Raw genomic sequence first — 68,337 nt, 5'->3', positions numbered from 1 at the left:
GAGAGAGGAGTGGGAGAAACCCCACATGGATCCCCCCACATGGGCCTTTCTCCACAAGCCAGAGCCAGCAGAAAAGAGAAAAGGCTGTGCGGGAAGAGGAACATTTCCTGCTGGGGGTCTTGCTGTTTTCTCTCCCAAACAGGAAGTGGGCCCCAGAAAAGGTTGAAAGCGCTGCCCTTTGACCCCCGGGAGCCGGGAGCCGGGAGCCAGGCACTCACAGACAGCAGCCCTGAGAGCCGCCCCCTAGGCCCCCAGGCGGACCTGCCATTCCCAGACACAGAGCAGACCGTCCAGCCCGACGGGCTCCCCCAGACTCCCCGGCACCTCCGGAGAGATAGCGTGGAGCAGGGGCCCCATTACAGCCCCTGTCTGCAGGCGGGGCTACTCCTGAGAACGTCAGAGAGGAGAGGGTCTGGCCTCCCACCTCCCATGTACAAGGGAGCCGGGAAGTCTTGGGAGGGAAGCGCAGCCATAGACACGGGGCTGGAAGGTTCTCTGGCCCTGGAACTCACGCTGTCTCACGGCTCAGAGCCCTTGCATCCTGGGGCTCGTGGCAGCAACATCTGCCAAACAGAAGCATCAACTTTGGCTCACATCAGGCTTGAAAAACGATATTTAATGCATTACTGATGTTGATAATGGGAAGTTTCCTCATAAAAAATGTGGGTTTCCCCCTCTTGAGACCTCAGCACGTCAGACCACACGGGGCTCGCACTCCTGCATGGCCACAGCTATGGAGGTGAGAGGTAGGTGCTCCCTGGAGGAGCACACAGGCACCCATGAACCACAGTCCCCACCACTCCCTGCAGCCTCACCTGCACCCTCCTCGCCTCTATCACCGCCTGGCCCCCAGAAGTAGGCGCGTGTCCTGCCCCTGGCCTAGTCCAGTCTTTGAACAAGTGAGGAAATTGAGTGTGAAGCACGGCCAGGCCAAGTTCACATGCCACTCTGCCGCTCAGAACTCCTGCAGGCTCCTTGTCACCATGGGCAGTGGTGCCAAGAACAGTTAACGTGTACTGAGCCACTCCGTGTGATTCACGACCCTGTGAGGCAGGGCGTCCCAGTGTCATCTCACTTCACACCGAGGATGCAGGGGCTCAGAGGGAGCAAGTAACTGTCCCAAAGCCGGGGCTTCCCTGGTGGCTCAGCGGTAAAGCATCCACTGCCATGCAGTAGACGTGAATTCAGTCCCTGGTCTGGGAAGATCCCACGTGCCACAGAGCAGCTAAACCCATGGGCCACAACCATTGAGCCCACATTGTAGAGCCCAGGAACTGCAGCTACCGCGCCCACATGTCGCAACTGCTGAAGCTCTTCTGCCCTGGAGCCCGTGCTCTGCAATAAGATAAACCCTGGCATTGAGAAGCCTGCGCAGCAACAAAGAGAAGCCCTCGCTCACCACAACCAGAGAAAATCTCATGCAGCAATGACGACCCAGCACAGCCAAAAAATAAATAAAAATGTTTAGAAATTATTTAAAAAAAAGAAATAGAAACTATCCCAAAGCCACACAGCTCCTTAGTGGTGACCCTGGCATTCCAGGTCGGGCAGTCTGAGGGGAGAGCCCACACTCCTGATGATGACCCCCTTCCCCTACCCCTCCGAGGCCAGGCACCACCCCACTCCACAGGCCTGCAACTCGAGCCATGTTGAACCCCCTTCCTGCCATTCAGATTTGCCCCTTCCCTTCACTGCAATACTTGCAGGACCGGTCCTAGATGACTTTCTTCTGGTCAGCTGAGAAGTCTCCCGGTCACTGAAATCTGCAACAACCCAGGGGCAGCAGTGCCAGGGCCTCTTCTCACAGACCTGGAGTGCCCGGACAAGCTGCAGAACCTGACGGGCCAGACACTGCCCCACCCGGCCCCTCCTCCCCCTGCAGCGTGAGGCTGGGGGCCCTGGCGTCTGTGCTCCCCTTGCTCTCCAGTCAAGTTTGTGTTGCCCCTACCAGGCAGCCCCTAGGGTCCCTGCCTTGAGATTTATGCCCAGGAGTGAGTCCCCACATCCCAGCCCTCCAGGCGAGCTTGATTTCTGGACCCAGCTGCTTTCTGTTTGGCTGTGTGTCTTCTGGCCAGCTCCTGCCCCTCTCTGGGCTCTCGTTTCCTTATCTGTGAAAGGAAGACAGTAGCAGCTGGATTCTCCCAACAGAAGATGGCTTCACTGTTGGTGTTATTTTTCTGGCTTTCCTTATGCTCTCTGTCCCCTGCCGAGACCCTAGCTCCCGGTCGGCCTGGGGGCCCACCAACCACCCTGGACACCCCTCTGGGACAGTGGGTGCTGGGCTGGAGACAGAGGCAGCGTCCAGGAACCAGGTGCAACTCTCAACCCGCTCCCCACCTCCCCCACCACCACTCAGCTCCTCTGTCTACTAATTGTAGGGTTGCAAGCAGCCAGCTGCCTCCCAGGCCCCAGGCGGGTGCCTCCCAGTGGATCAAGGGCTCCCTGGAAAGCCTCTCAGCTCTCCACCAGCCCCACAGACCCAGCTGTGCAGGGGTGGTCTCCATGGTGTTCAGACTTCCCTCTCCTGCTCTGGGAGGGGGCCAGGAGAGGTATAAGCCTTTCTCAGCTTTTCTCATTTCCCAGCCTTCCCCCCCACGTCAGAAAGGCACATCCCGAGCCCCCCGCCCCAACTCAAGAACTAGCCATGGGGTTCAGTGAGTGGGAGGAAATTTGTCTGCCAATGCAGGAGACGGGGGTTCAATCCCTGACCTGGGAAGATCCCACATGTCGCGGATCAACTAAGCCCCTGCTCTACAACTGCAGAGCCTGTGCTCTAGAGCCCAGGAGCCATGACTTCTAAGCCCACAACTAGAGAAAAGCCCGAGCAGCAATGAAGACCCAGCACAGCCAAAAATAAATAAAATTATTAAAAAAAAAAAGAAGAAGAAGAACTAACCATGGCTCTCCACTGCTGGACAGATAAAGTGTCGCTCCACATCCTGATCTGTGGGTGGGGGAGGTTCAGACATGCCCTTAAGCACATTCCCCAGAGGCCTTGGTCTCACGGCCCTGTTGCTCCAGGATAAAGTCCTGACAGGCCCCTCTCTTGTGTTCCCGCTGGCTTCCACAGCATCCTCTTCATAGCTGCCCCACGGCTGGAGGGCCGATGTGCGGTCAGACAGGTTGACAGCTCCACCGTGACTGCAGCGTTCTGCTCGCACCGGGACCTGGCGCTCTAACAGCCGGGATCCCGCCTGTGGGAATCTGCATCTCCCACCCGCCTCTTCCAGGAAAGGAGGGCAAGTATCATCCAAAGCACAAGCATCACCTCCAGAAGTGATCAATGGCAAGATGAGGAAACTGAGGCCCAGAGAGGGAAGGAACCAGCCAGTAAATCACAGAGCCAGGATTCGAATCCAGGCAGCTCCAAAGACCAGGTATTCTTGGCTAACAGCCCTCAGCCCAGATCTGAGCCTAGTTCAAAGCAGAGGCTCTGTGCATGTTCAGGGGGCAGAGGGCAGGGGGGGAGTGTAAGATAATAATGGTGTGACCACTGTCACCAAGCCCTCTTCCCTTGCTATCATTCAAGACTCTTTCTCCTCCAGCACCTGACTTGATGACTTGATGCTCTAACTTAGGCAAGTCAGAGTTGGGGACCTCATTACACAGATGAGTTAAACTGAGGTCCAGAGGGCCAAGAGGCGTATGCAAGGGCACCCAGAAACTGTGTCCTGGGAGTCTCCAGGTTATTGTGATAGGGTCATAATCCTTCTCTGGTGGCTCAGCAATCTCCGTAATGTGGGAGACCTAGGTTCGATCCCAGAGTTGGGAAGATCCCTTGGGGAAGGGAAAGGCTACCCACTGCACTATGCTGGCCTGGAGAATTCCATGGACTATACAGTCCATGGGGTTGCAAAGAGTTGGACATGACTGAGTGACTTTCACACATTAACCTCTATTATAATAAGAAAGCAATCAAGGGGCTTCCTTGGTGGCTCAGTGGTAAAGAATCCACCTGCTAATGTAGAAGACACGGGTTCAAGTCCCTGGTCTGGGAAGATCCCACATGTGGGGCAACTAAGCCTGTGTGTTGCAACTACTGAGCCCTCTTGGCTAGAGCCTGTGTTCCACAACAAGAGAAGCCACCACAGTAAGAAGCCCGAGCACCACAATAAAGAGTAGCCCCTACTCCCAGCAAATACAGAAGAGGCTATGCAGCAACGAAGACCCAGCACAGCCAGAAATGAACAAATAAAATAATTTTTTTTAAAAAGAAAGCAGTCAATGAGATGTGGATTCATCTATACCACTACCTGAGCACCACCTACCTGAGCCTCAGTTTCCACATACGTCACACGGGGTGCTATAGTGGTTAGAAAGGACACTTGTCAAGCCCCAGCATGGGCTTTGGGATCCAGCGGTATTGCTGTTTGTCCACCTTTGTCCAAGGACTCCCACCACTGTGTCTGTGTGGGAGACCAGTTGTCCGGGCAGGAAGAGTGAATGCTTTTGTGCACATTGGGGTGGGAATCTCTGTCTAAGACCCACCTCTGCCTTTCTGCACCATGCCACCCAGCCACACTCAGTTGTCTGTGCTCCCCATCGCATCTCAGAAACCTCCACCTGATCACCCGCCCAGTTGCCCTGTTGCCCAAGGTATCTTAATTCCAGGATGGAATGGGTTTTGAGCAGTCGTGCTGAGAGAACAAAGGCACCTTTGTCTGCTCTTGGACCACCACCCACTCCCCACAAACCCACTCCCTGAGTTGATAAATTGGAGTTAGGCGTGTAACAAAATCCCTCAGGAGTTTGTCTGGTTGAGAGTCCTTTATCAGACAAAATTAATCTGATCGCCCAATCCCCAAGGGGTAAACTGAGGAAGCTATCAAGCTAAGGGGAAGGGTTAGAAAAAAGAGAAGCCACACCAGGCATTCTGCCTCTATTACTTCTTTCGACGCTTGTGACAGCCCCGTGAGGGGACCACCGGTATCATCCCACCTTACAGGTGAGAAAAACTGAGGTTGAGACCCCTGGTGGCTTCCTGAATCCAGGCCGCCTCTGCCTAGCAAGGATGCCACTTACCACTGCGCCAGTGGCTGCTGGTGTACTTTAAATATAGCCCAGGCCCCTTCCCTGGCTTCCAGGGCCCCTGCAAGTCAGAATGGTGTCTGTCTGCCCCGCTTCCTCCACCACCCTCTCCCCCTCGCTCACCATCCCAGCCCCCACTAGTCTCCTTTAACTCCTCCAAAACCCCAAGTTCGTGCCTGCCCCGGGGCCTCCAGCTGTGCTCTTCCTTCTGCTTTCACGTCCTCCCCTGGCTTCACTAGCTACACAGATAGTCCCTGCTCTGTGCCCATTAACCTCCTTCTCAGTCCCAGGACATTGATTTTTCCAGATGGCTTCTCCTTCTGTAATTACCGATTTACTCACCTGGCTGGTGCTGACTTGCTAGCCTGTGAGTTCCCTAAGGGCTAGGATCTGGTTCTTATGAGTCAGTTTGGTTCCCCCAGCATCTATGCCTGCCACAGAGCAGGAGCTCGCTGAGCCTTTGGTGAATGAATGAATGAGTGAATGGGTGAACAAATGAATGAATGACCATCCATGCTCCCTCCCAGGCCCCTGCTCTGGGCTCCCCAAGGCCAGCCCCAGAGGTACAGGTCGGTCAAAAGCAGCAAAGAGATGAAGTTATAAACCAGGGCTGGCAAATGAGCTGCGCAAAGTTTTTTGAGAGGAAACTCAGAGATGCGGTGCTATTAAAAATTGATATTTCAATGAGATAATCCCTCTCTTAGGCTTTTAATTGATTGTCTAAAAAGCCTTCCTCTGTTGTTGTGCTTCTTTATTTGCAGGGACCATTAATTTTTTTATGGACGATCAAACCCGGATACAGTGGAAGGGCCACCACATGGCTGATTCAGAAACAGTAACCAAGGTACCAGGGACACACATCTGGAGGTCAACCGGGAGAGGCAATGTGGCCATGGAGCTGGCCTTGGTTCTAGATTTGTGGCGGGGGTGGGGGGGGAGGCAGATCCTGCATGTCTGGTAAATAGAAACACACACACACACACACACACATACACACCTGCCCAGACCCCCAGTCCCAGTAGACAGGCTAAGTGGAGGGAGGAGGAACCGGAGGTGAGGACCCCAAGGACAGGGGCAATGGCGGTGAGGGGAAGCCTTGCTCTGGGAGTTGGGACCGTTAGTGGGCGGCCAGTTCCCTACCATTCCAGGCCTCTGTTCCCCCATCTGTCCCTTGCAGGACAAGTAAGGGCAGGTTAGTGGAAGTTGGAACCTCTCACTTCTGCTGCTTAATATCTCTGGCCTCTGTTTCCTCATCTGTCCAGTATAGGTGTTGCTGGCACCAGGTTTGAGATAAGGACAGTGGGGAAGGGCTCACATTGTTGTTACTATCTCTCTCTTAAAAAAATTTTTTTTAATTATTTTTATTATGCCAGGTCTTAGTTGCTGCACACAGTCTTTAGTTGCAGCATGTGGGATCTAGTTTCCTGACCAGTGATCAAACCTGGGACCCCTGCATTGGGAGCACAGAGTCTTAGCCACTGGACCACCAGGGAAGTCCCTGTTGTTAATCTCAGCATCCTTCTCCTGGCCCGTCAAATCCGTGCCCTTCATCCCTGAGGGTGACCTTGCCCACCTCCTTCCTCCTGCCCCTGGGATGGCTTTGACTCAGCCTCCCTGCCCTGCTGCAAGGCTTGAGGCTGCAGAGGTGTTCTGTGCGCGCCTGTCTACCAGGCCTCTGGCCGCGTCTATTTCTCTCCGGACCCCATCCATCCACTCCCTCAGTCTGACAGGCAACCTCAATGAAGTCCCAGGGGATCCCCAGCTAGAATGGCCACAAGCCAAGGCTGGGCTGGGCTGGGCTGGCCCCTGGCCCTTTCTTAACTGCCCTACCCACAAAACGGCCTCCCTTACTTCCTCTCTGCTGTTCCATGCCCCTGGCGCCTCTTCTGGAAAAGAGAGGCTGGCCACTTAGGGTCAGACTCCTGGGCATGTGGCCTGTGTAGTCACACAGGGCCCCACACTTTGAAGGACCCCGTGCTTGGTTTAATAATCTGTTGTCACTGTCTTGAAATTACTCATAATTTTGCAAGGAGTCCCACATTTTCATTTTGCACCAGGCCCCGAAGTTATGTAGCCAGCGTTGCTGTCAAGACTCAGACCTGCTTCAGGACATAGCCAGAGGGTGGGTCCTCAAGGAAGAGCCCCTGCCTCTAGCCATCCCCAGCACCCCCTCATCTTCCCCTCCCCACCTTCCCTAGATCCTCCAGCTCAGCGGCTCCCATCTCCTCACTGCAGGGGTTCTGAGTAGGGAATGACTTCTCTAGCCATCTCTCTGGGAGAGAACTCTTAGGAGGGGTCTTGGCAGAAAGCAAAGTCGTCCTCAAATCCTTATGTTCCCCGCCCCCACAGACTGGAACCACTTTCAAGTGGAAGCGCGGAGGCCACAGGACAGATGAGACACAAATTCATTTCAACGATCTGTGGAATTCATAATAGCCTTCACTCAATACGGTCTTCTTTTTTTCCCCAGGCAGCGGATATTAAAGGTACAACTGCTTTGACCTTCTAGGCGTCGGTGAGGTTTCCTCCAGCAATGTGCATCCTCAGATGGTCAAAGGGTAGAAATCCCCACAGAGCAAACTGGCTAAATGCTGCTAAAACAAAGACAGGTCATTTTTTAGAAACCTCACCTAAGGAAGGCTGTAAGTATGTGTAATATAGAAGCATGGGTACAAATACTTAGCCACAGAGCACTCATTGTGGCATTGTTTACAAAAGCAAAAATAGAGACAACTAAACAGCCAGACGGTCAGGGGCTGGGGAAGTAAATGATAGTCCTTTTCTCCAGGGGCATGGTAGACAGTCAGCAAGGTGAAGCTTGTTAAAGAAGAGGGAGTGAGTAAAAAATCAGATATGAAGACCCTGATTCTGGGAAAGATTGAAGGCAGGAGGAGAAGAGGACGACAGAGGATGAGATGGTTAGGTAGCATCACGGACTCAATGGGCATGAATCTGAGCAAACTCCGGGAGATGATGAAGGACAGGAAAGCCTGGCGTGCTGCAGTCCATGGGGTCGCAGAGTCGGACTCGACTGGGCGACTGAACAACAACAGCAGCAAAATACAGTGAGGTCTTGGTTTTCTCTTTGTTTGTGTAGAAGAATCAACACCACAACGTTAGTGCCATTGTTTTCCTTTTTTATCCCTGATTCTCCTGGCTCCTGGTGGCCAGTCACCAAGGAATCAGATTATCTTGGACTTTCTGAGGATGTCTTGGGTCGGTCCCTTGCCACCACCTCTCACTACCCAAGCTAGACCACCTTTCTCCTGCACAACTTACCTTCACTTTCTGTCCTGCTCCCCACAATTCCTTTGACTGCCCTCCATGGCTTCTCTAAGGGCAATCAGGACTTTTCCAAGATGAAAATTGGATCCTATCCTGTTCCCTGTTTAAAATTTTTGACTGTCTCCTGAGTTACTGTTATTTTTGAGGAACCTCAATACTGTTTTCCAGATGTGTGTGAACTAAGTCGCATCAGTCGTGTCTAACTCTTTTCGACCCCAGTACCATAGCCCACCAGGCTCCTCTGTCCATGGAATTTTCCAGGCAAGAATACTGGAGAGGGTTACCATGCCCTCCTCCAGGGGATCTTCCCAACTCAGGGATCAAACCCAAGTCTGCATTGCAAGCAGATTCTTTACCACTAGCGCCACTTGGGAAGCCCCGTTTTCCATAGTAACTATATCATCTTACACTCCTGCCAATGACGTACAGGGGTTTTTTTCCTTCACATCCTTGCTGACACTTGTTTTCTTTTGACTTTTAATAATGTTTGTTCTTTTTTTAAAAATTAATTTTGGACTGCACCCTATAGCATGTGGGATCTTAGATCCCCCACTAGGGATCGAACCCACACCCCTGGCACTGAAAGGCAGAGTCTTAACCACTGGACCGCCAGGGAAGTCCTTCCCCATTACTCTTAAAATGAAGACCAAACCCTTGAACTGGCCATCAAGACTCTGCACATAACCAGCCTCACTGAGCAGCATGTGTCCCCATCTCCCTAGGCATTCCAGCCTCCCAGGCGTCCTCCCACACACCTATACAGGGCAGGCTTTCTTCTGCCACAGGGCCTTTGCACATGCCATTCCCCCAACTCAGAACCCTGTCATCCCTCTCCACCTAGAGAACTCACCCTTTTGCTTTCACCTTAAGGATCACTTCATCTGTTAAAAGCCTCCCCAGGCAGGTCAGGAGCTCACGATAGGTCTTGCAGCACCTTATAGTCCCTTTCTCTCCTGCTTTCTCCTTGTAAGTTGCACCTGCAACTGTGGAGTTCTTAGATCAATGCCTACCACTTAAAAAAAAATTAATTCATTTGGCTGCACCTGGTCTCGGTTGTGACATGCGGGATTCTTTAGTTGCAACACATAACTCTTAGTTAGTTGCAGCATGCAGGCTGTAGTTCCTCAGGCCCCCTGCATCGGGAGTGCAGAGTCTTAGCCACTGGATCACCAAGGAAGTCCCAGCTCCTGTCACTTTTCCTTGACTGTGAACTCCTCAGAGGCAGGCTGTCCTTGTTGACCATGGTGTCCCCAGTGCCCAGCGCCTGGCACAGAGTTAAGTGCTCAGATGTTTGTTGAATGAATCAGTTAATCAGTGAGGGAGGGGAAGCTAGGCTGAGCCTGCAGCCTCCTTTTACTGCTGGCTGGCATGCCTGTCCGGGGTATAGCGTGTCAGTCCTGATAGCAGCATATGACACATGTGCTCAGGAAGGCAGCCCAGAGAGAGCTGTCTTGGAGAGGGCCTTGCACTGGGAGGTGGGGCTGGAATGTCATCTCCTTCCGGAGATGCGGCGCTCCGCATCCATCGGAAATGGCCCCTGGCCCAGTCTCCTTGGAAGGAAGCAGAGGGAGCAGGGGGGCCCCATCTCCTTCCTCTCCACCCCCTCCTGGCTTGTCCCCTTTGATGTGAAGGTTCCTGGGGAGGCTGGTTTGTGTCACTGACCAGCAAGGGGGAGGGAGACTGTTCAGGGCCTTGTCTTGAGTGGCGAACTGGCCCAGACCTCAGTGCTCCGGCCAGCAGAGGGGCCCGGGACTCTTACAGACGCCAGCCACTCACCAACAACATCTGAAAAGAACTCACCAATCTGATGGCTGCCATGAGGTTGCCTGAGGTTCTGGGGCCTCCTCCCAGCTTCAGATTCCTTCTCCTCTGGCTCTGCCTTTGGCTCTGTCAAACCCGTCCTTTTCCCAGGAGCAGAACTGGGGGTGTGGGAGGAGTGAAAATTTTGCCAGAGGTTCCCCGGGAAACCAGCATGGACAAGGATCCCCATCCTTCTAGGTTATGTCAAAGCCCCAAGACACAGAGAATACACGGTCTCTCGTTCAAGTCCTGCCATGGCCATGTCATCTTAGACAAGTCCATTTGGGTCTCAGTTTTTCTACCTGTGAAATGGGGACTGCGATATCTACTCAGGATTGTTGCAGTGAGGTTCAACAACCTCCCGGTGTGGACTCACACCACCACGGTAAGTAGAATGATGGCAGTAACACCCCACAAAACACCCCTAACCACCCTGGGATCATGCTACAACAGAAACGATTCTCCGTTCATTTTGTTGTGTTTTTTTTTTTTTTTCCATCTTCTGTCAGTTTCAAGGAGGAGGTCTCAGGCAGGTGGTAGCGAGGGTTAGCACTTCTTTCACACTTGCTAAACTCCTTTAACAAAAGCCTTGGAGCTAGCTTTCCAGGCAGGTGAGGTTAGCCAGCACACATTGAATGCATTTGTTTTATTTTCCAGGTATTTCATTTATGTAGTTTGCTCTTGAAGCAAAGAGAAAATTGTGAGGTGATTGAAAGAAAGGCATTGAAAAAATAATAGCACAGGAGACACTTGAATCTGGGAAAAATCCAAAGTGGCTGGAGTGGCTGGGGTTTGGGAAATACTGTTCTAGCAGGGTGAACGCACTTTAGGTGAAAATGCTTCAAAAACTCTCAAGTGATACACAAACAAGGGGTGTGGGCGAGGGACCAGAAGGGTCAACACCAGTGAAGGGCTTTGAGTTTCCTGGGAGTAAATCTCAGGCCTGAGTATATTATTACTGATTCAGAAACAGGGGCGTGTGGCCCTCCTCCACTGTGTACACCAGGCACTGAGGAAGATGTTTCCACTGATGTGATTTTATCTAACTCTCATTGTTCCCATTTCCAGGGCAGGAAATTGAGGCTCCAAATCATGAAGGGTCTTGCAGCACAGCTAGGATCTCCCAGGCTTCCCAGTCTCTGTCCTGAGTGAGGATTTTCAAGTACCGGCTCCCAGCGGCATGCTTGGGTGAGGTCCTGAAGTCTGGGCTGCACCCAGGAGGCAATGCATACCTGGTGTGTGTTTAGTCACTTAGTCATATCTGACTCTTTTGCAGGTCCATGGACGATAGCCTGCCAGGCTCCTTTGTCCATGGGATTCTTCAGGCAAGAATACTAGAGTGGGTTTCCATTTCCTGCTCCAGGGGATCTTCCCAACCCAGGGATCTAACTGCATCTCCTGTGTGGTTGTCCAGAGGCAGCCTTTGGGTGCTAGGCCGTGCCCTTGCTGTCCTCTTTCCTGGGAAGGCGGGCCCCCACCCCTGGCCCACCTGGCCAGCTCTCCCTGGCTGCTCTCTGGCGTCTGCAGTGACCCTCTGGGGCAGAGGAAGATGCGCCCCTCCCCGCGCACTGTCTCTGTTTCTGAACCTCGCCTGCTCCTCCTGTCTCACTCTTGATTCAGTGAGTGGCCTGCGTGCCTGTCCCGCATCCCCACCCCTGTGTGTGTCCAGCGTGGGGTCGCATGGCTTTGGATCCACCTCTCGGGGCTTCAAATGACCCTCTTCTCTTCAAATGTTGGGAGATTCAGGGAAATGCAAAATTCAGTCTATGGCTCAAAATAGGGCTTTCCTGTGGCCCAAAATTTGGGCCCTGTAGAAAATTTAGGAAAAAATTTCTAGCCCTGTAGAAAATTTAGGAAACAGGCCAAAAAAAAAAAAAAAAAAATGCTGTGGATTACTAACCAGCCCGTTTTGGGGTACACCCCCTGCAGGCAGGGTCCTCTTCCAGAAACTCCGAATATATTTCCTCACAGCTCACTGCCCCCACTTTACAGATGATAAAACAGGCACAGAGAGGCTAGGTAAGTTGTCCAACTGGTGAAACCAGGGCTTGAACCAGGTGGTTTGGTTCTAGAGCCTACGTGCTTAAGACACTGCCCTCGTCTGCCTGGAGCCCTCCCATCTTTAGGAGGACAGCCTCTCGGATGGGCCAGAGGGAGGTAGAGGAACAAAGCTGAATTCACACAGCCGACTCCTTGACCCTTATTCATGGTCTGACTTTGCCCAGACACCATATCCTGACTGGAGGTACTGACTGCTGGCCTTCATCATTCCCTCCCAGCTGAGGCGTCTAGGAGGGAGCTGGGGCCGGGCTGTGGGGTGGGGTGTGCTAAGGAAGGCAACAGGAATGCTGGTGCCTGTGCTTGGACCCTGGGCACACAGGTGTTGCTATCACTACTCTTGGGCTTAACCATTTGCTGCCCAGAGAATGCCCAGCTTCTACTCCATCACACTGCATTGCCACTGTTTGGGATCACATCCCTCCCCCTGGACAAATCAGTCGTGAGCCTGTGCCCAGAGCAACTGAAAGCCCGGAGTGTGCTCAAGTGAGAAACAAAGCCAGTCTACCCACCTAGAAAGTGTGTTGGCTACAGAAAGAAAATGTAAGAAAATAAAATCGGCCTGCGCAGTGGGGCTGAGTGGCGCCACTGCTCAGCAGGCTTGAGCCTCAAGGACTTGATAAAGCAAATACAGCCAGAGACCAGGAGACTTCCCGAACCCCATCTTGGGCCCCTCAGGCCCAGCATCAATGCTGGACTAAAACTGGGGCTGGGAACCCCGGCCATGAGCTGGAGAGCCAAACCCACTTGGCACCATCCGCATTTAACCTCCTCCAGCCAGTGCTGGAAGATGGAGGGGCCATTCACCTGTAAGCTTGGGGGCATTCCTTGTCCCACTCATGATTTTAAAAGGCGAGTGGTGGGATTTCTCTGGTGGTCCAGTGGCTAAGACTCTGTGCTCCCAATGCAGGGGGCCCAGGTTCAATCCCTGGTAGGGGAACTAGATCCCACATGCTGCAACTAAGACCTGGTGCAGCCAAATAAATAAATAAAATGAGGCTGCTGTGGTTCTGGGAGGGGAAATAATTTGCCAGTGGCCTCACAGACAGACATCTCCGGTCTCCACTGAAGCTTTCCTGGTAATCCACAGCACCTTAACCGCCCCTGTGCTGTGCTATTCTTAGTCGCTCAGTCGTGTCTGACTCTTTGCAACCCTGGTGGACTGTAACCCACCAGGTTCCTCTGTCCATGGGATTCTCCAGGCAAGAATACTGGAATTGGTTGCCATGCCCTCCTCCAGGGGATCTTCCCAACCCAGGGATCAAGCCCAGGTCTCCTGAATTGCAGGCAGATTCTTTCCCATCTGAGCCACCAGGGAAGCCCAACAATACTAGAGTAAGTAGCCTACCCCTTCTGCAGGGGAGCTTCCCAAACCAGGAATCGAACCGGGGTCTCCTGCATTACAGGCAAATTCTTTACCAGCTGAGCTACCAGGAAAGCCCTAACTTCCCCTATCCCCAATTATACCCGGGAGTTGAATGAAGACATACTGTGGGCAACCTCTGAGTTCAAATTTGGAAACTGGCTCTTAGGAAGACTTCAGAGTAGTGTTTTATGCATACTTGATTTTAGGTAGCACATGAATGAAATAGTTCCATGCTTTAAAATATAGTGTATATGTATCTATAAAATATGTTATATTGTGAGGGAAGTGTATGTGTATGAAATCACATAATATGTACTCCTTAATTCTGGTTTCATTCATTTTCACTCAGTGTAATTTTTTGAGATTCATCCATGTTGTTGCATATAGAATATTTCTTTGTTTTAATTGTTGTATTTCGCTGTATGTTTTTATCTGTACAATTAGTAAAAAATGCAAACTAATATATAGTAAAAGAAATCAAAGCAATGATTGTCCAGGGACTGATGAGGGTGGGGGAGGGGTAAAGGAGACATGAGAGGCAAGGAAGGAACTGTGGAATGATGAGGATGTTCACTGTCAGGGTTGTACTGATAGGTGTACCTACATAAACCCTTGTCACACTGTATGTTTTTAAAATAATTGTATTATTTATTTATTTTGGGCTGTGCTGGGTCTTCTTTGCTGCATGGGCTTTTCTTTTCCTTGTGGCAAGCAGGCCTGCGATCTAGTTGTCATGCGTGGGCTTTTTACTGCGGTGGCTTCTCTTGCTGCAGAGCACGGGCTCTAGGGCACAGGCTCAATACTTGCGGCACAAGGGCTTAGTAGCTCCGTGTGGCACGTGGGATCTTCCCCAACCAGAGATCTTCCCCAACCAGGGATCTTCCCCAACCAGGGATCCTCCCCAACCAGGGATCTTCCCCAACCAGGGATCTAAGCTGTGTCCCCTGCACTGGCAGGCAGACTCCTACCCACTGAACCACCAAGGAAGTCCCACACTGTACATTTTAAATATGGATTGGAAGACTTAACATAGTAAAAATGTCAGTTCTCCCCAAACTGACCAACAAGTTTGAAGGCAATTTCTATCAGAGACCTAGCAAGATTTTCTGTAGACAAGATTGAGCTTACCTGGTGGCTCAGATAGTAAAGAATCTGCCTGCCAATGCAGGAGATCCAGTTTCAATCTCTGGGTCGGGAAGATTCCCTGGAGAAGGGAACAACTACCCACTCCAGTATTCTTGCCTGGGAAATCCCATGAACAGAGGAGCCTATGGGGCTACAGTCCATGGGGTCACAAAGAGTCGGATATGACTAACTAACACTTTCACTTTCACAGATAAGATTATTCTAAAAAATATATATATATATATAAAGGCAAAGGAGATAAAATAGCTAAAACAGTTTTCAAAAAGAATAAAGTGAAAGAACTCAGTTTACCTGATTCTCAAGACTTATTGTGTAGCTTCAGTAATCAAGCCTGTGTGCTAGTAGCCAAGAAATAGACACATAAATCAACAGAACAGAGAACTCACAATGGATCCAACTGATTTTTTATAAAGTTGTAAAAAGAGTTCAATGGCATAAAGAGAAGGAGACTTTTCAACAAATGGTACTGGAACAACTGAACATCCATGGGTCAAAGGGGGTGGGGAAGCACCACATCAACCCAAGTCTCATATGTTCTACAAAATTTAACTCAAAATGGATCATAGACTTAAAGGTAAAACATAAAATGATGTAACTTTTACAGTAAAACGTAGGAAAAAGTCTTTATGATCAAGGGCTAAGGGAAAAGTTCTTTGACTTGGCACTGAAAGCACAATTTATAAAAGGAAAACTGATAATTTGGACATCATTGAAATTAAATTTTACTTTGTGAAAGACCGTTTTAAGTGGATGAAAAGACAAGCTACAGACTGGGAGAAAATACTTGTAGACCACATATTTACAAAAATGTGGACAAGGACTAGTATCTAGAATATATAAAGAACTCTCAGAACTCAACATTAAAAAAGCAAATTTTCAAATTAGAACATGGGTGAAAGACATGAAGGAAGATTTCACTGAAGAAGATACACAGATGGCAAATAAGCACAGGAAAATATTTTCAACATTAGTCAGTAGAGAAATGCAAATTAAAACCACAACGAGATATCCCTATACACTTATCAGAATGACTTGAAAAGGAAAAAAGTGATAACAACAAATGCTGGCAAGGATGTGAAGAGATGAGGTCATCAAGTTATACATTGCTAGTGGGGATGTAAAATGGTGCAGCCGCTCTGGAAAACATAAGACCCAGTAGTTGTGCTCCTAGGCATTTGTCCCAGAGCAGTAAAGATTTATATTCACACAAAAACCTATACATGAATGATTATAGCAGCTTTATTCATCACAGTCAAAAACTGGACCAGACATCCTTCAATGGGTGTGCAAACAAACGAACTGTAACACATCCATACCGTGGACTATTGGCAATGAAAAAGACAAAGTACTAATGCAGGAAACAGCCTGGATGGTTCCCCAAAGAATTACACTGAGTTAAAAAAAAAAAAAAGCCAGTCCCCAAAGATTACATACTTACAATTCTGACTTTACAACATTCTGGAAAGGACCAAAGTATAGATATAGTGGTTGCCCGGGTTAAAGGGGGTAAGGTGGGAAGGGAAGTGGACATGGCTGTAGAAGTCCAACAGGGGGATCTTGTGTGATGGAATGTTCTGTGCCTTGAACATGCTAGTTATGATACTGTTCTCAGTTTTGCAAGATATCATGAAACTAGGTAAAGGCACATGGATTCTCTCCATAACTTATAACTGCATGTGAATCTTCAAATATCTCAAAAGAAAAAAGTTTAATTAAAAAAAAATTAGGTGACAGTACTGCAGACAGAGAGTGGATTGGGGAAAAATTAAGAGAATGAGAGAAGGAAGAAGTTTGAGAAACCCTACTCTAGAAAAGTTTTTTATTATGAAAACTCTCTTGGTGGTTATTGTTGGCCAAAACTCCTCCAAGCTTTTTTGTTGTTTACTCGCTCAGTTGTATTTGACTCTTGTGACCCCATGGACTCCTCCAGTCTCCTCTGTCCATGGGATTTCCCAGGCAAGAATACTGGAGTGGGTTGCCATTTCCTTCTCCAGGGGATCTTCCAACCCAGGGGTGGAACCCGCATCTCTTGCATTGGCAAGTTCTTAACCACTCAGCCACCAGGGAAGGCCCCTCCAAAGGTTACTGGTGGTAAAAAGAGTTTGCTGTGATGAATCAAGTGCTGGAAGCTTTACGAGCTGTGGTTTGAAGCAAAGCAGGTGGGGTCAAGTTTGAAAGATGCATAGGGAGGGCAGGAGGTCAAGACCCAGGCCAGCTTAGCCGGCAAGGACAAGATGAGCGTGGTCCCCTCCTCCCCCTGGCAGCGTGGGACTGGTTAGCTCAGGACCAGGGTGGAGGCTGCTAGGAGCCATTGGGGCCCCCTTGGTGGCCACTGGCATGACAGTGACCACCCTAGGAAGTATTCAGGGGAAGGGAAGCAGCCCCCTAAGAAGTCCCGTGGGCCAGATTTAGACTGAGGCCCAGTGATTAGAGGCAGGGGCATGGGATCCATGAGTGAGTGCTGTGGTTCTTGGACATTCAGTGCCTTGGACTCCCCGCTCAGAGAAAACCTGGTCAAGGGTTAGACTGGGAAGCATTTTCATGTTTAAGGATTTCAGCTGTTCAGGTGTGGCCTCTTGTTTTGTTCTGTGTATTTGGTGTAAAGCAGTGTTTAACGTGCATCAGAGTCACCTAGGGGCTTGTTAAAACGCAGATTTCTGGGCACTAAGCCTAGAGATCCTGATTTCACAGGTCTGGGCTGGGGTAGGGAATTTGCTTTTCTAACAAGTTTCAAAGTGATGCTGATGCTGACCCTTCACTCTGCAAACCACTGGTGTTAAAGGGTGCAGACCAGAAAACCAGAGGGGTGACAGAGTCCCACCCGTGGGGAGGCCCGAGGCGACCTCCGCATGCTTGCCTGGCACAGCTTATGGAGACCTGTGGTTTGTGACTCCAACAGGGCAGTGATAAGACTTACGAGCTGTGAGGTGAGTGCTGGGGGGTGATGGTGGGCCACGGGATTTGGAAAAGTCTCAGGGGGTTGCAGGATGGGAGTTACTGGGTGATGTGAGGGTGGTGAGGAGGCGAGGGAGGGAAGGAGAGGCTGGCCGACTGCTAGGGGAGCTGACAATCTGGGAGAGAGGCGCTGATGCAGCTCCTCGATTGTGCAGGGTGCGGTGGGGGGTGCTGGAGAGGGGCGATAGGGGGTCCCTGGGGGTTGGGGTCCTCAGGAAGCCTAGACTGAGAAGGGCCCAAGGAGCCCTCTAGGGGACAGGGGAGCAAGGGATGTGTGTATGATTCCTATAGAAATGGAGAGAGGGTGGTAGAGATTTGGGGACTGGGAGCTGATGTGGAGTTCAGATTTCAGGGGCTGAGAGGCGATGTGAGACTACGACTGGGGGCGCAGGAAAGGAAGGTGAGGCTGAGCCGTGAGTGAGGAGGGCCACCTGATGGGGCCCGCGGAGGCAAGCAAGGAATGGAGGCGGGGGTGGAGGTGGGAGGAGGCGGGGAGGGCAGGGGAGCCAGGGCAGAAGTTGGTGTCCCTCAGCTCGGAGGAATACGGCGGGGGCGGGCCGCCAGGGGGGGACGGGGCGGAGCCGAGCGGCGAGGCTGAGCCGGGCGGCTGGAGGCTCAGCGGAGTCGCAGCCGGAGCCAAGCTGGACGGCCGCGCCTCCCTCACCGTCCCCGCCCGGAGCCCGGCGCCGCCGCAGCCCCGCAGCCCCGCCGCCCCCGCCGGCCGCGCCGTGACGCGGGCATGAGCCTGGCCCGCCGTCCGCTGAGCCAGCGCCCCCGGCAGGGGCCGCAGCGCCCAGGTAACTAGGGGGGCGCGAGGCGGGGGGGCCTCAGGCCGCGCAGGAGCCCTCCAGACCCTCGGCGACTCCCCCCTTGAGGACTCTCCAAGCCCGTGGGACCTTCCTACCCTGTGGGGCTCCTCAGGAGTCCACTTCCAAAAGCCAATCCCTGCCCCCGGAACTACCCCTTGGGCCCCACCTACCCCCAGCTCTCTTCTCCAGGGGACCCCAGGTCAGGGCTTGACCTCACACCTACCCCGCACCTACCCCACACCTACCCATCGGAGGGGCCCAGGCCCTTATGCTCCCTGGCCCTGCCATCTCGAAGGGGCACAGCCCAGCTCATCATAGCGTGCCTCGTCGCACCCTTTCTGCTCTCATGGCCTCCTACTCTCTCAGTCCCCCCGCCCCTAAATTCCTAGAGACTCTCCAACTGCCCCCACCATCCACCCCACCTGCAGATGATTCCTGCCCAGCAGTTTAAACTTTCAGCCAGCTGCCCGCCTTCGCTGATTCTTTCTGCCTGTTCCTGGGGTCCTGTTCACTCTCTCCCTCAGGACTCCCAAAGTCTGGCTTCCTGTTAAAGCTTGCTGTCACTTCAGAGGGGTATGAGCGGAGGCCGGCACCTGGGCCATGTCCCAAGCTGTGGCTGCATGGCTGTTGCCAGGAGACTCAGATGGAGGGTTTCGGGTGTAGGGGTCTGAGAGTCAAGGGCAGTGATGGGCGGGCAGGATCCACAGCAGCGATTTGAGGCTGGGCTTATTTAGTGCAGAGTGCCTTCTTGCCCCTTTCAAGAGATGTGGCTGCAGTGCAGGCCAGTCCTGTCCCCCAGCTGGGATGGGTCTCAGGAGCTGTGCCCCCAGTTGCCTGCCCTTCTGAGCCTGGGCAGTGGCTACTTCTAGCTCTCTCTCCCAGGCAGGGCAGCAGAGCTGGGCATGATGTCTCCCAACAACCAGGGCCGAGGTGGGGCTACCCAGCCAGGCCCGGACATGGGGTCAGCAGTACTGCCTCCCCCTGGATCAGCTCTGAACCAAACTGTGGGTCCGGGGCCCAGGGAAATGGGAACCCACCGCTGCCCACGTGTCTTTGGAAGCTGAGCTGGGTCTGACCAGGTGGCTATTGGTGGTGGTGGTGGGAGAAAGGATGAAGAGGACAAAACAACTCCTGGAGATAATTACGTTTTCAGCCCCCATGTACTGAGTACCTACTCTGCACTCAGCAGTAAAGAATCCACCTGCAATGCAGGAGATGTGGGTTTGATCCCTGGGTTGGGAAGATTCCCTGGAAAAGGGAATGGCTACCCACTCCGGTATTCTTGCCTGGGAAATCCCATGGACAGAGGAGCCCAGCGGGCTACAGTTCATGGGGTCGCAAGAGTGGGACATGTCTGAGTGACTAAACAACACTCTGCACTGGGCACCATTCTAGGTGCTAGGATGGAGCTGTTAATTAGAGGTGGCTTAGCCATCAGGGAGCTGACATTCTAAGATGTTGTTGGAGATAGTCCCAAGTAGCAAACCAGCAGATGAAGAGGTAAATCCTATGTGGGGACAGTGGAAACTGGGTGTGGTGGTAGAGGCTGACTGGGGGCTCCCTTTGGCCAGGGTGGTCAGGGAAGGCCTCTCTAAAGTGACAGTCTTTAAACTGATGCAGTAGAATGAACCTCGGACCATCTGAGGGAACGGTTTTGTATAGGCAGGGAACAGCAAGTGCAGTGATCCTGCGTGGGCAGGAGTTAGGCATGTTGAGGAACATCCCCCCTCCCCAGCCCCCTGGCAGCGGGGAGATGAGGCCAGAAGGGTGGTCGGGGGACGGGAGGGAGACCAGTGGTCTGGAGACATAGCACCACCTTCCTGGCTGGAGGGCCCAGAAGACAGTGACTCTTCTGATGTCTTCTTCTGCCAGTCTTCTCTTCCCAATTGGTTTTGGATCTGACTTTGCCACCCACTTTCAGACCTGCGGTGTTTCAGGTGGTGGTTGCTTGTGAGGATTTGCAGGGGTGGAGGAGGTCAGGGGTGGGGCCCTCCGGGGAAGGGAGGACCTCCTCCTGGCCCCTGATAGCCATCACATGGGGGTAGAGAGGACCGGGTGGGGGTGGGGGATGGGAAATGTCCCTGGTGCTGGAGAGAATCCGGTCGATAGGATCTTTGCCAGCGGGTGGAGACAGCGAGCCGTCAGTGAGCCGGGGTCCAGGCAGGGCTGTCCCCAAGCCCTGATAAGATCCAATCTGTCTCGGGGTGGGGAGGCCCAGCCAGGCTGACAGCCGCTCAGGCTCAGCCATTGGTTGCTAGCAGCAGCAAGTAGCGTTTGTTCTGGAGCCAAGCCTCCAGGCAGAATCCGGGTGCAGGGAGGGAGTGCTTAGACGGCTGTCCCAAGGGGCAGGTGGGCAGTGGCCCCACCCCACCCCTCTGCTGGGCACCAGGGAGTCTCCAACCCTCTCTGCACAGGACGCCTGCTCTTTCTGAGAGAGGGGATACATTTCAGAGTCCAGCTCTCTCTGGAGGAGCCGGTGGTGTCCTGGTCGGGGGCAGGTACCATTTGTGGCTGAGCAACCACATTGACGCTAGGCTGGGAGGAGGAATGGGGGTCCTTACTCCTCACCCATTGAGGATCTGTGTTGAGGGGGCTGCTGGACACCCTGTTAGCCTCTCAGAGTGCTCAGAGCTGACCTTACACACCTGAGACCACAGTTAGCGGGGCAGCTTTCCCTGCTGCAGGCTTGTGAGTGCCAGAGCTGCTGGGGCTTCAGGAGTGATGGGGAAAGTGGCCCCAGGTGCGGCAAGGTGAGGGGGGCTGCGGGGGGCGCCTTCCTGGTTCCTGCCTGCGGTGCTCAGCTGCCCGCCGTCTCCTGATGCCTGATTGGGTCTGCACAGGCTCAGCCAGGGGCCGTGTCCTTTGGGGGATTGATTGGTTCTGCGTACCCCCTCACCTTGATCCCATTGCCCATCAAATGTGTGAGTCTGCCTATTGACCCTTCCCCTTCTCTCCCCGCCTCCCCAGCTCCCCTGTGCTGTACTATTCTGGGCCCCAGCTTGGGTCTTGCTCTTGCATATTTATTAGGAACCGAGTAAGGTCAGCACCACCTGTGACTCCAGGCCAGCGTGAGCTGCCAGGCACCTTGCCACCCAGGCTCTCCCTGGAAGGTTACTCTTCCCACTGGTTTATTTCTAGGGCCTGGGGCCTAGGGCGGGGTGTGGACCTCTGGACAGACGTGCCAGGGGTACTCCCGAGAGCTTGGCGGCTGCAGTCACTCAAGGGGTACGGCAGGGAAGGTAAGGGGGAGAGGCAGGAAGGAGCAGGCCTGTTGTTGGGCAGGTGGAAGGCTGAGTTAGGGTGATCTCACAGCCCTTGGCTGGGCAGCAGCTTTTGAAATACAAACAGCCCTTTGGGTTTTCAAGGCAGACGCTCTTGGTCCCGGGTGGGTAGGCAGGTGCCCCAAGGATTCATTTCCTCATTTAAAATGGGCTGATTTATCTTCTTTTTTTTTTTTTTTTTTTAATCTTACTGATGGGGAAATTGAGGCGCTGAGATGTTAAGCGGCTTGCCCAGGACCTCTTGCCATTAAATGCATGTTCCTGGGTGGGCCACATCCCGAGCTGCCCTGGATGAACCCAGGGGCCCCGTACGTGCTAGTCATTGTGTTCTGAAAGAGGCCGTCCTTGCTATGGACCCTCAGCCAGTGGCCGGCTGGCCATCATCTCAGAGGGGACTTTTACAGAGCTGGTCCTTGCTGGGGGGCCAAGTAAGCCCCAGATGGTGGAGACAGAGCTGGGAAAGCTTGCTCATCTCTGAGGGCTAGTGCCTGAGTCTGGCAAGGCTGTTGGGGGGGTCAGTATCAGGGAGGGACCCCACAGCCAACCTTATAGGAGGAAAACAGACCACTTGGGTGAGGCAGGGTCTTGGCCCCCAGGGAGCTGGGAGAGAGGGCATGGATGGGCACAGAGGCCGCTGAGGGGTGCTGAAGGGGCTCTCGGGGTACACGGGGCACAGAGAGCACTACCCTCTGTGTCCCTTCGCCTGTTTGCATGTGCGCACTGGGGTAGTCACATCTGTTCCTTGTTAGGGACTCGACAGACAGGCCTCCAGAAGATTGATTAATGCCAAGCTGCTGGCAGCTCCAGCAGGACGCTTGCCCCAGGGTCCTGTCCTGGCAGCACAGATGCCCAGCTGACCCCAGCAGTGCTACCACATTCTCATCCAGTGATCCTGGAGACGCGGGGGGCCATGTCGTGGACACAGCCCTGCCCCCCGAGCCTGGGTGGCAGAGAAGGATAAGGCGGTGGCGAGTGGCCAAAGCCAGGTGGCAGAGCATCCATCCCATCCCCAGGCCCACCTCCATCACCCACCCCGGAACTTATTTGTCTCTGGCTGAAGCCTGGACTTGCTATGTGACCTTGGCCATGCCGCCTCTCCTCTCTGGGCAGCTTACTTAAATGATCTGAAATGGAGGGCTGGGTCATCACTGAGACACCTCCCTCCGCCAAGTCTGAGTCTTTGTTATCTGCCGACCCTCCTGATTCCAAGAGCCCCCGGTGGCACCCCTTTCCCCGCTGCATATGGACTGCCCCTTGGTCTGCCTCAATGTGGTCCAGCTGTGTCCTCTGCTCCCAGCCCAGGTGTTCGCTAGTTCTCCGTGTAATTAACTCCTGCCCGGGCCCAGGACACGGGACACCGAGAGTCCTGTCCAGACCCAGTGCCCTCGCAGACCAGCCCGGCCTTCCCAGCGCCAGGGCGAGGCAACCGCTTCGACAGTGGCCACCGCCAGCCTGCCCAGCACATTCCTCAGGCTTATCTGCAGGCCCGCCCCACTGGACTCTGCCCTCCCACCCAGGAAGCAGCACCCAGACGGGCTGCTGAAGAGTTCCAGGCGGCGGGGAGAGCAGGGTTTGAGGGGACGGTTCTCAGACTCTTGCCTGGACCTGGGGAGATCCAGGTATAGAACCAAGTGGGACAGAGGGCCTGGGATGGGGGTGGGTGGCTGTCTGCTGAGACCTAAGGGGTGGACCATCTAACCTCGGGGAGCATGGTCCTAGAATCTGTGTCATCTCCCAGGAGCCCCATCTCCTGGAAAGCTTCCTGCAGGGAGGTGCCCGCGCAGGAGGGGGGCTTGCTGGAGGCCTGCCCCTCAGCTGCAGCAGGAGCCGGAGCCTGTCCTCCCAGGAAGGGGTTAACCATGTGAGGGAGGGGACTGGGCTAGACCATTTTCCTCGTAGAGGCCTCCACCTCGGGTTTTCCTGAATGGTTCTGCCGTCCTGGGGTGGGGAGGGAAGGGAAGGAAGAAGGGCGGGCTGAGGGAGGAAGGGAGGGGACAAGTGTGGGTAGAGGAAGGGAAAAAAGAGCGAGACAGCCAGGGGAAGAGAAAGATGTCACTGTCCAATCTCCCTGTCATTTTTATTTCCAGCAGGCGCCGGGCAAAGGAGCTGCTAGAACAATGCTGAGGCGGGCGAGGTGAGGAGCAGCTCCGCAGCAGCCCCGTCGGAGGAGTGGGGAAACCGAGGCCACCTGGGCATCCCTCCCCTCGGCGCCCGAGAGAGACGAACCTCAAAGACACGGCGGAGAAACCATGGCGACCAATTTCAACGACATCGTCAAGCAAGGCTACGTGAAGATGAAGAGCAGGAAGCTCGGGGTGAGCCACCTTCCAAGGGGCCCGCGGTCTGGCATCTGGGATGTCGGGGGTGCGCGGCCACCCGCCGGCTCCCGGCCGGCCATCGTGCATTGCCGGTCTCTCGAGGTTTCTGGCCGGCGGGCTGCCTGGCATGTGCCTGGGCCCGGCTCTGCCCACCGCAGCCCCCGCCCCAGCCCGGCTGGCTGGAGTCCCGGTGGCTGGGCCAGCGGTGGTGGCCGATGGGCAGGCGGCTCCCCTGCTATTGTTGAAGTTGTCGCCCGGGCAGCGGCTGGAAATGCCGGGCTGTATCTGAGCTGAGACCAGCTTGTCACTTCCCCTTGCCATCACCTCCTCATCTCCCCCTCCCCTCTCCTGGCCTCTTTTCTTTAAAGTACCTCATCTACCCTGCTTCCCGAGGCTTGCTGTGTACAGGCGTTTATATGTTTTATCTTTGGTTGTTGCTTCTACGGTTAACGAAGTATTGGCTAAGGAGAGTGGTTGGTTGTTGGGGGTAGGTCGGCGGTACGAGGGGCACAGAAGCTGGCATTTATGTGGCTTATGAATGAGAACCTGGGTGGGATGGCCCGTGGCACTGGGACCGGCTGCTTTCCTCCCTGGTTTTGGAGGGGGCTGGGGTCTTGGAGGGCCTACGGAAATGAGGCCTCAGATGCACCTTTGCTGGGTGTGTACCCTCTCCCACCCTCTACTGGTGAAACCCCCCTAAAAGGCATGAGCAGGGGCCCCAGGGACCAACTTAATAATCTTGGTGAGGGTGTCCCAAGAGCTGCCTTTATTCCCTGACCCTCCCTGCTCTCTCCATTGAGGGGTCTCCCCAGTAAGAAGAAAACCCTGGTGCCTGAGATGGCCCAAGTCTTGTGTTTACCTGGGCCCCCTGCCGGCCCTTCCCTCCCCTCCCCTCCCCCATGGCCTTGGTGGGAGTAGGGGTGTGATCTGACTCTCAAGGCTTCCTGGCTCAGCAGAGTGGGCTGGCGGAGGAGCTGGCCTCTGATACTCAGGGGCCCCTGTGTGAGACAGGGGTACCAGACAGAAGAGGACTGGCCTTGGAGCAGGGTGGTTCTTGAGCCCCCTTCCACTCCTGTGGCCCCCACCCCCGACCCCTGTTGGGGGCTCTTCTGTCCAGGCAGGGGGCAGCCACTTAGCTGGTGGGCATGCTGGGGTCTTACCTGGATTTGGACTGTGTCCCAGCCCGGGCCCTGGTGGCCATCAGCCACTGTGTTCTTGCCCCAAGAGAAGGATGGAGCCCACTTGGAGCACAGAACGAGGAGCAAAGCTAAGGCTGAGGTGGGGAGGCAGGAGGCAGGGGCCCAGCTTCTAGTGTGGCTCCTCCTTCCCCAGGGCCCAGACCTGTTAGGTCCTTCAGGTCTCCGGGGGCCAGCCGGGCCGAGGGCTTGTCCAGAGCAGAGTTTCCCAGGAAGCCAAGCCACTTGAGTTGGCCACTTGGGCTCAGAACCCTGCCTGTTTCAGGGGAAGGCCCAGGAACCTACGGTGGGCACTGTCAAGGGCAGGGTTTAGGAGCCAGGGTGTGGCTAGGCCCCGTCTGGAGTCACCCCCACTCAGGGAACTCGACTTCCCCCTGCAGATCTGCTGTGAGGGCTGGGGCCACCCGGCCATTCTTGTCTCAGCCCACAGAGGTGAGGGGGAAGGGCTGGAAGAGATCAGGAGCGGGCCCTCCTACCTGCCAGGGCTTTCCTCCCAAGGCAGAGCTGTGGCAGAGCGTTTCTGAAGCGCTGATCAAAGACCTGTGAGAAGTGGGGAAGGAGGGCTCTTGAGCACAGTGGCTCCCTGGGGCTCTGTGTTCGTGCGAATGTGTGTGTGTGCATGTGTGTGTGTATCTTGTAACCAGGCAACCAGAGTGCTCAGGCCCCCAGGCCTTCTGCCCCTGCAGGCTGCACAGAGCCCAGCCTGGCAGGGCATAACTGGGTTGGCAGCATTCATGCATTCATTCATTCATCCATCCATTCACACTCCCTACACATGATCATTCACTTGTTCAGCAGGCTCTGTTCACGAGGCTACTGGGATGTGAGGATTCTGAGAATAAAATACAGTCTCTTCCCTAAAAGAGCTGCTCAGCTTAGAGCTGAGGCCGGCTGGGGTTTATCTGGACAGGCCGAGGGCTGAGCCAGGGTCAGGGGGGCAGGGACAGACACGTCTCCTAGAGTCCTCGGAGCCAGAAATAGCTGGGCGTGAGTAGCTTCTCAGGATGGAGACTGCCTGGGAACCTGCCTGCCGAGGACCTGGTGTCCATGTAGCAGGGCAAAGAGGAGGGCCCCTCCGTCTCCACACTGTTTGCCAGTGAGAGGAGCACTGGAGATTCCCGGGGAATGGCTCTGCCAGCCTCCTGGAGTGCTTTCTGAAAGAGTAGGTACATCCCAGCTGGACTTGGGGCTGGAAAAGAGCCCTAGGAGGAGGAGTCTAGTGGCAAGTGGTGAGGGCCACCAATGTGGCAGGGGTCTGACAAGCCAGTTTGCCCCTGTAGCCCTGGAGAGTGGTTGACTCCCCACTCCCTGGCTCCCTTGCCCCTCGGATGGAGTCCGGGAAGCTATAGAGAATTCAGGTAGATTTAGGCAAGGGTCATTGTCAGTGGTTGGGACAAGGAGTGATGAACCTTACTGGGGAAGGCACTGTGCTCTGGGGTGATTCCAGGTTCCTGGCTCTGCTCCTTGACCTCTGAGAGCGTCTGGTTTACCAGCTGGAGCAGGAAACTAACCCTGGTTCCCTTTATTCCCAGGATAGTGAATGAAGAGGTTATAGAGGCAAGAGGGGGTGTTACTTACATCAAGAGCTGTCCCCTGGCTCTAAGAACAAGGGCTGTGGTGATGTGCAGGCAGGGAGCGGGCTCAGGCCTGATTCCTGTCCACATGACATTGCCTCTGTCCTGGCCGGCGCTCCTGGGCAGAACCTTAGCGCAGTGGTTTCAGGCAGCCCGTTTTAAATACCAGCTCTACCATTCATAAAGCTGTTACTTAACTCTTGGGTGCCTCAGATTGCATCTGTAAAGTGGAGATGATAATAGAACTGACCTCAAGAGTGACCCTGAGATTAAATGTGAGGAGTGCTAATAACAAAAAGCACAAATAGGAAGCACTCAATAAATGTTGGCTACTTAGATTAAACCCAGAGCTGAACTCATAGTAAACAGTAACTCAGGAGCACCTTTTATGGAGCCAGCCAAGAAATGACTGCCTTTTCAATTTGGGGCGGGGTCTCTTCCCCAGGGTGGGGTGTCACACTGGCGTCCGCTGTCCCAGGTCTCCTGGGCCTGAGACCCCGGAAGGCTCTGTGGCACTGCCCCTTGGTAGGCAGGAAAAACTGCAGGGTCACTTTGGCTGTGTTGGGAGTGGTCCAGGGTCCATCCCCCTGCCATCTCGCCCCACAGATCTACCGGAGGTGCTGGCTGGTGTTCCGGAAGTCTTCCAGCAAGGGGCCCCAGCGGCTGGAGAAGTATCCAGACGAGAAGTCCGTGTGCCTCCGAGGCTGCCCCAAGGTTAGGGGGCCTGGGCCCTAGTTCCCTGACCTGTAAGCAGTGATGTGTTCAGAGTTCTGAGGGTCAACAGGACCCTGCTGGGGGTGGCAGAGCTGTGGGGGACACAGAGGGAGGTGCTCCTGGCTGAGTCCCTTGTGGATGATGTGCCAGGTGACAGAGATCAGCAACGTCAAATGTGTCACACGGCTCCCCAAGGAAACCAAGAGGCAGGCAGTGGCCATCATATTCACGGACGACTCAGCACGGACCTTCACCTGCGACTCAGGTGAGGGGATGGGGCTGCAGGCAGTGTGCTGGTCAAGGTCCAGTCGGTAGGGGGCAGAGCCAGGCTAGCCCTCCTGATGGGGTGGGAGGTGTGGGGGAGGAGGGTGCCTTTGAGGGAGCCGCCCCCCAGGATGAGGTGGGCAGGCAGGCAGAGTCCACTGGCCTCGCCCTCTCTGCCTTGCATGCGGGGACTACTCTGGCTGAAGCAGGTGGGGTGGGCTGCCGAGGGACCCTGAGCTGGCAGCATGATGAGACACTGTTTTCTCCAGAACTGGAGGCAGAAGAGTGGTACAAGACCCTCTCTGTGGAGTGTCTGGGGTCGAGGCTCAACGACATCAGTCTGGGAGAGCCAGACCTCCTGGCCCCCGGAGTGCAGTGTGAGCAGACAGGTGAGGCCTGGTGCGGGCACAGGGTGGGGGTTGGGGACCTCCCCCCCACCCCCCGAAAGCTCCAGGCCCTCTTGTCCTCTCCCCTCCAGATCGCTTCAACGTCTTCCTGCTGCCCTGTCCCAACCTGGACGTGTACGGCGAGTGCAAGCTGCAGATCACCCACGAGAACATCTACCTCTGGGACATACACAACCCCCGCGTGAAGCTCGTCTCGTGGCCGCTCTGCTCACTGCGCCGCTACGGCCGGGACGCCACCCGCTTCACCTTCGAGGCTGGCCGGTAGGACCCACTCGCCTCCCCACCCTCCAGCCATGGTCTCGATGGTGGCTGCCATTCACTTGTGTCGGGCCCTGTGCTGAAAGCTCATTTTATCAGCATAGCATGCTGAAGGGGAACATAATATTCCCATTTTACAGATGAAGAAATCGAGGCTCCCAGCAAGTATGTCCAAGGCTCAAAGCAGATGCTGGCACTGACCAGCTCTGTGATGGCAGACCTGCGTCTCGGTTTTCTTATCTGTCGTATGGAATGATAAAAGTGCCTGGCCTCACACACTGGGTGATGGTGGTGAGGACTGGGTATAGCTTGAACTCTGGAGCGGCCTGCCTGGGCTCCAGTTCTGTGTCCTCCACTTTGGCTGTTACTTAGCTTCTGAATGCCTCAGTTTTCTCATCTATAAGATAGTTTGAGAAAAACTGTAGTAATGAGGAAACTAACTGAACACAGACCAGGTGGTGGAGAAAACGGAACGGATTAATTCTTGTAAAGCATTTAGACCTCCACCTGGCACGTGGAAAATGTTCAGCACGTTTGAGCTGGGTGGTCGGGCCCTCAGATAACAGGCCTGCCTGTTCCCAAAGGAGAGCCTGACTGAGCCTGTGCACACACGTGGGACGCACCCGCCACCTTGCTCTCTGTGCTCCCCGTGTCCCCAGGATGTGTGACGCTGGAGAAGGGCTCTACACCTTCCAGACACAGGAAGGGGAACAGATTTACCAGCGGGTCCACAGTGCCACCCTGGCCATCGCCGAGCAGCACAAACGAGTCCTGCTGGAGATGGAGAAGAACGTGAGGGTGAGACCGCGCATCTCAGTCCAGGGTAGGGGGCGGCGGGCGGGCAGTCGGAGGACCGGGAGAGTGCCAGCCGTCTCCAGCTCGTGTGTATGGCAAAGGCAGGCAGGGCCTTGGGCCAGCCGCCCCTGGGCTGAGCCGCTGGCCCTTCTCTGCCCCACAGCTGCTCAACAAGGGCACAGAACATTACTCATACCCCTGCACGCCCACTACCATGCTGCCCCGAAGTGCCTACTGGCACCACATCACGGGTTCCCAGAACATCGCGGAGTCCTCCAGCTTCGCCGGTGAGTCACTGCTGGGCGCCACCCCCAGCCAGGAGGCTCTGGGGGGGACAAGGCGTGCTGGGCAGGGCTCTTCTGTCCTGGGCCCAGGTCCTCAGCCTGCGTCTGTGTCCACAGGTGAGGGGTATGCGGCAGCCCAGGCCAGCTCAGAAACGGACCTCCTCAACAGATTCATCCTGCTAAAGCCAAAGCCCAGCCAGGGGGACAGCAGCGAGGCCAAGGCCCCTTCCCAGTGACGGCAGAGCTAGCGTGCCCGGACGACCACTGGGGCTGCCTGCAGCGTATCATGGACGGCCTGCAGGGGCTGTGGGCCAGAAGCCCAGAGAAAGGGAGCAAGCCGTCCCTTCTCTGCCCCCAAGGGTGAGACTGGACCAAGGCAAAGGGCTGGCCATGCCACCTGAGCATGTGTAAGGGGCTGGAGCTACCATAGGACTATATACGGTTAATGATTTTAATATATATGGCTTATGACGTTATTCTATATTAATAACATTTCCCCCTCTGTCCCTCCCTGCCACCACATACACATTTTTTATCCCCATGACCAGGCCACAGTCAGGGCTGTTTCTGAATGTGAGGGCGGCGGTCTTTCCTGTCCCCCAGGGGGTACCAGCCCTCCTGCTTCGGGCCCGAGGAAGGAGACAGTCCGCGTTCCCGGCGCCTGCCCTGGCTGCTGGCTTTCCCACACAGCCCAGGGGTGGAGATGGCAGGTGGCTTCTCGGTTCCTCTGGGCCTGGTGGCACAGGAAGGATCCGAGCTTACACTGTGCCACTCGGCAGCCTGCACTTAGGGAGTTTTACACAGAGGTGACATCTGGTTGACACCTCAGGTGAAAAATCTGGTTTTAAAGTGGTTTCTGCCCAGGCTCTTCCTGCTTCGTAGGCTGGGAAGACGCCCTGGGGGCAGGGTGCTGGTTACCTCAGCCCAGGGAGGGTGGCCCGTCCCAAGCTCTTTCCTGCTCCAGGGCCAGGCCGGCCCCCAGGAGCGCTGCGGGGTCGGGGGGGAGCACCCTGCCGCCCCCTCACTGACCCGGTGGGCGGTGCTCCCGTGGAGGGTGCCCCCTGCGGCCTCCCTCTGGCCAAAAGGACTCAGAAACGAGACCTCCCCACTTCCTCCTCCCCACTTGGTGCTGAGGCTCCCTGCTGAAATGCAATTAAAGCAATTGATTTTCTAGTGCTGGTATTTATTGACTACCGTGCAGAAGGGCTATCTTTCTACTCACATCAAACGTTTGGTTGTATGTGTGTTGGGTTTTTTTTGTTTTTAATATTTTAGGGCTCTGATCTGTGGGAACAGACCCTGTTGTAAATAACCACTATTCGAGTCGTGGCAGGAGGATGGTAAAGCAAGAGGCCCCTCCTGACAGAGCCCTGGAGCCAGGGAGGGGCCACGGCCCGCTCAGCTCTGAACCTGACCCAGGGAATGACCACCCCAGGAGTAAGCTAGCCTGAAGAAGGGCACCCAGAGGCCACGGGGAGGGAGGCGGAGCTGGCTGGTTCGGTTCGTGGCTCGATGACGCATGAAGGAGATTACGTACGTTGTGCTCTTTATTGCCAAAAATAAAAACTTTCAAAAAACAACTACTGTTAATAAATAACCCTTCCTTTCTGTACTAGATTTCCGGTTTTCTCCAGGCTTCTCCTGCCAGGCTGCCTAATTAACTGCATTGGGTATGTACCTACCTACAGGGTTAAGGGGTCAAGGCCAGATCTTCATTAAGGTCCTTGTCCTCTTCCCCGCCCCTCACCACACACACAAATTAAATCATCTGGCCATTGTTGGTGAAGACTGAAACTGACGGGTAGAGAACAAAATACAAGGTTTACTGGCGGGAAGAGGGGGATAGCCTGGGCCTAACACTACTCTTAAGAGGTACTCAAATTCAGGACACTTGAGAATCTGAGTGAAGGACCAATAGGATGGCCGAGGCAGGGACTGGAAGGGCTCTCAGCAGCCCGAGTGAGGATTCCAGAGTCAGAACCCTACAGACAAGCCTACAACGGTGAAAACTCCAACTTGTGAACAGAAAGGGTTTGAAGTAAAGAGCTGAAATAACCCAAAGATGAGAGTCCAGCTCAGTGGCGGTCAACAGGGGAGCCCTATGGCCCCCGAGGCACACTGGGAGACAGGGCGGAACCAGTGTTTCAGGGAGCACACTGCCGACCCACAGGCAGGCCCAGGGATGCTAAATGAAGGGGGAAAGCTGTCCTGCCTGCAGCAGCAGTGGCGCCCCCGGTGATCTGCAACTGAGCAAGGCCGGGATGGACCTACCCGCCCTGCTGCTGCCCTGCTAATTGGTACTGAAGGCTTGCCAAGAAACTTGAGCAACAGCTGCCCAGTCCCCAGGAGCTAAAAAGTCTCAGAAGAGACCTGAAATCCAACTGTTTTGCTCAAACAGATGAGCTGCAGCTAGTTTATGGTGAGGACGTCACTCTGGATCTCGTGGCTTAACTGGGTCTGTAAATCACTCAGCTTCTTCTTTAATCCAGAGAGGGCTGAAAGGACGATGGTCTCGGGGCGCAGAGAGCCACAAGACTCCACATTGTAGTAAAACCTGAGAGGCAAGAGTCCATTGAGAGCCCTCCACGAAGCATTCAGGCCAGCGGGCCCCAGCTTTGCCAAGGGCCTCCCTCCCTTCTAGGTCCTGACTCCTTTCTCCCTATGAATTTGACCTTGTCCCAGGGTTGACCTCCATCCAGCTTCTTAAAAAGTGGTCCCAGTGCACTCTGTAGGACCTCAAGAGGGCCATAGCTCCCTCAAAAAGATACTGTGTGAAAATCTCAAAACACTTGTGCATAGACACAGTCCACAGAGGGGAAGAAAGATAAATAAGCAGTGCCACCTGCTCCAGCATTTTTATGTTTGTCACTAGAAGGCTTTGGACAGTTTGGGGCCCTAGGTTTGATCTTATGTTGATCTTTCTTTGGGGGCTGAATAATCACCACAGGAACAGTCTGGATAACTGGAGGGCCCCCTTCTCCCAGTGACCAAAAGGGGACTTATAGGGGGCTCAGCAGTTACCAGCCCCTCCTCAGCTGAGGGGAACTGGATGGGAGGGAAAGGGGCTCCTAACTCAGAGGCTGCACCAGACCTGTATGTTCTTACACACGCAACCTTTGAGTGCCAAACCAGGGTCTTACCTCTCTGGCTTGCCGTTCGGGTCGTAGGGGGCCTGCGACTCATCCTCATCCAGCTCCGAGTACTCACTCTTTGGCCTGAGGTCAAACAGAGGTCAGCAAAGCATTGCTACGGCCGTTTTCAGGGGACCCGTGTCTCATAGTCAGGCTGCCCCCTCTGGGTCACTAGGAGCCACTTCCACACCCGCCCACCCATCCGGCCTTCGCTCCCACCAGGAACATACCATTCCTCTGGCTTGGGGTACACCGTGTGCCTCAGGGCATTGTCAGGGTCATACTCAAAAGCCACTCCTGCAGTCGGGTTCCACTTGGCGTGTTCCTTGCCAAAGCCTTTTTTGGCGTAGGCGCGCAGTCTCAGCTCCTGGCCCTTTCTCAGCTTGACGATGAGAATGTCTGTGGGGACAGGGGAGAGTCAGTTGAGGGCCAGCAGAGGCACAGTTCTCCGGGTCTGACCTGCAGCCCCTGAAGACCAGACAACACGAGAGGCTGGCTCTGGTCTCTGCCTCTCTCGGGGCGCCTTACCGTCCTGCTCCACGTAGTCGTTGGGGTCATTATCTCGGTTCCTAGATGTCACCTGCAGGGAGTCCAAACAGAGCCATTTATTAGCAGCTGCTCATCTCATCCGGAAATCTTCCAGCACCTCCAGGGATCCCATCTGTGCTGGTGACTGGCCTCTAACCCCTATCTAATGGCCATGACAACCTCCTCAATCAAAACGGTAGTACGGTCTTCAAAAGGGTCCTAGGGGGCAGAGGGCCCACAGCACCAATGTTTCTGCCCATCCTGGCAAGGGTCCAGAATCATTAGCACTTCTAAGCATCAGGCTCACGTTAAGGCAGAGGGTAACACAGGGAAGTTGGCATCTTCTAAGAATCCACCCCAATTTGGCCCACTGGAGCCAGGAGAACAGCCAAGGTCCCAACAGGGAGGCCTTCCTGACCGGAATGACCCGGGGGCTGTTGGAGATGAGGTCTCGAGATGTGACGTGACGCGTCTGGTCTTCATTGCACCGTACGTCCAGAGTGAACTCCACCGAGCACTCGGGGCAGAACTCTTCACACGTGCAGTCCTGAGGCGGGAGAGAGACAGCAGTGAGGCTCTGGAGAGACGGTGAAGTCTGGCTTGGCTCCCTGCTTCTAATACCCTGTCCCTGAAGGTTCTTCATCTGATGAAAGGGTGGACCACAGCCGCCAGTCTCTGGTCAGCTGTGTCCATCTACACACCACTCTTGGGCTGCTAAACGGCTCTTCCTCAGAGAACCAAGGCACTAACAGAGAAGGCTTTCATCCCGCATAGTTCAGTATCCATGAGCTGGAACTAGCTTGGGAGTGCAATGACCACTTAAAACAATCTAGGGGACAAGAGAAAAAAGTACCTTTTAAGCTCCAGACTACTGATCTTTTCTAAAAAAGTTTCATACATTCACAAAAGCAGAGAAGGGTATAACAGACTGCCACCATCTAAGTATCACTCAGCTTTAATAATTCTCAAGTTTGCCATTCTTTAAACTGATTCTTGAAACACTCCCGTCTTAAGAGACTAGCTGCTACCATTTAACTTCAGGCAAGAAGAGAGTTACTAGAATGTAGTCAAGCAAACTGTTCTTCCTTCACATTAGTGAGGAAAATCCAAGCTACTTTTGACGTTTTCAAGACGATGAAGGAAATCTATGGGCCATACCCGGCCAGCCTGTAATCACACACAGGTGGGACAGGAAGGCACCCTAGACCCTTGAGATGGAATCACTCTTAGAAATATGAAATTAAAGAATCAAAATGTAATGGAAGACAAAAATATAAAAAGGTACTCAACCTAAAAAAAAAGTACAATGAAAACAGAAGTTTGTTCAAGAGATCAAGACACTAAAGAGACACTAGCAACCAAAGGCAATGCACGCATCACAGATCCACAAACAAAAAGCCAACTAGGGGGAATTCCTCGGCAGTCCAGTGGTTAGGACTCTGCCCTTTCTCTGTTGAGGGTGTGGGGTCCAAACCCTGGTGGGGGAACTAAGATCTGGTAAGCCAAGCAGTTCAGCCAAACCAAAAAACAATTAAGGACATTTTGAGGATAACTAGGAAAATCTGAGTTTAGACTGTATATAGATAGTACAAATCCACACTAATTTTCTTAGGCATAATATTATGATTAGGTAAGAATATCTGTATTTTTAGGACAGGCATGCTGATGTAGTTAGGGGAGAAGTATCATGATTTCTGTAACATTCTTCCAGATGGTTTAGCAAAAATCACAACATCTATATGAAGCATAAAGCAAATATAGCAATGTATCAACAACTGGAAATTAAAAGTGAAATGAGAATGAGTAGGTATTCTATTTTTAACTTTTCTGCAAATTTTAAGAAAACACAAATGAAAAATCCACACCATCTTTATTCAGTAAATGCAATACTAGAAAAAAATTTAATGGAAGAACTGTTAGGTCACGGGGGATGCATATCTTTATGTAAGATATGGACTAACTGCTCTTCAATCGGTGGTACAGCTGTCTTTACCAATATATGTGATGTTTTATTTCTTAAAAACAGACTCTGGGGACATGAAGCAAAAATGATGAAATGTCAAAATGTGACAAGTGGTTTGGCAGCAGCAAGCCTATTTGTTTTATTAGCTCCACACTTTGCTGTGTGCTTGAATATTTTTTTAAAAAAACACATATATGGACTTCCCTAGTGACGCAGTGGATAAGAATCCACCTGTCAATGCAGGGGACACAGGTTCAGTCCCTGGTCCGGGAAGATCCCACATTCTGTGCAGCAACTAAGCCCGTGCACCACAACTACTACTGAGCCAGCAAAGCAGCAACTACCGAGTCTGTGCCAGGGCTACTGAAGCCCGTGAGCCTGGGGCCAGTGCTCCGCAACGAGAAGCCATCACAGAGAGAAGCCTGCACACTGCGACCAGGAGCATCCCTGCTCAATGCGACTGGAAACAGCTCGAGCAGCAACAAAGACCCAGCACAACCAAAAATAAAAAATTAACAAAACAAACAGCAACACACATATACATTTACAAAATATATCAAATTAGCCATTAGCACACCAAAATGATGTGCCCCTGGGAATACCAGAAAAGGGGTTGATTCAGGACCACCTAAAGCCATCAAGAAGGAATACTCTCAAGCTGTCAACTAACGCAGCTCTGATGAAAGGATGCAGGTAACCTAATCCTATCCTACACGCTCCCTAGTTCTGAGTCTGTTACCATATCATGGAAGCAGCAAACATCATGGGATGGAGCCATGTTTCAGTAAGACAACCTACAGGGTGAGGCATAAAGCTGGCAGACAGCTGCTGCTCTGCAGAACAGTTCTCACTCCCTCTGCTCCCTGTCCTCACCTGCTATCCTTCTGTTGACTCCCTTTAGCCTCCTAGGCCCCTGTCCCTGGGAAGAGATGCTCTGGAAAACATTGCACATCGGATGCTGAAGAGAAACAGCTCCACCCATTTGGTGTAAATGAGCATCCAGGTGTATGTGCTCTCTGGCTAATGAGACTCTCTGATGCCCCTTGAGCCTCATCAATCTGTGGTCCCATCAAAACCAAAGACCGATGCCTGCCTTGGGCTCCAGACAACATCTCCACACTGTCTTTCTAAAAGCTGAAATCGAGATGGTAAGAAAAAATCTCCTTGGGAACTGAGTTCCCTGCCTCCCCTGAGCTCCCCAAGCACACAGCATACCCGGGAGTACTGCAGCTTGTCCACAATGTCATCACTGGTGAGAGGGATTAATCCTGGAAGACAGAAAAGCACACTGAAGAAGGCCAAGCGGCCAAGCTGGAAGGAGAGTCCGGAAGTCCCCTTGGGAATGAGGATACTTCTTCTCTGACACTGGCACAGCCCCTCCCTGTAACCCTCCAAACCCAGCACTCACCAAGTCTGTGAGCAATGAACTCGTCATGAAGGACGGAGGAATTGGCATCAATCTGAACCCAGTCAATTGCTAAAGAATGAAGGAAGCAGAAAAAGCAGACAGGCAGATTAGCCACCAAATTCACCTAAAGACTTAGCACTGGTTTTCCAGATTTAAAAATCATCTGAAAGTGTTAGTTGCTCAGTCGTGTCTGACTCTTCACAATCCCATGGACTGTAGCCTGCCAGGCTCCTCAGTCCATAGGATTCTCCAGGCAAGAATACTGGAGTAGGTTGCCATGCTCTTCTCCAGGGGATCTTCCCGACCCAGGGATCGAACCCCGGGGGCTTCCTGCACTGAGGCAGATTCTTTACCATCTGAGCCCCTCCAAATCATCTAGTGCTTACTGAATTGCAGAGGCTGAGTCAGGCTTCCAGAGACTCTGATTCCACAGCTCTGGAGTGGGGCCCAGGAAAATGCATTTTAATAAGAACCACACACACCGCATCGCACTTCCCTGCTCAAGCAGTTATCATGCAGAGAGTTCCCTGTATTACCCTAAAAACACTGACCTAAAGAAACCACGAGAATGGGAACGTGTTTCTTAGAGCTGAATATTTCTGTGGGAAGCACTTAAACTGCTACTCATGCCAACACCAGTGAGAACACAAACTATTTGGGCATTTGAAAGCTAGACAAACCTCAGAGAAGTAACATAGACTTATGGTCCACATCTCCTTTTGTGATATAATGACTAGATTACCCAAATTAATACTTTATTATCATTCAACCAAATAATGTTTACACAATTCCTTTAATGGGCAAGGCATACTAATCCCTACCAGCCATGAGCAAGGAGAACTGTAGAGTGACACATAGTTGACTTAAACACACATTTACTCATTCATTCATAAATATCTGTATATAAACAAATAAATTCAAAAGTCAAAGGGCAGTGGAGACCAACTGTCCAATGAGGGGTGTAGACACTAGGAATAGAGGACGAGACACCACCAGACCCCCATCTGCTTGTCCTTCTGCTTCCTAAACCTGAGCCAAGTAAGGACTAAGAACCAAGCTTTTCTGTCTCTGCCTTTCCTCCCACTGGCCTGCCTTTAACGTCTCCCGTGCAGTTTAAAATCCTGTGAGCTTCCTATAAACCAGGCCTTGCCCACCCTCTGTGATACAGAGATGAACACTCTCTCCCTGGAAGAAGCTACTCTCTCCTAGAACTCTGTCCAGACTTCTCTTAAGACACTCGTCAAATTGCATTATATTTGTGTGCATCTTGCTTCCACCTCAATCTTCAAAAATTCTTTGGGTCTTCAGATGTCTTAATTTCTGTATTCCTAGCTGGGGTCTGGATTGCAGGAGGTGCTTCATGCTACTTGTGGGAAAAGTGGCGCTTGGAATGTCAGGGCTGCATCCTAAAGCACAACTGCCTCATTTCACTCATGATGACACTAAGGTCCTGAGACCCCATGGGGTGATCAGGCAGAGAAGGAGAACCAGCACGCCAAGTTCTGAGTTGAAAAAGTCTCCGGGGGGTAGTAACAGTGGAAAAACTACAATGTTCTCTTGCTTACCAACCAGTTGGCCTGTTTATCTCCTTAGGAACTTGCACACTTGATGTGGTAACTATGGCTTACATCTCTTTTTCCTAAACCAAACTCTGAGTTGACACTCAGAAAATATTTGTAGTATATCTGTAGACAGGCAGAACACTCAGTGAAGAGTGGCTGGAACCAAAGCAGAAACAGATCCTTTCTCCTCTAAGCGTCAAAGCCACTGTAACTATGGTTCTCCTTAAACCCTAAAAGAATCTGCCTGCAAATGCAGGAGAAGAGGGTCTGATCCCTGGGTTGGGAAGATCCCCTGGAGAAGGAAATGGCCACCCACTCTAGTATTCTTGCCTGGAGAATCCCACGGACAGAGGAGCCTGGTGGGCTATAGTCAATGGGGTCGCAAAGAGTCGAACACAACTGAGCAACTGAAGATGAACTCCTAAAGAACCCTGTATTTTACAGGTCTGCGTTTCCAGTGCCTAGCACCACTGCCTGGAGCTTATATGCTCCCAAAATGCAGCTGATGGAACAGATTCATATCTACCAGCACTGGACCCTCACTGAACACAAGGCACAGAGATTATTCCCCTTAATCGTTGACGTCGCCCTGACAACTGCTATTAGCGTCCGAACATTAGAGAGGGGGCTCCAACAGAGTTTAATAGCTTGCCCAAGTTTCGCAGCGATAGTAAGTGAAAACAGTTTCTGAGTCCCAGGCCACAGACTCCTGAATCCATGCGCGTCACCAACGCACGGAAAAGAATGGAACTAAGTAAATAGCCCGTGGGAGCCGGAGAGGTGGCCAGAGTGGCCCTGGGCCAAGGGCCAAGGGCCCGATCAAGTCTCCAGCATGACTGTTCTCTTAGCGCCCCCAACCCCTCGCCCAAACCAAGGCTGGAGGCAGGAGCTGCAAGGTAAGGGGAGGGGTGGGGTGGAAGGGAGAGAGGCCTGGTAGCCCAGGCAACGAGACTGGGGTCGCTTACCTATTATGGGCACCTCAGCGATGAAGACCCTCCGGATAGAATTTGCCACCCTGAGGAATGAAAACCAAGCGGCGTGTGGGCACCGCAGCCTCGGCAGGCCGGGCCCGCGCCCAGCCGTGCCCAAAGCGGAAGCCCTGGCCCGGGAGCCAGTTCTGAAAAGACACGACGTCCCGCAGGCTGGGGCCCCCGGCTCTCCAGAACCGTAAACCTCTCCCCCAAGCCTTACGCCAGGTCCGTGTTCTCGATGATGAACTTGACATTCTCGTCGGTGAGCTCCGTGATCCGCACGGTGGGCTGGTTGGCGTACGGCATCGCGCCCCGCCGCTCGCTCGGCCCCCGGCGTCAGCTCTGCCCGGCCTGCGCCAACCGCACCAGCGGAAGTCCGGCAGCGGGGCCTCGCCATGGAGGCGGCGGGGCGCTCACAGCGCCGCCTGCTGCTCGGAGGCCCGAAGTTTTCTACCCACCCCTCCCACCTTCTTGAAGAGGCACCAGGTTCAACCATTTGGAGGGCGATCTGGCAAAGCATGCACAAGCCCTTGATTCCACAGGAACACTTCTAGGAATCCATACTGTAGAAGCATTTGCAGTTGTAAGCAAAGATACATGTACAGGCACGTTCACTGCAGCAGTCTGTAGCAAAAAAATAAATAAAATTTGCCCATTGACAGAGACCTGGTTAAATACACCAACACAGGAATACTGTAACGTTTTTTAAAAGAATGAAGTATGTAAATTTATGGATGAACGAAAGTACAGTTGGTCCTCCATATGCAAGGGTTTTAAATCCAACCAACTGAAGATAAAATTCCATAAAGTTTCAAAAACAAATTTGCTGCATGACCAGCAACTATTTATACACCATTTACAACTATTTACCATAGCATTAAACATTGTATTCGGAGAGGGCAATGGCAACCCACTCCAGTACTCTTGCCTGGAAAATCCCATGGATGGAGGAGCCTGGTAGGCTGCAGTCCATGGGGTCGCAAAGAGTCGTACACGATTGAGCGACTTCACTTTGACTTTTCACTTTCATGCATTGGAGAAGGAAATGGCAACCCACTCCAGTGTTCTTGCCTGGAGAATCCCAGGGACGGGGGAGCCTGGTGGGCTGCTGTCTCTGGGGTCGCACAGAGTCGGACACAACTGAAGTGACTTAGCACTAGCAAACATTGTATTAGGTACTGTAAGTAACCGAAAGATAATTTAAATTATATGCGAGGGCACATGTAGGCTACACGCACATAGTACGCAGTGCCTTAAACAGCCCGGAAAGAGGTTTGATAGGTCTTTTTTTGCTTTTGGTTCTGCCACATCCATGTCCCCTGAAATGAAGTAGAGTCCTAACCATTGGACCGCCAGGGAATTCCCAGGTGGCAGCAGATTATACAGAGAAGTCCTAAAATAGAACTTGGCAGGGGACAACATGTAGGGGGCAGAGGAAGAATAATCAGAGGGGATAAAGAGGCATTTGCCTTAGCAAGGAGTGACATTTGAGACAGAGAAAAAGAGCATTAAGGGGACCCTTGCACTAAAGCCTGTATCATCTCAGTAAATTAAGAATTAAGGTTGTCTGTTGAGTGTAAGATGGATGCTATGAAGGATAAAAGAGGGAATGGAACAAAATATGGGATAGCTACTGCAGGCAACTTGACAGGATGTCAAGATAAAACAATCAGGGGCAGAAAGGGCCCAGAGGACAGTGCACAAGACAGGAAATTCCTACTAGCTGTTACTCCCACCATCATTCAGTCTACTTGGGTAGGTCACAGCAAAGTAGAAGACAGATGGCTGCTAGATCCTGTGTGTACCAAAATGTTGAAGCCCCAACTCCTAATGTGAGGATATTTGGAAATGGGGGTCTTTATGAGGTCCTGAGGATAGAACTCTCAGGAGATTAGTGCCCTAACAAAAACAGAAGAGACAACAGAGCACACTTGCACGCTCTCTGTTGTGTGAGAATGCAGGGAGAAGGGGGCCATGTGTGAGTCAGAAGAAAGCTCTAAGAATCAAGTTAGCTGGCACCTTGACTGTGGACTTCTAGCTTCTAGAACTGAGAGACATTTCACCACAGCAGCCTGAACAGACTTACACAACAAAGTTAACTGGACTTAAATAGGGGGCCCAGCCAGCACAGAGGCTAAGAGAATTTGTAAAGCAAAATACTGTGTCAAGGAAATAGTCAGTGATGGACAGGAGGAGCCAAAGAAGCTAACCGGGAGAGGGAAAGACCCCTGTCACCCACATTGTACTGAAGGGAGGCCCGGGCCCACGGGTGCAGAACTCTCACAGCTGCCCAGGAGCATTACATGGCACCGGGACCCTAACTCAGGTCTCTTGGCTGCCAGTTGCAAGCCTTCTCCACCACCCTGCTCTCTGCTTCTGGGGTCTTGGACAGCTGGCATGATCTGTATGAAAATTTCCTACACAACAGGAAACTGCTTCAAAGATATTTATTATAATTGTTTACAGACTCTAAATTCACTAATAATCCTGCAATAAGTGCTGTTTTAACGCAACACAGGGCCTGGGACCACACCTCTGGCCATGCTGAGCACCTGTCTCAGGTGAGGCGGCCTGCCCAGGGGGTTTCCCGGTGCAACGACTCAGGACACTGGAGCATGGAACCCACAGGCCTGCGCTGTGCTGTGGGGGGCTGCCACCTGCGGTGGCCTCAGACCCAGACCCTGACTTGGAGCCCCGCAGGCAGGTTAAGACATGGTCGAAGTGCCTGAGAGACCATGAGAGGGATGTGGGGGGTTTCCGTGACGTGAATGCTGGGTTGAGTGCCGTGTTTTTCGGTCGCATAGCCATGATACCAAAAGGTATCAGGAGGTCTGTCCTGGCATCAGGGACTGAAGTGGCCCAGCCCTGGGCTACGCCTGTGTTGTCCAGTGCCCTGTGGTTTCCAGGTGGCTGTGGTAGTGCTGCAGTCCTTTGGCGCTTTCTCGTCGACACCCTATTCCATGGGTGGCACCTTGTACGTTTCAAAGCCCTTTAAATATATCCGGTTTTCTTCTGGGTACTCTAGCTTACAGCCCTTCTTGCTCACCGGCGCTGGTTTAGGCCTGTCAGGTTCTTGAGCTGACAACAGGATGGAAACAGAGAGTGATGAGACCTGGCCCTGCCCCGGGGACTCCAATGGCAAAGACTGAGATTTCCGAGGCAGCCTGTGTGGCTATGATGCAGAGATCTGATGTACCAGGGTCCTGGGTGTAAGTTTTGTCTTCATGCCAGTAACAAACAGAGGTGGGATATTTGGGATCCAGAGATTGGGACTGAACCACTGCCAGGCACACGATTAGCTTCCCCAATTTAACCACTCACTACAAACTACTCGGGGTGAGTGACATGCGTGAGGAATCAGGGGATTGGAGCCAGCTGGGCAGGGATGAGCTGGGAGGTACTCACCGTCACTGCTGCGCCCATGAGTCCTTGCACCAGGGCCTCTCCGGTGGACTTGACCTAGAAGGAGCCAGAGTCAGGTTCTCTCAGGCCCCCACCACTGCTCAGATGTGAGACAGGGAGGTCTGATCAGTAGGCTTACTAGTCCCTACAGGTGGAATCAACAGGGCCCTGTGTCCTGGAAGAAGACTCTACAGCTAACACAGTAACAGAGGGACCACATGTGGCTCTTAGGGAAGGGGCTCGTAGGGAAGGGCTGGGTGAGGAAGAACCAGTCAGGCTCCCTGTGAAGGCCCTGGTAACTGCCAACTGAGGCCCAAGGGGAGCAAAAGAACAGACAGGTGACGAGTCTGGCCCGAGAGGACAGAACGCCTAGTGAGGAGGCTTCCCAGATGCCAAGCCCCGAGCTACCTGCTTGGCAGTGTGGCCCATGTTCATTGCATCGCTGATTCTGTTTTCCAGAAAGCGCCAGGTGTCCTCAAAGTCTGGGGAGGAGTCCTGCATCATCACCAGCTCAGTGGTGTTGTAGATGCCAGCCAACACCGCTCGGCGGGTGTACCAGTTAAACTGCAAAGAAACCCATCCAGGGGGATAGATAGGTCACCACTGTTGCTGCAGGCTGGGGGAAGTCTGAGTGATTCCTACCCAAAACCCCTGGCACACCTGGGCTCCCTCCTGATTTCCTCTTTCCCTCACGGATACACGTGGCCCTCTGGACAACGTGGCTGTTTCCAAACTAGGCTGGGTGTCAGAATCACCTGGGAGATTGAAAATGCAGGCTCCTGGGCCCAACCTCTTAGAGCTCAAAGTCAGCAGGTCTGAAGTTAAGTGCCAGGATCTGGATGTTTATTAAGCATCCCATGTGCCTTTGCTACATCTGCTCAGCTTTGAACCCACCAGTGAAAAGCGCAAGTCTCCGGACATCTAGGGATCTCCCTAGTGGCTCAGATAGTAAAGAATCTGCCTGCAGTGCAGGAGACCCAGGTTCAATTCTTAGGTTGGGAAGATCCCCTGGAGAAGGGTTATGGCTACCCCCTTCAGTATTCTTGCCTGGAGAATTCTGTGGACACAGGAGCCTGGAGGGCTACAGTCCGCTGGGTCACAAAGATCTCATGTAATTTTCAGGTTTCCCTGGTGGCTCAGATGGTAAAGAATCTGCCTGCAATGCAGGAGACCCAGATTTGATCCCTGGGTAGGGAAGATTCCCTGCAGAAAGGAATGGCTATCCACTCGAGTATTCTTGCCTAGAGAATTCCATGGACAGAGGACCCTGGCGGGCAACAGTCCATGGGGTCTAAGTTCCAGGGAGGCTCTGTGATCAGGCAGTTATGACCAAACCTTGTGTCATCCATCAGTGATGTGAGGGCTTGAGGCAGCGTCAGGCACAGACCGCGACACCTGGGAGAAGCTGAGAGTTCAGGTCTTTCAGCAACTTCTGGCTGTGGCTATCCTGGCCAATCGCTCTTCAGAGCGCTAGATTGGCTGCTTCCTGTTTTACCTCCCTGATTTCTGGGCTTTCTAATTTCATTTTCCAACCATCTCTGTTGGTGGTATAGTCCCGTATGAGGGAAGTTTATTAAAGCACTTTGTTAGAACTGTGGTGGAAGCATCTCCCTGCCTTCCATCCTGGATCCCACAAAGTACCATCGCATATTAATTTTTTTTATGTAGGTGTAGATATATACATGTGTATATACATTTTTAATTTTCTACCAGAAATATGATAGTATTAGTAAGTCAGAATCTTTCCGGCTGCCTGTTTAGAGGCTTATTGATTTCTGAGCAAAGCAGGCCAAGATGGGCTGCAGGAAGGGAGTTTCTTTTTAAAGCAATGTCTTAAAAAAAAAGTCTTAGAGGGTGTCTGTGGCATTCTTTTTTTTTTTTTTTTTAATCAGTCTCATTAAAGACATACACTGAGGAAGTCTGCCACAGAATCTAAATCTTAAGAGACTGAGGGGAAAATGATTATAAAACGGTAGCCCAATCAGCCCTCTGATGCCGTGTATCACACTCTAGGGGGAAGGAGCACTGATGCGTGGCTATAGCACTGGTCCCTGAATGAAGATGACCTAGAGGCTACTGTGGCTTATTGAGGGACCCTCTTCAAACGTTAACCTCTCCTTCCAACATTGGAATGACTCTGGAGTCCCCCTGAAGGGATGTGCGATCAAAGAAATTTCACAAACTTCAGGAGGAAATGCTTAACCCAGCCGTCCCCACCCTCTGCGGGACTGAGGAGAGCACTCACATCAGTGGACTGGTCCCCAGCATAATGCCACATGTCATCCACCATGCTGGTCAGCAGGTTCAGGCTGGGCGGGATGTTGTGAGGGAGCATGAGGATGCTGAGGGCCTGGGGAGAGATGACACAGGAAGGGATACTTGCACATGGTAATGACAACGCCTCACTGCTCGGTAGAGGTAGTAAGGGGCCTGCCTAGCTCTCCTTCTGAGATGCACCATCTCCACCCACTGCTGTGAGCTCCTGGCGTCTAAGGCTCCCTCCCAACTATGGCTTATGGGAGCTGAGGCAGAGTACCCTCCACTGCCCAGTCAGACCCTCAATCCCTGGCATGTGAACTTGGGAATGCAGACAGCCAGGTCTAGCCTGGTATCTTTGAGTAAGGATGGAGGAGGACACCCCCGTTCTGTAACATGGAGAAAGAAGCAGGGATAGGAGGGGAGTCTGGGGGAGGTTCTAGGCCCTGATTCTAGGCCATCCTGGAGCCCAACAGCATCCTGCCCTTGATGCTCTGCTGCAGCTCATGATAAACTCCTTCCAGTTTTTTTCCCCCTAACTCAAATTGATTTCTGTTACCTGAGACCTCAAAATCCTTTCATATAAGCAGTGACACAACCCAGAGATGCCTCCATTAGCAGATATCAACACCGGACAATCCAAGGGTTGTCACCTTACCAACTCTGAAACCCACTGGCTGTGGCCTGTAGGAGTTGGTGAGAGATGTCCCCAGTCGGCTGGAAAGTTATCTTGAAATAGCCCAGGAGGGAACGTGCTGAATAAGAAGGCAACCAGGGCCTACTTCATGCACTTGTGAGGCTTTAAATGCAAGGTGGGACGAGTCAGTCCAAGAAATCGAGTATGTGAGCACGGGCAGGGGGCCCTTGACTCTGGGCTGAACCCCCTCACACCCGGCCCACAGATGAAATTAAATATCCAACCATCGCCTTTCTGCTTCCGCAGCCGCCATGGCGCCTGTGAGAAAGCTTGTGGCGAAGGGGGGCAAAAAAAAGAAGCAAGTCCTAAAATTCACTCTGGACTGTACCCACCCTGTAGAAGGTAGAATCATGGATGCCGCCAATTTTGAGCAGTTTCTTCAGGAGAGGATTAAGGTGAATGGAAAAGCTGGCAACCTGGGTGGCGGCGTTGTAACAATCGAAAGAAGCAAGAGCAAGATTACTGTAACTTCTGAGGTGCCCTTTTCCAAAAGGTATTTGAAATATCTTACCAAAAAATATTTGAAGAAGAATAATCTACGAGATTGGTTACGTGTAGTCGCTAACAGCAAAGAAAGTTATGAATTGCGTTACTTCCAGATTAATCAAGATGAAGAGGAGGAGGAAGATGAGGATTAAAACTCAAACGGGAATATTTGTATAAGTTCTTAAATAAAATTTATCAACCAAATAAATAAATAAATAAATAAATAAATATCCAACCATCTCCAAGCTGGGCAGCGGATACCAGTTGATCTGTGAGTCCTCTCAGTTGATATATCTTGACTTTCTTAACCGAGAATAGCCCACATTGTGACGCTTTGAAAAGAGGAGGAGGAAAAATGGAGCTTTAGGAAAGTTGGGGAAAGCCCTTGGAATGAACACTCCAATTCTCTAAGCGTCACACTGACAGACTGAAAAGAAGTCCCACTCCCCTGAGATCTAGAATGCGAAAGGCCTGTTAATGATGACGGTCAGTAAAATCTTCTGACTTTTCTCATCTCCTTCATGGAGCCCTCCTCACCAAAAACCAAGTGACACGCTCGGGCCACTAGCAGCCCACCAGGACGTGATCTAGGACCAGGCCACTCACATCTCCAAGAACTGAGACACAGACGGCTCAGAAGGCCCTCTCTTTGGCTCTCCTCAATTTGACACCTCGAGTACCAAGTACATTGCACATCCCTGGGTCTGTGGAGACTAACAAGCTAACTTCTGAACATCGTGCCAGACCTTCCACGTGAAGGTGCTAAGAATCATAAACATGAACACACTGTCATCCTGGGGCCTGGATGTGGGTGGACCATGTACCCGGGGCCAATGCTCAATGTATGGGATCAACATTCTCAGTCTGGTTTCCACAGCATCCCTCAGGAACTTGTCTGTCTTCTTCTTCCTGGAAGAGAAAAAAGAAAACTGAGCGTCTCTGGGTCAAAGGCATGGGATCAGTGCTACCCTGTCTATTTGGTTCTAGCGGAGAGGGTTCCACCAGCTAGAACGAGACAGGCAGCTACATTTCCGTCCCATCGGAGCAGCTGGGGTGCTCAGTGCTACTCTGCAGGCTCTGCTTGGACTGGCCTCCTGGGGACAGCTGGTGGGGCCTGAGTCCCCCCATCCTCAGCTGCTACCCCGAGCAATGACGCCATGGGACTTACTCTGCCTGGCCCAGCTGTACCAGCTTCTGCTCCTCCTCCAGGACACGGGTGAGCCGAGCATTGCACTGGGTCACGAAATGCAGGATCAGCTCACTGCCGTCATTCCCAAACATGCTGGCGGCTGCACTGGAGAGACCCAGGGACTACAGAGGGCGAAAGGGAAAATGGAAGTGGCGGGCAGGTACAGTGGCCGCGGGCTGCCTGTTCATCACTAGCACCTCTTCTCCTGGCACCAGCAGCTTGGCTTTTAGTGAGACACCCTCACTCCTCATTCTTGGTCCACGCGATCTGGGAGAAGCTGAGCTCTAGTCCCTCCACACTCCCTCAGGCCCCCGGGTGTGATGCAAAGCAGGGGATCCAAGCCTGCATGTGTGGAGTTCACAGCGCCTAGTTCTGGGACATGCACGTGACCAAATCTAGTCCTACGAGGCTGTCTCCGGAATTCCGCTAGTACCGACAGGGAAGAGGGACTCTCTCCTCTGGGGTTGCTGACTCTCTCAACTCATGGGAAGCCCCTGCTGAGAATGAAGGTCATGGAGTGGATAGCAAAGCAGATATTCCATGGAGACAGCTCCCAGCAGCACAAGATAAGAACACTGAGCCACAGGCACTTTCAACCTTTTCTATTATTAAATGAGCTCTATGTCTTGCTTGAGCCAGTTCAGAGCTGAGTTCTAACACTTGTAACCTAGAATTGTAACTGTTGTGAAAAGGGCCTTGGAAAAAGCTCTGTCTTTCTCTCTAGCTCACTTAACCTAAATCTCTTGGAAAGTAGGTCTCTCGGTTATTGGAAAAAAAAAAAAAAAAAGAACCCACAAACTTTTCTTACTGAGTTGTCAAGGGGTTATTTAACAAAGCGACAGAGATCTTTTACTAATCCTGATAAACAACAGTCACTGAGCAGCTACAGTCGGAAGAACCCTGATGACAGCAGGGACAGAGGACAGAAAGAAACAAAAAGACTTTAAAAATCCCCACCGCTGGGAGTCGGGAAGGAATTCTCTTCTGGTGGAAGTACCCAGCCTTTTTGGGCTTCCTTGGTGGCTCAATGGTAAAGAATCTGCCTGCCAGTGCAGGAGAACAGGACGAGAGCTACTCTCTGTAGCTGCTACCTTTAGGATACCTTAATGTTCTCTTTATCTTTTCGGCTACCTGGTTACCAATGTCACGTCTAGTTAACAACGCTTTGTATTAAATTCTCTCTATTCAGGTGATTTCTTCTGATTGACGCACTCCCTGAAAGACCAACTCCGCCTCTCAGAATCTGTCCTGAAGACACCAACCAGAAATGTACTTAATTATGTCGCTGAATCAGATTTTCCCAAACAATCCTGTTACATTTCTGTTCTCTACAGGTGCCGCACCTTTCTCTAATGATTCTCTCAAACCTCCCCTGCCACCTCCAAATCTTTGTGTCTTACCACTTTTTCCTAAATTCAGGTTCATGAGACAACCACACCTACTTCAGAGAAAACAGAAGCCATTCCCTGGGAACTCAAAAGATTCTTCTAGAAACTAAATCTGCAGCTGTCTTCTCCAGCTTTGCCTCTAATACATCGAAGGCCAGTCTTTCCACCTGTTTTCTGGACTTCATAAGTCTTGCCTTCAAGGAAACTCAAATTTTAAATTTTGCCGTTTCTCCTGTATCTTTACCATCACCTGTGTTTCTGCATCCTCTGGCTCCAACTTCCATCCCACTTCCCCCGCTCATACGCTAGTTGAACACTAGCTCTCCTCTGCCCCCTCCCAGCCACATGCCTCTCCATTTCCTTACCCTCTGCTCACTCCTCAACCCACCCCATTACTGCTGACCTGTGCTCCCCTCCGATGGCTGACACTGCAGTCACTGATGTCTAGTAGCTCCGTCCACATGTTGCTGCTTGGCCTCCAGAGCCAGGCTTCTCCAACTCAGTCTCCTTTGCCACCCCACCCTGCTTCACCCACCCTTCAATGTCAGCGGTCCCCGAGAACCTAGACTCCTCTCTCTTTTCACATGACATTCCTGGCATACTCACACTCGTGCCACCCGAGGCAATCTCACTCACGTCCCTGGTTTAATGATCACATACATATACTCTAGTCCAGGTAGCTCCTCCAGTTTCAGGCCTGTATGTGACCCAAAGATCCCTCAGACACAACAAAGCTCAGGACTGTACCCATGATCCTTCCTCAGACTTGGACCTCTTCAGGGGCCCTAATCTTAGAAAATGGCACCACCACGTACCCACACATGCAAACCAACAGGCAACTCAGTCACGCCCTCCTATGTCATTCTACCACCCGTCTCCATGTTCATTGCACTGTTCTAGGTCAGAAAGCCCTCCTCTCTCCTGCATGATTGGCAGCAGGCCCCAGTGACTTGCTCTGCCTCTAATCTTTCTTTCATCCAGCAGCCAAAATGATGGTTTTTGAAATGTCAAATTTAATCCCATATCTTCTGTATCTCCAGGTGGGGCTAGTGGAAAAGAATCCACCTGCCAATGCAGGAGACGCAGGTTTGATCTCTGTGTTGGGAAGAGCCCCTGGAGCAGGAAATGGCAACCCAGTTCAGAATTCTTGCCTAGAAAATTGCAGGGACAGAAAAGCCTGGTGGCTGCAGTCCATAGAGTTGCAAAGAGTCGGACACGACTGAGCACTTATCTCCAATTATTCTTAGAACAAAAGAAAGTATAACTCTTCAAAGTGACCTTTGGATCTTGTCTGACTTGGCCTCACGCAACTTCCCCAGCCTCACGCAACTCAGATCTCTTCCATCACACTACTTATGATCTGCCTTTAGAACCTAACTCCCAAGATCCAATTGCATGGTATATTCTTTTTATATTAAAAAATAATCTAAAAATAAAGCCATTTCTACTGTACAGAGGAAAAACAAGCAAAACCAGAATATCTGGTAGCAGTGAGGGGTTCTGGGACTCTGAGTTGGGCTGGAAGAAAGTGTAAGGCCCTCTGCTCTGGCCAGTATGACTCTCTCCTGGCTGATCCTGGTCAGGCCACCCTGCCCACACCCATGCACACCTGGGCTCCTTCTGCAATGGCCTCTGCCGTCCACCCATGGGCGGGCACGAACTCCAGGGCTGCTGTCAGGATGCGGTGCTGCAGCTGCTCCTCACTCTCGTAGTCCTCCTCCTCCTCCCCGCCCTGGTCGGTGTACCTGAGACAGACATGGGGACAGAGTTCTGACTCCTCCTCTCACCGCCTCCTGCCGAGCAACACAAAACATGCCTGGCCAGAAACCACAGGCACTGTGCCTCCTCTCAGCGCGTGTTGGGAGGACATTTACTTACGTGTCAGCATCAGTGTGTGAATGCCAAGAGAGCAAAAATCACATCATCTTTCGCCTCCCAAAGAGTCACTGAGAGAAAGAACCACTGAGCAAGGAGGTCACGCAACAGGAAGGGACACGCTCTCACAGCACCCTGGACATCCCAGTCTACAGCCTTATAGCCTCACGCACTGTTTCATTATCCAGGTTTGTACCAAACTGCAATCCGTGAGGACAGGGACAATGGTGACATTATTCACAGGGCCTGGCACAAAGAAGACCCTCTGAATTGAAATGAAAAGGACATTCACTGAGAAACCAGAAAACTGGCTGGGGACACTCTCATTTCAGAGCTAAAGGAGTTTCTCAGGGGCAGGATGAAGTAAACAGAACATATTTAATGGAGACGGAAATTATTATCTCCCTTCTGCCAGGCAATCTGGCCCCACAGAGGTGAACAAAATTCAGAAGGTGTGTAATCTTTGACTCAGTGCTCCCACTGCTGATAAAATCACACACTTTATCACACTATTTTTCATGATGTGAATGAAATCTAAATATCCATCAATAAAAGGTCAAATAAATTCCGGTACTGCCATTTGTTGGAATATTACACAACCATTAGAATCATACAATCTCTGAAAAGACATTAAAGATGTCCTGCTGAGTGAAAAAACAGTCTCTGGAACAACAGGTATAGCATACACTGTAATTAATCATTTATAATATACACAGGGCTATATATGAAACTTGCTTAGAGAAACATCTAAAAGGATAATCACAAAAACGTTAGCAGAATTATTCCTTGGTTTGTGATTTCTGGTAATTTTTTTTGCTTTATTTTTGTGAACATCTTTATATTGTTCAGAACATTTTAGAATGTATAGGCACCATTTTCATAAAATAAACAAAGAACAAGTCCTTTCCAAAGATGGTTTTGAAAATGATGAAAGGTGTGAAGAAGGTGGAGAGGAGAAACGAAGGAGATGCACAGATTCACCCAGGCACTTAAAGTGGACAAAATGGGTGGACAGGTGTTCTGATGCCTACCTGGGGGGTGAACGCAGAGCCTCTGGATTGGGTTCTTCTACGCCCTGTGCCTCAGACTGTTGCTGAGAAGAAGAGGGCGGAGGTTGATGCTTCTGCTGATCCGAAGACCTCAGCTGCATAGCTGAAGCGTGGAGGGCACGTGGTGCCAGGGCCGGTCGGCAGTGGGACACTGAAACAGAAGCTGAGCTGGTCAGTCAAGGACACTCACTAAAGCAGACCCTTTGAGACCCAGGGTGGTAGGAGGGATGCAAGACAAGCAGAGAAAAGCCAGAACCAAGTGCTAGATCCCAGACAAAAATCTGAGGTAAACTGGGAACCTTTTGACATGGTGGTGGCGGTGTTTAGTCACTAAATCGTGTCCGACTCTTGCGACCCTATGGACTGTAGCCCTCCAGGTTCCTCTGTCCATGGGGTTCTCTAGGCAAGAATACTGGAGTGGGTTGCCATTTCCTTCTCCCCTTTTGACATGATGTGTTGGCACAAGCATAAACCAGAAGAACACTTGTCTTCCAGGCATGTTTCCATCGTTTGTTAGGTTAATGGGCAAAGAGCATGACCTTAAAATATGCAAATTAAGAAATAATCTCTATTTACTCAATGAGAATGCTGTGAGGCTCAAACAAAAAATGAAAGTGACTTAAAAATGTTACATATTTAGAAATGCAAATCAAAACCACAATGAGGTACCGTTACACGCCAGTCAGGATGGCTGCTATCCAAAAGTCTACAAGCAATAAGCGCTGGAGAGGGTGTGGAGAAAAGGGAACCCTCTTACACTGTTGGTGGGAATGCAAACTAGTACAGCCGCTATGGAAAACAGTGTGGAGATTTCTTAAAAAACTGGAAATAGAACTGCCATATGACCCAGCAATCCCACTCCTGGGCATACACACTGAGGAAACCAGATCTGAAAGAGACACGTGCACCCCAATGTTCATCGCAGCACTGTTTATAATAGCCAGGACATGGAAGCAACCTAGATGCCCATCAGCAGACGAATGGATAAGGAAGCTGTGGTACATATACACCATGGAATGCTACTCAGCCGTTAAAAAGAATTCCTTTGAATCAGTTCTAATGAGATGGATGAAACTGGAGCCCATTATACAGAGTGAAGTAAGCCAGAAAGATAAAGAACATTACAGCATACTAACACATATATATGGAATTTAGAAAGATGGTAATAACCCTATACGCAAAACAGAAAAAGAGACACAGAAATACAGAACAGACTTTTGAACTCTGTGGGAGAAGGTGAGGGTGGAATGTTTCGAAAGAACAGCATGTATATTATCTATGGTGAAACAGATCACCAGCCCAGGTGGGATGCATGAGACAAGTGCTCGGGCCTGGTGCACTGGGAAGACCCAGAGGAATCGGGTGGAGAGGGAGATGGGAGGGGGGATCGGGATGGGGAATACGTGTAACTCTATGGCTGATTCATATCAATGTATGACAAAACCCACTGAAATGTTGTGAAGTAATTAGCCTCCAACTAATAAAAAAAATAAAATAAAATAATAGACTAAAAAAAAAAAAAAACATGAGCTGATTAGTTTATCATGGGAAGTTTATCATCTTCATCTTGGGAAGCAGTCCTGAACTACTTTAATAAAATTAAATGAACTGTAAAAAAAAAAAAATGTTACATATTTATATGTCACAGCAAGAGCACTGGATTAGAAATCAGGTGTGAGTACCAACTCCCTAGTGTTTATGGGGTGTCTATTTTCTCATCTGCAATATTGCAACACCCCCATTTACTTTAGGCAAGGGCTTTTGAAAAGTACAGTATTGTGTTCCCTAAGGAAAGGCTAATAACTACGTTTTTTCTTTCCCAGCATTTTTACAAAAAAATTCAAACATATAGACAAGTGAAAAGAACTGTGGCATGGATGCCTGTATATCCACTACCTAAGTTCTACATAGCTATCCATCACACTCTTCCTACATTAATCTGTCTATTTCTTGATGCATTTGTCGCAGACCTCAGTATTCTTTATTTCTAAACATTTTAGCACACACATCCTTAACCAGAGTTAAAATTTTTGCTTTTCTTTTATTGAGGTGACATTTATATTCACCTGTTTCAAATTTTTCACTCTAGTCTTGCCTGTCCAAGAATTTCATCTATACAGAATCATACTGTGGGTTCTGCATATGTACAAGACTTTTTGGCCCAGAGTATCTTTTGGATTAATTCACATTTTTGTGTAGGTCAGTAGGTTGTTACTTTTTCACTGTTCAGTAGCATTCCATTAAGAAACACTACTCGGGCTGTTTCAGTGTTGGCTATAATAAGTAAAGGTGCTATGTACACACTTGTTCAAGTCTTGTTGTGGACATATGCCTTCATTTCTGTTGGGTCAGAAAATCTAGAAGATTTTCTGGGTCACAGGCTTTATTTGTACTTCTCCGGAATATAGTTTGGAGTTATGTATAAAACAGAGCTCATTAAGGAAAAAAAAGAGTCTATGGATCAACTCAGGAAACAATGATTTTTAAAAGAAATACAGCACGTGACATGTGAAAATATCAATTATTTTAGTATATGCACAGAAAAAAATGAAGCAAACATTCATAAATCTTTGAGAAAGGTCTGGGAGATCCCAAAGTAATATTGCAGAATCACTGCAGTCCACGAGATTTCAGGTGGACTACAGGAGAATACAAAAGAACATTATTTCATCATTTATATACTTATATATGTTAATACATAATTTACTTATGAGAGGTGACATTCCATTTATGGTAGTGATATAAAGGTCAATATTTTTATAAAATCAGATGTATAAACAAAACTAGTGACTATATGGCGGCAAAGGTGATACGTAGATATTGAAGAATTACTTAAGTGGTGGGGAAATGACTGACTTAGGAAAAAGTATTAATAGACGAGGGGCTCTCTGTAGCTGTTTCCTGTGATCAGGGCCCAGGGATTTGACAACGGAGTCAAAAGACTAGGACGAGTGTGCCCATCTGCAACGGACGAGCTGTGTGATCTTGGGCACCTACAGCCCTCTCTCAGGCTCCGTCAACTCCGTGAAATGGGAATGATAAGCCCTACCCAGATGCTCTTGCTCCTCACAGGTCGAGAACGTGGTCAGAAGCCAGCCAGGCGACCACTTCAAGGCCGGGGCGCCGGCGCGAGCCATTATGCCCTTCACCTCACCTTGTTCTCGAGCCGCCCCGAGGCTTCTTCCGCCCCTCACCCAGACCAGGTCGGTTCCCCCCACCACCACCACTTCCCTCCCTTCTCCCGGGCTCGGCCGCCCCCTCACCGGGCAGGCACCGCAGCTGAAGGAGCCTCCAGCCCGCCCAGCGTAGGGCTCCAGAAAACGCCGCCGTCGCCGCCATCTTGGAAGCGGGCACGCGGCCTACGGCGAGGCGACCGCAGCGCTGAGCAGCTATTTCCGCCTTGCCCCGCGCAGTGGGAGTTTTCTCCTCTCGCGAGAGGCGCGAGGTGTGTAGCCGGCGGTTGCGGAGAATCCCGGAGCGAGCTCAGGGCGGCAGGTGAGCGCTCTTCTGAAGGTCTGTGAGCTCGGTCGTCCCCAACGGTCCCCTCCCGACCCATTCTCTCCTCTACATCGGCTCTTTTCCCATTTCCAGCCCCGTCCTTCGGCGGAAACGTGGCTGTGGCCACCTCCCTGAGGACCACAGCTGGGTTTCGCCCGGAGGAAGCCGGTGTGAGGGGCCGCGTTGGCCCTGTCTCCCCTGGGGCCCCTGGAGTGGTGGCTTCGGTCCTTCCCGGGCGGCCTTATCTCCCGCGCAGCCGGACCCAGCCTGCGGCCCGGGAGACAGCGCTGAGCTGGGGACCGGGAGATCGGAGTCTGAGACCCAGTACTGCTAGTAGCAAGCTGTTATGACCTTGAGTCTCCGCCCCTCTTTGCAAACATCGGGGAAGCCGAAGTTTCCGTCCTGGGGGTCGCTGGAACCCCAGGTTGTAAATTTGAACCTGTGTCTTCACCGAACCTCCAAGGTGTTGAGTTGGTATAATTGAGTATTCCCAAACTTGCCAGGTTGGAAAAGCCATCAGGATGCTTGTTAGTAAATTGGATCCGGAGATCTTTCTCCTGGAGAATCGATTAAATACCTCTAAATGTACCCGTGGAATCTTATTTTAACGTGCCTCCGGGTGATTTCGATGATCTGTGAGTTTGGGAAAGGCTGATGGCCTTTATTCTCACATTGAGTGCCAAGCTCTGCATGACTCAGGGAGATCATGGACTAGTCACTGAACAGAAATATAAATACGGAGTGCTTCACTGAGGAATTAATCAACAAGGAAGGCTTCATAATAGTCGGAAGAAGTAAATAGTCGGAAGAGATACCGGAGGGCAGGAGCTAAGCATGCCGTTCTGTAAATTTTGTGCAGTTAGACCCTTTTCTGTTTTGCATCTTTGCAACTTTAATCTTTCCAGTTAGCTTATCAACTCTAGTCTTTTCAATTACTTCTCCCCTGTGTGAGTGTGGGGGAAGCCTCCTCTTAAAATTTCAGATCCATATTTCTCGATTTTGGTAAAGCCCTACTAATATCTCCATGAGGTTTTGTTTTCTGAGTTCTGTCCACTCATCTTCCAGCTTCTCTCTCTTGTGGAAAATCTAGCATTTACTTGGAGACAAAGTTGTCCGTTTCTTTTCCTTTGAGTTTACTACTTCCTTACAGATTATCACTTTTTTCTGTGTGTGTGTGTGTGTGTTTCAGTTTATTTGAATTAAAATTTTCCTGATAAGTGTCAGTATTCTCAGAAGTTTTTTTACACATCTGACTTAAAAGGATTTGATCCTTGGTTTGAGCTGAAATCCAAACTTCAATCTTTTTTTTTTTTTTAATTCTTTCCCCCACCTTCATCCTTAAAGGAAGCCAAATGCCTCAAGATTTGATGTTTACAGGTGTCTTAAAAATAAACAAGTGAATCTCCAGAAGTTGATCTCAGATAAATGCAGTGACATGACAATGACTTCTACTCTGCCACTTTAATGAAAGTGGGGCTCTGAGTCACACTTCTAAGTATGTTGACTTAGGTGCCAGACATTTTTTTCCTTATGTCTTTTTAGAAAAAACATTGACAATAACATAAAACTCTGATGATGAATAACATCACACTTTCACTTTTAGATGTTTAAAAGAACACTGTGTCCCATTTTATTCGGAAAATGCTGACCGCAAATGGTGGCAGTGTCTTGTTTTTTGAGGGTTAATGTTTAATAAATGTATTTTATGAGTTCCCTGTTGCCATAGAAGATTAGTTTCAGGGGATATGGAACACAGAGCACTTTCCCGTCTTCTAATTTACGGACACAATCCCACTGGAGTACTGTATAAGATGTCATAAAGTGTGACTCTCATATTGTGTAATTTTAACAATGAAAAGCAGCTTCACATCTCTCCCTGGGGAGCCCTCCCAACTGGCAGGGCTGAGGAGGAACAAGATTTTATAGGACTGTTTGAAGGAAAGGCAAATAAATAGACTGGCCCCAGAGAAGTGGAAGCTCAGAATTCTCTGAGAACATTATTTTATTGAGCTTTATGTGCCAGGCCCTGCTGAGTGCTTTGCATATTTTTATCTTCTTATTTACTTCTTGCCACCGCCTTGCAAAATATTAGATCATTATCCCTACTTTATTAATGAGAGAAGAGAGAGGCTAATCACAGACCCATGGTTATGTAGCCAATGAATAGAAGATCTAGTGCTAGGCAGAACCCAGTTCATTTCTGTTGGAAACCCGTGCTCCATAAAACTCTGCCTCCATTAAGTTTGCTGAAAAGGTCTAGAGATCTGGCCTTTTGCATTTTTCTTGCTAGTGAGTAGCCTTTGGCCCCTTGGTTCTTGCATGAGGGTTTTCTGTGAGTACAGTGCAAGGTTGGTGTAATGGGAAAGGATCTTTTCCCATGGCCCCCAGGGAGAACTTGTTTCAACATCATTCTAGAAACAGGTCGTTTATTTCTTATAACTTCATTCCCAGCAGTCCATATTCCTGTCTTTTGCAGTTGGTTCTTAAATGTGAGATCCCAAGTTGTTCACTTGAAAGACTTGTAAGGGTTCTTCCTCAACATCATGTTACAGTTGACAGCTTAAAGTTTCAGTTCTTGATTGTGTGCTTTTTAGGGATTTAAAAACCACAATTTAGTGAATAAGGAGTCCTGTTTGTCTGATAACACTTGGCATCCTTTTACTGTGCTTTGAAGGCAGGTTGGGATAATAAAGGTATTCCACAAGGAAGGAATCAGATAAAAGGCATGATGGAGTGCAAAATGCCAGGATTTTCCACTGAACAAGGGGAGGTAGGAGATTACAGAGCACCTGGATCCAGAAGACTGAGGAGATTTGACTTTGCTCTAGAAAATAAAAGCCTTAGTAACTCCTTTAGAAGATGAACGGCCAAATCAAAAGTACTATCATATTTAAGGATGCCTGGCTAACGTCAGCATGTTTTAATAGGCTGAAAGGCAAGTCATTTGAAGGGAACATTTTGAAAGAAGGAAGAGTGTGTGTGCCTGGCTTAAGCTCAGTCCCGGAATGTTTGTGGTGACACAATTGTTACTGGGTTAGCCACCTCTCGGGCTTCCCTGGTAGCTCAGACCGTAAAGTGTCTGCCTACAATGCGGGAGACCTGGGTTCAATCCCTGGGTCGGGAAGACCCCCTGGAGAAGGAAATGGCAACCCACTCCAGTATTCATGCCTGGAAAATCCCATGGACCGAGGAGCCTGGTGGGCTACAGCCCATGGGGTCGCAAAGAGTCGGACACAACTGAGCGACTTCACTTCACTTAGCCACTTCTGAGAAGACAGAAGTGTTCCGCTTAAGACCGATCCACGCATGACCTCTCTCCTACAGCTTCTGTCTTCGTGTCATTTGGTAGAGCTATCTGCAAGCAGGGACTCAGCGTCATTAATGTTTAAGAAAGAAAAGGGGAACTAAGTAGGCTGCTATCTTGCTGACCTGAGAGCATCGTGAGGACATTGTATACTCCGTCTGAGTATCAAGTGAAAGAGAAAGTTGACTCTGGTGGAAGGAAATTTCTGTAGGTTGAAAGCATGGGTTTTACAGTCATACAGACTGGGATTCAAATCCCAGCTCTTTCTGTATCCACACAACACTTACCAGTTATGTGACCTGGGCAAAGTCAACAGCTTGTGTCCTGACTGTAAAGTGGGAGTATTACCTAGTTTAAGGTTATACTTGGATTCAGTTGAGATAATGTATATTAAAAGCTTTGAAGAGTTTAGCTAGTATTGTTAAAGACATGGTAGATACCATTGATCACTGCAGACTCAGTGGAATTGAATTTTCATATCTTGATGAATGGGGAAATATCATTATTCAATTTACTAAACTTACATATGTTGTCTCTTTTTAAAAACATCTCAGCTTGTGGTTAGGATGTGGCAGCCAACTTATTTGCCTCCCTTGCTGAGTCCTACTTCTGCTTAATTAATGTCCTGTGTGTTTTATATTCTGTTCAAGCTGAGTTTTCATATCAAAGAGAAAATAATCTTTGTGCCTTCAACCTCCTTACTTGACTCCCCAGTCAGGATTCTCACCGAGGAAGCCACCTGCCATGTTTGGGAATGTTGGGGTTATGAAACCTTGGATAATGGGTTTACTTAATCACACTCTACTATCTACAGTGAGATTTTCTAATGGGAGGTCAAAATTAGGTGTAATTCTAATCATTGCATGTTTGTCTCTGCTCAGCTTTGACTCTTTTTTGGCCCATAGCTTTTAGGTCCACATCACGGCGGGAATGGCAGATTTTGGGATCTCAGCTGGCCAGTTTGTGGCAGTGATCTGGGATAAGTCATCCCCGGTGGAGGCTCTGAAAGATCTGGTGGACAAGCTTCAAGCCTTAACTGGCGATGAGGGCCGAGTGTCTGTGGAAAATATCAACCAGCTGTTGCAGTGTAAGTACCTGCCCAGGTTGCCTTTCAGGGCAGACAGTTATGCTGGGGGTGCTGCTTTTCTGCCGTCCTTGGCGGCTGGGTTTTTGTTTCGGGTGGCACATGATAGTGTGTTTCGGTTGAGGTATAGTGGACTTAGATATTGTTGATGATTTGTGTAATCAGCTTCTTATTTCTTATTACTTCATGCTTAGCCGCTTAGTCGTATCCAACTCTTTGTGACCCTTTGGACTGTAGCCTGCCAGGCTCCTCTGTCCATGGAATTCTCCATGCAAGAATACTGGAGTGGGTTGCCATTTCCTTCTCCAGGGGATCTTCCTGACCCAGGGATTGAACCCATGTCTCCTGCATTGCAGGCAGGTTCTTTACCCATTGAACCTGTTCCACATCTTTTTTTTTAAAGCTTGCTTTTTATCCACCTTCTTTTTTTACTTTTCCCCCTGAGCCTGTAAAAAAAGAAGTTAGTAAGACTGCGGGAGAACAAGCATCCTTGCCTCACTTGGTAGTAACAGTGGTATAATAGCATTTGCAGAACAGGTAGGTGTTTATTTTATGGGGCCACACATGTAGCTTTTGTGGGGGCTTGGTCGATGACTTCTGGGGCCCAGGTGACCACTAATTAGAGTCTTCCTTCTCTTCAGCTGCCCACAAAGAATCTAGCTTTGACATTGTTTTGTCGGGTGTAATTCCTGGAAGCACCACCCTGCACAGTGCTGAGATTTTGGCTGAGATGGCCCGGATTCTTCGGCCTGGTGGATGTCTTTTTCTGAAGGAGCCGGTAGAGACAGCTGTAGGTAAGGAGAGCTTCACTTGAAAGACTAGATCTTCACTTGAAAGACCCACTTAAACCCTAAGATTTAACAGGGTTGAATCTTAGGTATGTTCGCTGCATCTCTCTGAGTAGCAGGTATCATTTGGAGATCAGTATTCCTATACTAAACCTTATCCTTAGGGATAAGTTATTGTAAAACTCTGAACCACACATCTGAATGAATTGTGATCTTTGACCCGCTGGGTAGTAAAGTAGAAGGAAACTGCTCATCTGAAAATGGCTGGACCCTTCAACGGGTGAATGGTTTAACTGGTACGTCCACACAGTGGGAAACTATGCAGCAGTTAAAAAGAAAGGAACAAACGGTTGCCACATGCAGCAGTTTGGATGAGTCTCAAGGGAATCATGCTGAGTGAAAGAAATCCAGTCTCCAAAGCTTACATGCTGTATGATTCCATTCACAGAACATTCTTGAAATAACAAAGTTATAGTGACAGGGAACAGGGTGGCCACTGTTAGCGGTTAGGATCAGGAGGAAAGGGTGTTCATGAGGCTATAAAGGGGGTGTGTGAGGGTTCCTTGTGGTGATGAAGACCACACACACACACACACACACACACACACACACACACACGTGTGTATGTAAAACTGGTGAAATTGGGATAAGCTCTGTGGACTATAAGTGAGTTTCCCAGCCTTCATACTGTATAGCAATTGTATAAGATATTACCATGGGGAGGTAAGGGGAAGGGTCCTCCGAACCTCCCTGAACTTTTTTTTAATTTACTGTACATCTATAGTGTTTCAAATTCAAAAATTAAAATATAGTCCTAGAGTGATGAGGTAAGTATTGATTCATGTGAAACTAAAGATAGAATCCAAGGAATAAAAACCTTTTAAAATTTTTTTTGCTTAGTGGTAAAGCTGTCAGAGTCATTCTAGAGTTTTAGCATTTTAACTTAGACTTTCTATCAAAATGTGATGTATTATTTCATCAATTATGATAATAGAAATGAAAGTATTTTGAAACACATAGAGGTGTTTATGTGGAAACACAAACTTGTGATGTTAGGAGCAGATATATCCTTCCTTGCCAGGAGGTAAACCTTGAGTGGCTAACCACAGCGTCTCACCAGAACCATACAAAGGTACTTGAATACAGTTTCTAATCCTCTTTCTCAGTCATTATCCAGCAGCCCCTGTAAGGTTAAGTATTTCTCAGAAACAGAGGGTGACAAGAAACAGTAATAAAGGATTTATTGTATAAGAGCACTTTGAACAACCAAAAGGATTTCTCTAATTAAAGTATCATTAAAAATATATATACATATTTATATTGTATATAAATATATTTATATTGTATTGAACAGAATAGGTTATTATTATTCTGAATAGAGTAGACTAGAATAGAGCCTTTATAATTTTTCCTGCATTGGCCTATAAAGCTACTAATTGGGGTTTTCCTCTTAGCAGTTAACAACAGCAAAGTGAAGACGGCATCTAAGCTGTGTTCAGCCCTGACTCTTTCTGGTCTTGTGGAAGTAAAAGAGGTATGTTTGTAGACGACCTTCTTCGCTAGGAATTTAAGCCTTGGGTGATTAAACCCAGTGTCTCTTTGTCAGACAATACAGAGAGAATCTGGGTTCTCCCTGAGGTGAGGTGAGCAGCGTCACTTAGACTAGCAAGCAAGTAGAGAAGATACCTGATGCCTCGAAGGATGAGACCTCTAAAATCAGCCTCCTCTGGAGAGACTCAGCTTGGGCCCATGTGGGGGCCGTTTTCTGTTCTCGGTATTGGTGCTGACGCCTGAGGCAGAAAGGGAGCAAGACATCTCTTAGTGAACACAAGTCTTAGGCCCACTTGGAAGGCAGTCGCCTGTAATTATTACACAATTATTACACAAACCTTACACAGTTATTTTCCTCAGCTTTTTGGTGGGAGGCTGGAATAGGTTGGAGGGGAAATCCTTTTCTGACAATTCAGTAGAAACATTAATGTTAAATAGAGGTGCTCATGGTTCTGCATTCTCCCATGCCCAGATGTTCTTGTGCGAGAGGTAGGTGGTAATTCACAGTAGTTGTTATACTTGGATCTGTACATGGCCTCGGACCTCAGTGTCTTTATACTTTCCCTTTTTTATTTTTCTTTTTAGTTAAAGTTCTTCTATTTTTTATTCTAAAATACGGGATGTTCATAAAACTTCAATTAAGACCAAAGAGTTTAAAGTGACATCTCAGACTTTGCTTACACTCCCCTCCCTAGAGGAAGCCACCAATACATTTTTTGGTGTAGCTGTTAAGACATTTTACGCATTTACAAGAGTGTTGTGTGTGTATGTCTCCACATTTTTAATGTAAATCAAGTCATTATACATTGTTCAGTCACTAGCTCTTTTCCCCACCTTTAGATACGCTCAACATTTATCCATATCAGTGTGTTTCCCACTTGGTTATTAATGATGGAACAACATTCAGTGGTATAAATGGACTGTGATTTTTGTGACCATTCATTCCTTAATTCTTGGATGCAGAGGCAGCACCTCCCACCGTTTTTCCTACCTTTACTGCCTGCTGCTTCATCTCAAGGAACATAAAAAGTGTTTCCCTCCCCCTTGGTTCTCTTTCTCTACTACATATTTCATTTCTAGCCTCTTTATGTGGGCATGCTTCCCCGCTATAGGCTTTGATCCTATTCAACATGCCCGATTCATCTTGATAATTATAATCATTACAGTCCCCACAATGCCTTGCACAGCGCCTTGTACCCAATAGACAGCTATCTGATAAATACTTTAAAACCCTCCGTGGAATGGGCTAACTGTAAACACGTAGACAGAAGGTACGCTCTGGAGAACGGGAGGCATGAGGCCTTGTCTGTGATCTCCCTCTGTCGTGTGCTTCCTCCAGACGCCAGCATGTGACACCCGTGGGGGGACGCGGTACAGTGTCACACTGTCGGAAGGACTGTGATGTGCCCTAATTGCTGATGTCTTGAATTCCAGCTGCAGCGCGAGTCCCTGAGCCCCGAGGAGGTTCAGTCTGTCCGAGAACACCTGGCTTATCACAGCGACAGCCTGCTCTCTGTGCAGATCACAGGCAAAAAGCCCAACTTCGAAGTGGGCTCTTCTAGTCAGCTTAAGCTTTCTACTGCCAAGAAGTCTTCCGGTGAGATGGCCGAGGGACATGTCTGTCTGAGTGGCTAAAGGAGGTCCTGTTAGAAACTAAGCCAGAGATCTGATTGAGGTGGTAAGAACTTTATAGGATCAGCTCCTTCCTTAATTTCTCTCATTTCCAAATAGAAGGATGCTTAATGTACTGCTGTCCTGGGCATATTCAAATCTGAAACTGAAGTGACACGTAGATATTACCTAGTTCGGCCCCTCCTTCTTCACCAGAGGATGCTGAGGCTCCAGGTTCCAGAGTCCTGAGTCCTGTAGCTTCATTAGCTAATGAAGTCTTTCCAGACCCCAGAATCATGACACTTACCCTCTGAAGACCTCCCAGGGGTGGTCGTGGCAGATAAGACTGCCCTGTTCCTCTTCCTGTGTGTCCTTTTCTCTGTGCCATTGAAGTCTGCTTTTCTTGCTTTGAGGATCTTAAGACACTTATAGAAATAGCTCTTCTGTTTAGAAAATTACACCCAGTCCTTATATCATTCTCACCCTTCCTAGCACTGTCTTTTAATGCCCAGGTTGAGAAGAATTGTCCCAGCTGTGAGAGAGACAGAAGTTTACAGGTGCATTCACACTGCTGTTTTGGCTGTCCAACCTGTATCTTCAAGAAATTCCTTGGCATCCTAACCTTTGGATTCAAAGTTCCAGGGCAGCTAGGATCTGCTTAGATGACCTGCCCTGTGGGGGTCTGAGTATCCAGTTGTGACAGTGATCACAGAGGGCACACTTTACCCCCAAGCCCCCTTCATGAGCCAGCCCACACTGAAGCCCCCGGAAAGGGAATCAGGTGTAATTGTCACTGATTTGTTCTTACACTACCACCATCGGCTCCAGAGCCCGTTTTCTTGTCTATAACAGGTTTACATGAGACCAAAGCTTTGCTATTCACAATGCTTTTTGGCACACTTTCTCATTTAATCTGCAAATCTCTTGCTGTGGGTATAGGGAATACTATTAAGCCCTGTGCTGAAACTAAGAGGAGGAGGAGAACGTAAGCTGGAGTGGAAGCTTAAAGCGTTAGGCAGACTGTGTCTGTATTTGTGTGTATTTGTGGCTGTATGGAACTGGCCCAAGTATCTAAATCTGTTTCCTTATAAGATTAGGATGACAGGTAACTTTCCTCATGAGGTGGTTAGCAAGACTAAATCAGATAACATACGTAAAGTGTTTAATATGTAGTATTAATATCTGGCGCAAAACAAGTGCTTAACAAAGGATGACTTTTATTACCATGAAGCGATGGGTCCTTCATAAGTGGTTGAGCCGGGCTTTGAGCCCAAGTCTTTAGACTCCCAGTCCAGTGTGTTCCCTGCACAGCCTCAGAGGAAAGCACTTATATGTGTGTGGACCTTGTTTCTGGCTGCTTTTCTGACGCTCGTTTTCTTTTATTGGTTGAACTCAGGGAAGCCTGCTGTGGACCCTGCAGCTGCCAAGCTCTGGACCCTCTCAGCCAATGATATGGAGGATGAGAGCGTGGTGAGTCAGCTCTGTGGTCACCTGATTGTTTTCTTTTAGGCTTCCCTCAGCTCAGTTGGTAAAGAACCTGCCTGCAATGCAGGAGACCCTGGTTCGATTCCTGGGTTGGGAGGATCTGCTGGAGAAGGGATAGGCTACCCACTCCAGTATTCTTGGGCTTCCCTTGTGGCTCAGCTGGTAAAGAATCCTACTGCAATGCGGGAGACCTGGGTTTGATCCCTGGGTTGGGAAGATCCCCTGGAGAAGGGAAAGACTACCCACTCCAGTATTCTGGCCTGGAGAATTTCATGAACTGTATAGCCCATGGGGTTGCAAAGAGTCGGACACGACTGAGCGACTTTCACGTTCATGTTGGGTTGAGTGGTCATAGTTTGGAATGGACTCTCTGAATTTGTAAGTGTGGAAGCATTTAAAACCCAGCCTTGTGGTGGTGCCTGACACTGGTGTTTTTGACTCAGAAGGAAACTCCACATTGTGGCATCTTACATTTCCTTTTCAGCATCTTTCCCCACAGATTTTCTTGTTCTCACTTCATGTGATATACTGAAGACTCTTGTAGGCATGTGTAAACCTAAAAAGAGTTTGTTAGCTAAAATATTTTTTGGCTTCTTCATCTGGACAAGATACCAAATGCTCACTGTCTTAAAATCTCAGATCTGTGCTTTCTGTAATAAAATGCTTCATTTCTGCAACTATCGAGGTTAGTGGTAAGCAAAATAGGTGATGGTTTGTGTCCTCATAGAACTTACAGATTAATTGTCCTCACACATTACCCAAGTGTATATATTATTATTGCCTTTTCCCCTGAAATTATATAGAAAATATTCCATCCCCTTTTCTCACGTGACAGCCCTTATATATTCAAGTACATATAACACTTCCCTGTTCTTCCTGCTCCCTCCCTCCCACCCTCCACACACATATTCTCTGCACATCATAAATGAGTTCCCAGGCCCCTCACAACCCAGTACAGCTTCCATGCCTGTAGTTTACTTGCTGTGTGGGTGGCTTGGGTGTGATGACCAGTCCTGGGTAGGACGGTGGACGCCTTCTGACACACAAGGGTAAACTGCGGCCGTGGCCCGTGACTACGTCAGCTGTTCATTAGCAGAGAGCACGACTGTGTCATTCATGGCCTCCAACACTCTCCAGGATCTTATAGACTCAGATGAACTGCTGGATCCGGAAGATCTGAAGAAGCCAGACCCAGCTTCCTTGCGGGCTCCTTCCTGTGGGGAAGGGAAAAAGAGGAAAGCCTGCAAGAACTGGTAAGCCTTGGGGTGAGCCGGGGCCACCTCACTACTAAACATATCTTAATGGAAAGTGTGTCAGATGTATAGAAGAGTTTAATAAACAGGTACATTTTAAAGAATACTAAAACGAACACCCAGGTACTGACCACCCAGGTTAAGAATCGGGAACCTTAGACGTTGCCTCCGCCTGCTTCCTCAGTCGCATCTCCCTCCCTCTCCTTCCAAGAGGCTACATTCTCCCATGCTTGGGTTCCTCCTTCCTGACTTTTTCCATAGTTTACTATGTCTGTGTGAATCTCCAAACAATACCTTATTGAGTTGTGGAGCCCAAACCTGACTAGGCCAGGAAGGGTCCATGTCTGCATCTGTGAAGGCTCAAGGGGAAAGGAGGTCTGTCAAGGATTTGGGTGGTGGGAAATCTCACTCATCAGCTCCTGACTTCCCCCAGCACCTGTGGCCTCGCAGAAGAACTGGAAAAAGAGAAGTCGAGGGACCAGATAAGCTCTCAGCCCAAGTCGGCTTGTGGAAATGTGAGTATCTGGATGGTTACTCAGTATTCACAAAGGACTAACGCATACAGAGACCAACTTCAGCTTTACAGAAGCTACTGCCCAAGTACTGTAACAATAGGTGGACATGTGAGACTGTGTCTCCAGGTAGTAGTGGGAAGACGGGTTATCGCCTGAGAGTGGGTAGCACGCTCAGGCCCATAGGGAGGCAGGCGCCTGTCGTTTCTTATTTCTGGCCCCTTTCTTTCTGCTTCATACTGGGCCCGAAGCTACCTAACCATTTGCTACGTGTGGCTATGATTTGAACTGCTGAGAATCCAGAAGTATGTCTACCTAAGGAGCTTTCTCTAGACCTTTGTCTTTCATGAAATCAGAGATCTTAAAGACACTCAGTCTGTGGGTCTCAACTGGACCTACAGATTCTCGCACTTATTCTCTTCAGGCTGCTGTGGCCATCCATATATGATATTATCTTCAGCCCACATCTCCGGGAGAGCTGACACTCGGCTTCTCGCTAATGGGTGATGGTCTCTTCTCTCAACAGTGCTACCTGGGCGATGCTTTCCGCTGTGCCAGCTGCCCCTACCTTGGGATGCCGGCCTTCAAACCTGGGGAGAAGGTGCTCCTGAGTGACAGCAACCTCCACGACGCCTAGGAGGCCTGGCCTGGGACACGCCTGCTCCTCCGCCAGCTCCCGCCCCTCACATCCCACCACATGGTTCCCCCCATCTCCTCTGACTTAGGTCCCTGGCGGGGAGGGTGCTCGGGACAGAGTGGAGCTGGCCGGGGTGTGGTGGTGTGGAGTGCTGCCATAGGTCAAGACCAAGATGTCCTGGGGCCCCGCCACCTGAGCGGGGCCCTCCTTCACCCAGAGTTAGGCGAACGGTGCTCATCTCCAGGAGGCCGAGCTCCCTGCATCAGTGCTGACTGACACTCTCGGATCCCGCCGCCCTTGAGTGTTGACACCTGTCTCATTCTAAGCTCTGCAGCGGCACCCACAGCTCATCTCCCAGAGTTGGTGGTTTATTCACCATGTGGTTTTCGGTGACATGAAGCAAGGGTCTTGTGACCTCAGAGCACCAAGGGAGTCACTCATGGGTTGCTGTGATCATATCCAGTGTCCTGTTCCCTCCACTCCTCTCCCCCCATCCCAGTGTTAATGTGTTACATCTGTGTCCTATTTCATTTCTGTTCATCAGCAGGTATTAAAATGTATGTACTTACGCATATTCACTGTGAAGAGGGGCTTTGTCTGTGTGTCTGTCTGTGTGTGTGATGTCTGACACAGCCCTCTAAGCTCACCTGGGACCACAACCATTTTTGGAGAGACTGAATCACACCACAGGGAGCCATTCCTGCACTTAGAGATCAGGACCGACCTCCATCGCCTTTAGAAGAGTCCGTGCTGGTGAGCACTCAGAGAGAAGCAGGACAGAAGCGGAACCAACAATAAATCTCTGAGCAGGAGCCCCTCTGTTCTTGTTCCCCGCCTACACAAACATGGACTTGATCTTGCCAGATAGCAAGAGAGATTGTGTGGATATAAGAGACCCAGGTTTTTCTATTTCAACAATAAATAAAAGTGCCCATTGGTATTTGTCCGTTCTGATGGATTTTAGTTATGGGTGTGGCTTCACTCTGAAGCCCCAGGGGTAGGCCGACCAGGACCTGTGAGCATGACAGGACATCACTGCTGTGATTACGTTACATTGTGTGGTGGATGTGAAAGAGTTTGCAGATAAAGTCCCTCATGGAACCCTCATACACTGTTGGTGGGAATGTACAACCCTGGTGCAGCCACTGTGAATATGGAGGTTTCTCAAAAA

The 68,337-nt window shown here is 50.5% G+C and overlaps 5 protein-coding genes across 10 annotated transcripts; 3 read left to right on the top strand and 2 right to left on the bottom strand.

Moving 5' to 3' along the window:
• The first annotated feature begins 18,265 nt into the window (after window positions 1–18,265).
• Window positions 18,266–31,118, top strand: DOK4 (docking protein 4). Of its 4 annotated transcripts, none has more exons than XM_043898559.1 (8): window positions 18,266–18,435; window positions 23,816–24,043; window positions 27,423–27,530; window positions 27,681–27,795; window positions 28,064–28,183; window positions 28,273–28,462; window positions 29,119–29,257; window positions 29,418–31,118. In XM_043898559.1, exons 2-8 carry the CDS (start codon window positions 23,978–23,980, stop codon window positions 29,772–29,774), a joined length of 1,095 nt encoding a protein of 364 aa, XP_043754494.1. In that variant the 5' UTR covers window positions 18,266–18,435; window positions 23,816–23,977; the 3' UTR covers window positions 29,775–31,118. The 4 variants fall into 4 exon arrangements, with proteins under 4 accessions (XP_043754494.1, XP_043754495.1, XP_043754493.1 ...); XM_043898560.1 differs by lacking the exon at window positions 18,266–18,435 and adding an exon at window positions 23,246–23,347 and having other exon boundaries at window positions 23,819–24,043; XM_043898558.1 differs by lacking the exon at window positions 18,266–18,435 and adding an exon at window positions 23,246–23,347.
• Window positions 31,073–39,519, bottom strand: POLR2C (RNA polymerase II subunit C). Its single transcript, XM_043898567.1, has 9 exons — window positions 39,322–39,519; window positions 39,096–39,145; window positions 36,569–36,637; window positions 36,376–36,428; window positions 33,616–33,744; window positions 33,198–33,249; window positions 32,900–33,068; window positions 32,679–32,753; window positions 31,073–32,092 (listed from the first exon to the last, which is right to left on the bottom strand). The coding sequence occupies exons 1-9, from the start codon at window positions 39,405–39,407 to the stop codon at window positions 31,948–31,950; spliced, it is 828 nt and encodes a 275-aa protein (XP_043754502.1). The 5' UTR covers window positions 39,408–39,519; the 3' UTR covers window positions 31,073–31,947.
• Window positions 39,520–41,531: 2,012 nt separating this feature from the next.
• Window positions 41,532–54,862, bottom strand: COQ9 (coenzyme Q9). The gene is made up of 9 exons (XM_043898562.1): window positions 54,707–54,862; window positions 51,426–51,594; window positions 50,129–50,264; window positions 47,111–47,253; window positions 46,767–46,851; window positions 44,749–44,853; window positions 42,912–43,067; window positions 42,507–42,560; window positions 41,532–42,179 (listed from the first exon to the last, which is right to left on the bottom strand). The coding sequence occupies exons 1-9, from the start codon at window positions 54,780–54,782 to the stop codon at window positions 42,144–42,146; spliced, it is 960 nt and encodes a 319-aa protein (XP_043754497.1). The 5' UTR covers window positions 54,783–54,862; the 3' UTR covers window positions 41,532–42,143.
• Window positions 45,708–46,146, top strand: LOC122691766 (60S ribosomal protein L22-like). Its single transcript, XM_043898568.1, has one exon. The coding sequence runs from the start codon at window positions 45,708–45,710 to the stop codon at window positions 46,092–46,094; it is 387 nt and encodes a 128-aa protein (XP_043754503.1). The 3' UTR covers window positions 46,095–46,146.
• On the top strand, window positions 54,802–68,106 carry CIAPIN1 (cytokine induced apoptosis inhibitor 1). Of its 3 annotated transcripts, none has more exons than XM_043898566.1 (9): window positions 54,802–54,938; window positions 59,151–59,332; window positions 59,971–60,123; window positions 61,575–61,651; window positions 63,103–63,265; window positions 64,676–64,749; window positions 65,902–66,017; window positions 66,451–66,532; window positions 67,056–68,106. In XM_043898566.1, the coding sequence occupies exons 2-9, from the start codon at window positions 59,176–59,178 to the stop codon at window positions 67,164–67,166; spliced, it is 933 nt and encodes a 310-aa protein (XP_043754501.1). In that variant the 5' UTR covers window positions 54,802–54,938; window positions 59,151–59,175; the 3' UTR covers window positions 67,167–68,106. The 3 variants fall into 3 exon arrangements, with proteins under 3 accessions (XP_043754501.1, XP_043754498.1, XP_043754499.1); XM_043898563.1 differs by having other exon boundaries at window positions 61,572–61,651; XM_043898564.1 differs by having other exon boundaries at window positions 54,863–54,956; window positions 61,572–61,651.
• Window positions 68,107–68,337: the final 231 nt, after the last annotated feature.

The sequence above is a fragment of the Cervus elaphus genome, chromosome 4 (genome assembly GCF_910594005.1).
Source record: "Cervus elaphus chromosome 4, mCerEla1.1, whole genome shotgun sequence".
Classification (NCBI taxonomy): domain Eukaryota; kingdom Metazoa; phylum Chordata; class Mammalia; order Artiodactyla; family Cervidae; genus Cervus; species Cervus elaphus.
This window is presented reverse-complemented; position numbering and strand designations above follow the sequence as displayed.

Bases quoted from the DNA above. Each gene is read 5' to 3' on its own strand.
- DOK4 (XM_043898559.1), top strand. From the start codon at position 23,978: ATGGCGACCAATTTCAACGACATCGTCAAGCAAGGCTACGTGAAGATG. The intron at 27,531-27,680 runs GTTAGGGGGCCT...ATGATGTGCCAG, and splicing joins GCCTCCGAGGCTGCCCCAAG to GTGACAGAGATCAGCAACGT. The intron at 27,796-28,063 runs GTGAGGGGATGG...TGTTTTCTCCAG, and splicing joins GACCTTCACCTGCGACTCAG to AACTGGAGGCAGAAGAGTGG.
- POLR2C (XM_043898567.1), bottom strand. From the start codon at position 39,407: ATGCCGTACGCCAACCAGCCCACCGTGCGGATCACGGAGCTCACCGAC. The intron at 33,745-36,375 runs GTATGCTGTGTG...CTCCCGCCTCAG, and splicing joins ACAAGCTGCAGTACTCCCGG to GACTGCACGTGTGAAGAGTT. The intron at 33,250-33,615 runs GTCAGGAAGGCC...GACTCCCTGCAG, and splicing joins ACAGCCCCCGGGTCATTCCG to GTGACATCTAGGAACCGAGA.
- LOC122691766 (XM_043898568.1), top strand. From the start codon at position 45,708: ATGGCGCCTGTGAGAAAGCTTGTGGCGAAGGGGGGCAAAAAAAAGAAG.
- COQ9 (XM_043898562.1), bottom strand. From the start codon at position 54,782: ATGGCGGCGACGGCGGCGTTTTCTGGAGCCCTACGCTGGGCGGGCTGG. The intron at 46,852-47,110 runs GTAAGTCCCATG...TTTCTCTTCCAG, and splicing joins GTACAGCTGGGCCAGGCAGA to GAAGAAGAAGACAGACAAGT. The intron at 42,561-42,911 runs GTAGCTCGGGGC...GGCTCCTTCTAG, and splicing joins TGGGCCACACTGCCAAGCAG to GTCAAGTCCACCGGAGAGGC.
- CIAPIN1 (XM_043898563.1), top strand. From the start codon at position 59,176: ATGGCAGATTTTGGGATCTCAGCTGGCCAGTTTGTGGCAGTGATCTGG. The intron at 59,333-59,970 runs GTAAGTACCTGC...CCTTCTCTTCAG, and splicing joins TATCAACCAGCTGTTGCAGT to CTGCCCACAAAGAATCTAGC. The intron at 63,266-64,675 runs GTGAGATGGCCG...GGTTGAACTCAG, and splicing joins TACTGCCAAGAAGTCTTCCG to GGAAGCCTGCTGTGGACCCT.